At 45.1% G+C, this 70,897-nt stretch overlaps 3 protein-coding genes, 3 long non-coding RNA genes and 1 pseudogene across 24 annotated transcripts; 5 read left to right on the top strand and 2 right to left on the bottom strand.

Annotated features, from left to right (window-relative positions):
• The first annotated feature begins 3,225 nt into the window (after nucleotides 1-3,225).
• On the top strand, nucleotides 3,226-13,184 carry LOC127336598 (uncharacterized). Of its 6 annotated transcripts, XR_011752686.1 has the most exons (15): nucleotides 3,226-3,780; nucleotides 4,436-4,721; nucleotides 5,235-5,570; nucleotides 6,274-6,414; nucleotides 6,934-7,029; nucleotides 7,163-7,417; nucleotides 7,891-9,078; nucleotides 9,307-9,361; nucleotides 10,123-10,194; nucleotides 10,299-10,507; nucleotides 10,707-10,883; nucleotides 10,993-11,132; nucleotides 11,222-11,441; nucleotides 11,531-11,772; nucleotides 12,723-13,184. It is a non-coding gene; the product is annotated as an uncharacterized lncRNA (long non-coding RNA). The 6 variants fall into 6 exon arrangements; XR_011752681.1 differs by lacking the exon at nucleotides 10,123-10,194 and having other exon boundaries at nucleotides 3,227-3,780; nucleotides 10,195-10,507; XR_011752684.1 differs by lacking the exon at nucleotides 10,123-10,194 and having other exon boundaries at nucleotides 3,227-3,780; nucleotides 5,239-5,570; nucleotides 10,195-10,507.
• Nucleotides 13,185-18,165: 4,981 nt separating this feature from the next.
• On the top strand, nucleotides 18,166-18,879 carry LOC127323182 (subtilisin-like protease SBT1.4). Its single transcript, XM_071825695.1, has one exon. It carries the CDS (start codon nucleotides 18,250-18,252, stop codon nucleotides 18,877-18,879), a length of 630 nt encoding a protein of 209 aa, XP_071681796.1. The 5' UTR covers nucleotides 18,166-18,249.
• A 7,718-nt stretch (nucleotides 18,880-26,597) lies between these two features.
• Nucleotides 26,598-35,084, top strand: LOC127336601 (uncharacterized). Of its 14 annotated transcripts, none has more exons than XR_011752695.1 (15): nucleotides 26,598-27,100; nucleotides 27,757-28,042; nucleotides 28,556-28,891; nucleotides 29,597-29,738; nucleotides 30,259-30,354; nucleotides 30,488-30,742; nucleotides 31,216-31,531; nucleotides 32,282-32,404; nucleotides 32,633-32,687; nucleotides 33,448-33,519; nucleotides 33,624-33,832; nucleotides 34,032-34,208; nucleotides 34,318-34,457; nucleotides 34,547-34,766; nucleotides 34,856-35,084. It is a non-coding gene; the product is annotated as an uncharacterized lncRNA (long non-coding RNA). The 14 variants fall into 14 exon arrangements; XR_011752700.1 differs by lacking the exon at nucleotides 33,448-33,519 and having other exon boundaries at nucleotides 31,216-31,381; nucleotides 31,494-31,553; nucleotides 33,520-33,832; XR_011752698.1 differs by lacking the exon at nucleotides 33,448-33,519 and having other exon boundaries at nucleotides 31,216-31,381; nucleotides 31,494-31,531; nucleotides 33,520-33,832.
• A 7,622-nt stretch (nucleotides 35,085-42,706) lies between these two features.
• Nucleotides 42,707-46,047, bottom strand: LOC127336593 (uncharacterized). Its single transcript, XM_051363425.1, has 7 exons — nucleotides 45,501-46,047; nucleotides 45,147-45,221; nucleotides 44,510-45,065; nucleotides 43,853-44,238; nucleotides 43,359-43,561; nucleotides 43,103-43,256; nucleotides 42,707-43,003 (listed from the first exon to the last, which is right to left on the bottom strand). The coding sequence occupies exons 1-7, from the start codon at nucleotides 45,810-45,812 to the stop codon at nucleotides 42,872-42,874; spliced, it is 1,818 nt and encodes a 605-aa protein (XP_051219385.1). The 5' UTR covers nucleotides 45,813-46,047; the 3' UTR covers nucleotides 42,707-42,871.
• Nucleotides 46,048-49,605: 3,558 nt separating this feature from the next.
• LOC127336592 (subtilisin-like protease SBT1.4) lies at nucleotides 49,606-52,611 on the top strand. The gene has a single exon (XM_051363422.2). The coding sequence runs from the start codon at nucleotides 50,143-50,145 to the stop codon at nucleotides 52,492-52,494; it is 2,352 nt and encodes a 783-aa protein (XP_051219382.1). The 5' UTR covers nucleotides 49,606-50,142; the 3' UTR covers nucleotides 52,495-52,611.
• Nucleotides 52,612-58,123: 5,512 nt separating this feature from the next.
• On the bottom strand, nucleotides 58,124-61,542 carry LOC139830074 (uncharacterized; annotated as a pseudogene).
• A 5,677-nt stretch (nucleotides 61,543-67,219) lies between these two features.
• LOC127336602 (uncharacterized) lies at nucleotides 67,220-68,948 on the top strand. Its single transcript, XR_007873425.2, has 2 exons — nucleotides 67,220-67,800; nucleotides 68,454-68,948. It is a non-coding gene; the product is annotated as an uncharacterized lncRNA (long non-coding RNA).
• The last annotated feature ends 1,949 nt before the right edge of the window (nucleotides 68,949-70,897 follow it).

Raw genomic sequence — 70,897 nt, forward strand, 5'->3', positions numbered from 1 at the left:
ATTTCTGCTCCAACAATGACCAAGATCTTGGGTGTACAGCTAGATTGGCCTCAGTAGTAGGCAAAAAAAATCGACCTTTGGTGGCCGTGGTGGTCCTCGGGGATGAGCGCGGACGCGTCCACATGCCGCACGGCCATGGCCTAATTGCCGTCGGCGTCCCGGCTAGACGCCGGCGAACTGGCGCACGGCAAGGAGTCGGGCTCCAACGGCCATGCGCGCGACGCGGTCCGGCGAGCTAGACGGTGCCGCGCGCAACGACGCGCGCGCGCCGGCGAGCAAGCCAACAGCGCCGACATGGTTCCGGCCGACGAGTTGGAGCGCCGCCGCCTCTCTCTCGTCGCTGGAGGGGACAGAGCGGGAAGGGGAGCGGAGAGGAAAATGGTGGGTAGGCTTAGGGTTGGCCGAATAAATCAACTCCAGACGATGATCTTCCGAACGGTGCCGAGCGCGAAGGAAGCAGAACGGGCCTCCTTGCTCCAGGTTGGCCGAATTTGGCTTTGTACCCCGGCCCACATTTTCTCTATTTTCCATCTCCACTACACTATCTATTCTATTAGTATTGCGTTCGAGGTCGCCATTAGCTAGCTGATGCCTTAACAGCTTACATGCATGCATGTCAGCCGGTTTGATTAGTATGTAACTGCTTCTGATTATCTTTTTTTTTGTTGAGAAATTCTGGTTTTCTTTCTTTCTCTAGCTAGCAAGGCCACTCATGGATACTCACTCTTTGTTCATGACTAATCCTTGTGATCAAATGTACCAATGGGTACATATGCTCTAGCTTCTACTTTTTTTTTTCCTTTAGCAAATGCAATAACATCCACTAATAATATTTTTTTCCATTTTTCCACTTTCACAAACTAATACAATCGGTTTTATTTTTCAAACACATAATTATTATCTTTTGACATCTATAGACCTCTTCTTGACGAAATTAGCATCGATGGGCGGAATGACTATCGGGCGCACTGCCTCGGGGGTGAGGTAGCGGTCTCAAAGCCTAGCATGTCACGCTCAAAGGGGTTGTCTCGCGACATGCTTGCATGCACCGTCTAGGCTCTTAGTCGACCAGTCACGTGCATGTCCGGTCATGTGTACATGATGCACACAAACAGTGGACACCTAAGTATATACGCATGGTTGCGGCGCGATGGACGGGGCAGGGGTGGGAGTGGGAGGGAGCCAAACATGTGGGATTAAGTAGTGTGGGGAGCCGGGGAGGCGAGGAAGAGGATGTTGTGGTTTTTGTTGGTAGGTCATGTGGTAAAGTCGGCGGCCTGGCCCAATGGGCTACATAGCTGGTATGTGTCAGCGGCGTAGCTTAGTGGGCCACGCCGCCCTTTTTTTTGTTCGGGCCAGGTTGCGGGGGCCCACAAAAGTGACAGTGTGCCATGCCCTGGCTACACCGTTGATATGCCACTACTAGCGGTGTTTGAATATTGTGTACGCTGATGGTATTTTATCCAAATACCGACATCATGGAACTTTTATAGTGCGCTACTACTATTATTTTACGCCTATAAGCTAATTCCTACTAGTGATACAACTATGAACTGGCAAGTTCTCCGCAAGAAAAACTACTCACTAGGAAGATTGTGAACTTATAGTGCAAACTCCCACTCCCGAGGCCATCGACCCCACTCTTGTTTGAACATGGCCTATTTTTGGGATGATTGCGTTGCAACGACATATTCTAGAAGAAAGGAGGTTATGTCGCGTGAAATAACCACTTTCAGTGAAAAGGTAGGGGTGATATTGCTCACGAGTCAGGGCTTCTCATGAAAACGTGTGAGAAAGGGTTGAGAACTCTCCTACTCTTGCATGAGGTCCTTATATGGGTATATAGGGTGCTGTATAGTGAAAAAACTAGCGCTCAACTCTAAAGTGGCACTTGCTTCACGAACAAAATTATCATTTAAGAAGGTTCCATACTTATAATGTAGACTTTGAGGCCATCGACCTAACGCTTGTTTGGACGCGGCGTAACTTCTTTTTTGTGTTGGTCATGCCCTTATGACATATTCTAACATAAATAAGGAGTAATTAAGTCACATGAAATAAGCATTTTACATGAAAAAGCTAGGGGTACACATCAGAGAACCCACGAATTAGGGTTTCACATGAAATATATGCGAGCAAAGGTCGGGAACTCTCCTCCGCTTGCATGGACTATTTTTGAGTTGGTGTTGCTCCTATGTCATATGATATTATTACTATCAAAGAGAAAATTCACACAAAGTCACCGCTTGGAAGAAAACATAGAATATTTATGAGTCGTATATTAGGGGACACATGACATCACACCAAAAAACTCGTTAGAAACCCAAAATAGCCACTAGGTTGTGTTTATGGTGTTCCATGCAAAATTGCTTGGGCGTCTTGGGGTGGCGCCGACTTTCGACCATGGTGACAACACTTTGATGCCGCATGTTTGTGGTCGGGGGAATATGCATACACCGATTGCCGTCACATACTCTTATATATTGAATGCCTTTGGATCGCGCCATAGACACTCCAATGTGTTCTTGTACTTGGTGTAAGCATATCCCCCTTTGGTTCTTCATGTGGGATTAATTCTTGGCACCTTGGGTGTTGTCAGGTTCTCGACGAACCATGTAGAGTCTAGCGCTTCAGCTCAAGGTTTTCCAACGCGTCGTCTCGGTTTGTGTCCGACTACGCATCGCCTTTCGGCGGGCAACATGCTCATGCACGTGGCTCGGTCTCAGGGCTCCCTAGGTCATCCACCATCATCAGGTCACAACCCGCTTTTTCGAGATGAACCTTTTTACACTCACTGCCACAATGTAGTGTGTATAACATATTTCAAAAAGTCAAACGATGTAATGTTTCAATAAATTTATAGATAAAATTATTTTTTATCTACAAGACTTAATGTATACTGTATGAAAATATAAATGATGATGAATCTAATGGTATTTCATTAGGTATTCCAAATGCTGATATTTTATTCTACACATACTTGGTCAAACTTTACATTGATTTGTCTAAAAATTCATATGCACTAGTACATTTTAGTAAGGAGGGAGTTCGTAACACGTGTGGATGCACGCGTGGCCATATTGCAAACCCTTTAGCGAAGAAAAATCCAGCGCGGAACGAAAATGGAGTTGAGCACGCCGCTGAAATTTTGGAGATGCTGAAATTAGCGAAGAAAAATTAGCCTCTTGATCTAGAGCCAATGCGACAACAGAAAGCCAATCCTCAATTTCTGATCCAACGCCTCGAGCCTCCCGAAGACGCGACCCAACCTCGATACCCCCGCCATCCACCCACCGGCATTCACTCCGCCGCCACCCGCCGGCATTCACTCCGCCCGCAGCACACCATGGTCGAGGTCGCCGCCTCCTCCTCTCCCCAACGCATTCCCCTCCAATCTCCCCCCTCTCCCCCTCCCATCCTCTCTAGTCTAGTCCCACAGCGAGGAATAGCTAGTCGGTGGGGCGGCTCGCCGGCCACCTGCAGCAGACGTAGCCAGCCACCAGCCGCGGCCCTCGCGGATGCAGGCGTCCACGTTGTAGCGCCGGTCGCCCATCTTGGGCCCCGCATCACCGCCGGCGAGCGCGTCCGAGTGCCCCGGGTGTCTGCATCTCCCGCTGACCCTCCTCCTCCGCCCTTTTCTCCATCTCGGATGGATTGCAGCAGCTGCAGGGGCAGCCTCCTCCGATGGCAGAAGGGGATGAGGGGGGCGACCTGGACATCCTCGAGATCGCCCAGCCCCAACTAGACGGAGGCGCCCTCCATGACGCCGCCCCGCAAAAGGTCTTTTTTTTTCCTGCAAAATCGTTTGGATTTCACAGTCAAAGCTGTGTGTTGGTTCATCGATTCACCATGTTTTTAAATACTAGTACATCATCCACAAACATTGGTTCTCCGTCCTCTGTTTGGTTCATCAGATCATGATAGATTCTCTTTGCTGGTCTGTTCTTTTTCTAGGTCTGTTTCATTGCACGCTTGTTCTCTGTGTGATCTGCTAGCTATCTCTCATTTTTATTACAAGATGCAATCAAACATTCATGAATTTTGGTTGGTGAGATGCAATTTTCTTTTGGAAAGCACCTAATGTATTAAATATTGGTTTGGATTGTAGTTCATCATATAATGATCAAATATGGGTATCGATGTATTGATTCACCATTTTTATGTACTAGCGCTGGAGTCACTAAGATAGGAATTTGGACCTGATTTGCTATGTCCTGATTTTGGTACAGCGGCCATTAAGAATCTTGTTGTGCTTGATGTTAGTACGGTGTTACATTACATTACCTAGAGCATTTCACCGCTTCTGTTTTTTTTACTTGTAAATGAAAAACCTGTTCGTATATTGACCATTATCTGCGAAATGATTTTATTTCTCTATAATCTTATCAAATTTGGGAGTTAAACTCTTAGTCGTGCTTGTGGAAATAATTTGCAGATTGATCAGACATATTCTTGAGCACCTATGCGAGAGAGATTGAACAGGAGACGCTTTGCATCTTGCCGTGAAGTGGCGACCACAGTGGCGCTCTTGTTGGCGCTGAAGTCGGACAGTGACCAACGTCACCGCAACGCCATGTGCACTCCTTCTCGGTCCTCCCTGCCCTCGGACCAAGAGCTGAGAGGCATTTGGTGCGTCGCCGCCCTGATCTAGCTGATGAACCAAGGTTGCTAGCTGCTGCTACTACTGCATGTCTTCGTTTTGTTTGTTCTGTCATAGTGAGGTAGACCTCTCACTTATTTCTAGGTCTATTTCAAGTGTTTTTTTATGTCTGCGAATGATATGCTAGTTAGTTCTTTCTTCTCTTAGTTACATGATGCAATTCAAAACATCCACATATAGCTACTGTTGCTGAGATGTTTTGGAATCAGTCTCTGGTAGTACAAATTTTTCGGCGATTCATTTGATCAACAAAACCAAGCCGGATTTAGCTCTATATGTTGAACATTTAAGTGCATCTCCGTACATTTGTATGACCACGGCTGTGTCTCATGAAATAAAAAGCTATCTTCTCAAGCTAATAATAGAAGGTTTTTGTTTCTACTTACTAACATGGCATGGCAGGTTCTACTTATTATCTTTTCAAGTATCATTGTTTGCATTTCAATGTATTCACTTTGTTTATTTCTATCTCTATACATGCAATTCCTCATAATGGTTTCAACTTTCAAAAGTAAAACATATTTGCTCATGCTACTCGTTTTATACATGATTAACGGGTGGTTTGTTGTGGTAGACAGAGAGAGGAGATGCGCGCCTCACTGGAAGGTGACAACCATGTACAACACAACTCTTGCCAACGAACAGCGACACCTCCACGCTATGTTCCCTGTTGCCCTACTCGGCCCTCCCCGCCGCTTGGATAGAGAGGTTGATGGCCCGCACCTCCATCAGCAACTCCTATGTTTGTTCACTGTTCGTGCCACCTGGAGCAAGGAGTGGGCTGGAGTAGGGTATGGACGTGGATGATGATCCAGAAGGGGTGGAGGAGAATGAGCTAGACAATCTCGATGAGGAATTCATCCATCCCCATCTCGAGCTCGAGGGAGATGTTGATGATTGCATGCAAAAGGTCCATTTTTTACTGTTCTGCCTTGTCCTCTAGCCTACTTGCTTTGTGTCCTACTCCAGCCATCCTTTGGGTATCTAGGTGATTGCTTTGTACATACTTGGTAGTCCTGATTAATCATTGTTCTCGTATCATGATAATGGATTCAGCTTTTGTACTAAAAGAATAAATCTCTAGAAGGTTACCGGATTTTTGGTGATTCATTTGAGCAACAAAAAGTCAAGCTATGGCTGATTTAGCTCTATTTTTTGGAAGCTGTCTTCCTAACTTGTTAACTCAAGTTCTTGTTTCTTTTTGCTGACATGGCAGGTGCTACTTATTAACGTGTCAACCATTGGTTGCATTTCAATGTACTCAGCTCAATCATGGTTTACGCTAGAATTTCTTATTTTGCCCTTACATTTCCCATCTATATATATGTAATTCCTGATAATGGTTTTAGCTTGCAAAAGTACACTTATTTTGTCATGCTCTTTATTTACCTGATTAACAGTCGTATTGTCCTCCAGTAGTTAGCCCTCTTGATGGTTTGACTAGGAGTATTTTCCTTACTTGGTATAGGCTTAAGAGTAAAGTGATAACAGCTGACTATTCTTATTCTTATGCTGCGAGTAAAATGAAATCCCTTTTGCCAATATCTAAGTGTTTTTTAAAGTTTGGATGTTATGTACCTTTTTAGAAGTTGATATCCATGCTTTACTCACAGGATTTATCAAACGGGACATTCTATTGTGGAAGGGCCAGTATGAACACCGGTTGCTAGAATGCTGCCTCTACTACGAGCTACAAGGCCAGAGATAGTACCAGCGGGGCCTGCGACCTCCGGGAGCTTCTCTTCATGTTCTCCGTGAGTGCTATCTGTTGTTGTGATTAAGCTCTGAAGGCCCCAAGTTTGCGCTTGTCTGATGCGATGAAATCATGTGCGATATGCTCTCCTTGTATCTGAGATTCTCCTACTTTAATTTATCACGGCTGCTAGCTACTGATGCAAAGAGCAAAGCTTGATAATGTAGAGGTATAGTTTTGTAGTGACTCTTATCTATATTTCTACATTTCTTATGCTTGCTTTATCTATAAGGCACATAATATTTTCATTTTGTTCAATTAGCTGAACGGACCGTATCATTGTATCAAAACTGGTGATGTTTTTCTATTGGATTATGAAATTTGGTTCACCCATCTTAAGGTGGTAGTTAGTGCTATTTCTCTGTTACGATGTTGCATCCTCTTGGCTTGCGTCGCATCGAGAAACTAGCACTTGTTACAGACCAGGTTGGGGAAGGGTTGTGCCTTCCTTGAATTTTCTTATTTATGTTTGTTCCATCGAGCTATTGGTTTACATTTTCCCGTGTTGTGAATATTTCAGAGTTTTGCACCTACATGCTTGCTCCTGGCTGAACATCGATGCCCAGTCTTGTCATCGATTGGAGTAGCAGGGCTCGTTGGAGCTATGGGATTCAGAGTAAGATCAATCTGCCACTTCTTACTCTGAATGATGTGCGTGTGTTTCCTTCAGTACATTGCACTTCCATATGACTACTGAGTGGGTAGCCTGTGTGAATGATTATAGCATGAAATATTTCTCCGACTTGTAGAGGAATGCCATCTTGATCATCTTGTGGGAGAGATATTGAGCTGGAGACGAGCCCTGCAGCTTGCCAGCAGTGGCGACCGCATCGGTGCTCTTGCCTGGCATCGACGCCGAATGGCGACCAGCACCGCCACCCTCCTGCCTGAGCCTCCCTGTTGCCCAGACCAAGGGCTGAGAGGCGTGCGACGGACCCGACGCTGCTATTGTCTTCCTTCGTCGATAGTAACTGGCTTTGCATGCTCATCTATGTAGATAGTAGGTATGTTTCTAAGTTATTTTCTCTCTAATTTTCAGTCCAAGATGCATTCATTATCTGTACTTACGTTCATATCTTTTTGAAACTAGAAGTAAGATATCATATCGGTGACAATCTATTTCACAATCTATTTGAAGTTTGATTCACTAGTGTTTTCTTACATTCCCATTAGATATATGTGCTGGTAACCATCTTTGGTGGTTCTGAAATGATTATGACTGTCAAAGCTACATGTCAGATATCCAAGCTAGGTTTGAAGTTTTTTTGTATCCTTAATGGATATCTTTCCCTTTAGCAACTATTAATTTTTATTTCCTAGAGTGCATGGTAGTTAGAATAACAATGTTCTTTTTCTATGATGACACTAAAAAATAAAAGAAGCATTGTTGTCGCACTGTTTCGGGTCACCTGATAATACTTTCAGTTGTCATTTTTTAGCGACCCCCTCATTATCTTTGACATGTTGATTTCTTTAGGCGATAAGATCGGAGCTTGGGTACATGTGTTTGAGGCTCTTCCTCGGTAGTTCGACTTGGCCAACGCGACGGGGTCGACTAGGAAAGAGTTCCAGGGCGGCACCCCTCGTCTTGCCTTCCTCTTTGAGCTTCCCTCTGACTAGCAGGACCTCACTTTCTCCCAGTGGCAAGTAGAACTCGTGGCATGTCCGGTGCTGCCAGATAAACTTTCTTTTCTTGTGACTATTACTATTGATTGATGTGCTGTTTTTCGCTGTGAGCTCAAGAATTTATTCCAGGGGGGACTGATGAGGATGAGCCTGCTTAGCATACCGTGGTGAAGTTCATTCCTCGAAATTGTACTTGGATATTATACTAGTACTTGCAACTTCTGAGCTATTGCTCTCCTATATGAATCTGAATATTATGTCATATTTGAATTGAGCACTGAAAAAAGTTTCATATTTTGCTAGCTAAACCAAAGCTTTTCTCTACTTATCTACTTTAACACTTTGACTAGCTAGTGCCTTTTCATGGATACGTGAACCTAGATTGATGGTTTGTTTGTCTGGACATAGAAGAGATTGTTTGCGTTAGGAAACCCTCTTATTGATTACAGTAAGGGAAACATGATCTATTTAGTGTAGCGACTATAGGGAAAAAATTACCTGAACATGTCCATTCATTTTTAAGTTGCACAACATCAAATATAGCAATCTATTGAGTCTGAGATGGTCTGTTGTCCTTTGTTTGGAATCTCGGACCTTGTTGTATACCAGCCACTTCAGCATTTTTGCTCTCCTGGAAAAAAATCATCTCTTTGGATCTAGAAGAACTTAAGCAATTGTAGTTCAATCAGCATGATAGAGTGATACCACCTCTGTTCCAAAATATAAGGCTTATATTTCGGAATGGAGGTAATACTTGTTATTTCGGAAATGTACTGATTTTTAGCATTTAATTTATATTCTTGAAAATTCTGCATGCCAAGCATAGAGAATGTCATGCATGATTGTACTTTTCATGTACTGAACTGTAGCAATTAATTTTTATCGTGATGATTTGTACCTAATGTTTTTTTCTGCAGCGCACCTTGGTTGCTCTGTGGGACACATGTTTCTGCCCTTTCTGATGTCGGCGGAGAGGCCACTGCCAACATCTTGTTGCTCGGTTGTGGATGAGCTCGAGCGCAAATTAAATGGCATCAAAGTAATCTACTCTCTTAAGCCCTGGCGCTTTGTTATTGTTACTATAGATGTGCATTATCTTCTTGCCAAATGCAAATAAATAGGTTAGACAAGAATAAGAATTCAGCTGCCAGAATTTTTGTGTCTTTAAGCAAGTGTTGGTTCACTCAAACACAACGAAAATACACATTCTTGATTAATTATTCATTGGTTTGACTGAAACCATTTTTTGCTTATCATTTTCTTGTAGATTGGTGGAGTGAGTGAAGCAGCAGATAGCCAAAAGAAGATGAGGTGCAGTATAGGTAGTACAGGACCAAGTTTTATACTGAAATTCTATTGTTGGCAAAAAAGTTGATCTGATGGTATACTCGGTATTGTTGAATGCTTTAGTGCTGATATTTACTGGTTAGCGTGTGCATGGACTAAAGAAAGTGTCTTGCCATTCATTTGATTTGATTCAAACAACAATATGCATTCTCCCCAAGTTCCGTTGGAAGAACATGTTCGAGCCATCATCTGATGCCAGTAGTGTGTCCATGTTTTTCTTGAGGGACAAGTGAATGAGCTGTGTAAGCATGTGCATGTCTATGTACACAGAGTCAGCATGGAGATTAATTGTATTGACTGAAAGCGAAGCATGTGCTTGTGATTTATAATTGTTAAATCAAATTGTGAAATAGGTTCATCTTTATATTCCTGTTGATGCAAGAGTTTGTGCTTAATATGTTAGACTGATAGGATTTTTAGCATCGTCCATAAATAAATTTTGTTGGTCCAGCATGACTATATATGTCTAGTGAGATTTCTATTCAAGAATTATCAATGGTATGTCCGTCTGGGTGATGCTTCTCTGGTAAGTATATATATATATGCATATATTAGCGAAGCTTGTGCATGTTTCTTATTCATTTTACAATGGTGGTTTCAAATATCTGAATACATTCGTCTTTACATTCTTGTTGATGAAAGATGTACTAAGTCTGGTAGACTGATATGCCATTCATATGTGCAATTGTTGGCTTTTGAGGATTTTTCACATATGCTCATTAGTTTTCTTCTTCAGCCAGAGTGTTTTTCAAACTCGATACTCATGGAGGTGTAGCTTCTTACTGATTCACCAACTATGAAATGCAAGGTTCGGCCTTTGTTTAATTGAATAGTTTGGAGGTTGAATCTACAGTCGTGGAATGCAAGATTGAGCATCCGTTCTCGTGTTGATTGATCTCTTTCCGCCGTCAGCCTGATGGTGGTGGGCGCACAGCAACACAACCATGGTGGCGGTGGTGTTCTTCTGCTACAACCGAACAGTACATGCTCCTTCCATCTTGCAACCCCCTCCGTGGTGCTCTGAATCATGGCCCTCATGGCCTGGTGGTGTGTGTGAGTTCGTGTGCGTCTTGTGTTGATGTTGATGAGGACAACATGTTTGAATACCCCTTGAACATGAGGTTGTACTTGTATATATTCCTTTAAAATTGTAGTGTTTCTAGGTCTCCAAGAACATTGTTCTAGTCCAAAAATTCATGTCTTGTTTGTTTTTCAATAGCAGACCTTCGTGAAATACTTATATTCGTGTCTCCAAAAATTCAAATGTGTTACTCCATAACCGCAACCACCTTACTTGATGTAAGCATAACTGCGTTTCAGGTCTGGGTCTTGAGTTGGTCCGCAAAAGCACTCCATAGGCCATCATTATGTTCGTGTCGAGGAATATGTAGCAGTTTCCACTCAGAAGACTCCATGTGCACAACAAGATGCTTTACTTCTGCTAGGAACGCCAAGGGGAACAATGGTTCTAAACCTAGTACAAACACTACCGTGAAGGTGACTGGCTGTGTTCTTTGGCTCGAACTCTGTACATTTATTTAGGAGTTCAAATTATAATTCCATATACTAAACATTTGAGTCTGATCTTTCTATTTGTGATTTTCAGGTAAAGAAGAAAAGAGCTAAGACCTGAAGTAACTAGTTTGTTCTTGTGCTCGTCCTTGCTAGCTCACTACATCGACCAGGCCTGTTGCTGCTCTGACCTGTAGGAGAACTAATGCTCCAACTACGTCCCCGTGTCCAAAAGTAAGCACCTTTATTTCTATCTCCCTGCCCCTTGAATTGCTTGGCTCGGTTTTGCGTTTGAATTCATGCTTTGATTCCATTTTGCTCAGGTCACATTGTTGTTCCAGTGGTGGTGTGGTGGCGTTGGTGCCCTCCGATGGTGTTCTGGTGGTGGTGCCCTCTGTGTGTTCCGGTGGTGGTGCCCTATGGTGGTTGTCCACCAGAGCTGCTAGCGGCAACCACGTGAGCTCCTACTAGTGCTGCTGGCGTCCAGTACAACCTGCTGCCCTTGCCTTCTTCGACCTGGAGCTGACGTCCCCGTGCCCGAAAGTAAGCATTTTTCTTTCCATCTCCCTCCTCCTTGAACCGCTTGGCTCAGATCTGCGTTTGAATGCATGCTTCGATTCCATTTTTCTCAGGTCAAGTTGTTGTTTTGGTGGTGGTGTGGTGGCGCTGGCGCCCTCCGTTGGTGTTCTGGTGGCGGTGCCCTCCGTTGGTATTCTGGTGGTGGTGTCCTCTGGTGGTGTTGTTCACCGGAGCTGCTGCCGGCAACCACGGGAACTCCTGCTGCCGCTGGTGCTGCTGGCAGTCTAGTACGACCTGCTGCCCCTGCCTTCTTCGACCTGGACGTCTCCTACATCACAATGTCCCCCCTCTGAAGGTCTCCCTTTCTCTCTTGATAACTCCCTGTTTTCCCTGGACTGTGCTGTTTATGTTTGCTAGAGTGGGAAAATGTGATTCCTGCATGGAAAGATTAGATTTTTAGTTTCTCTAACTAATTTCCTTAATCAAAATTTGAGTATGGGCACTTCCGCTAATTTGAGGGCAAAACATTGTTCAAATGTCGAGGATATCTTGTGCTGCCCTTATTTAACTATGCTTTGGACTAGATCCAGCATGACTGCAGATTGCAATGGCAATGCCATGAGCAACACTTATCTATAACGACGTAAGAGTAGAATGCACATGTGTGTTTGAGTTGCTAGAATGTGCCCTTATTGATCTATGCTTTGGATTAGATCCAGCATGACTGCAGATTGCAATGCCATGAGAAGCACTTAATCTATAATGACGTAAGAGTAGAATGCACATGTGTGTTTGAGTTGCTTGAACATGCTCTAATAATTTGCTCATCTGCCTTTGCATTATTAAGGAAAGTTTGTGCTAGTGATAATATAAATCATTGCTTGGGATTTGAGTCTATGCTACTTATGCATAGCTGGTACTACTGTACCTTGTGTGGTCTTGCTCTATATGTTGGTTTCTTATTTAATAGGTGTTGACACTAGTTTCTTATATGATTTTATAATAAAACATATACTATGTTACAAGGCACATTTTGGTTGCTGGTACCTGAGCCTCTTGGTTTTCATCACCTGGGACAAATATTTTTAAGCAGGTGGTGGTGATACATTAAGCCAGTGCTTGATGTAAATAGGAGATAGTAGGTACTAGTCATTTTGAAGTTATTTATGATTAGAAATCCATCAAAATAAATTGTTTTATGCATGTTTGTGGCCACAAGCAGAAGAGATTTTAACATGTTGTTGGTTCTACTTTCTTTCCAGCCTTGCTATTTTGTCTTATAGCATTGTTTTGTATGGTGTGCAGCCCTAGTGGTGGAAGTTCATCCAGGCGGCAACATTTCATAAAGAAGGTTCTTGTAAAGAAGTATTCATTGGAGCACTACACGGCCCGTCCTCGTGTGGCTCCGCAGACATGGTCTATTGCCAACTGGCTCGGGCGGTGCGGCTTGCCTCCGGTCCGTTATGCCTTGACCCGGCGGCGTATGCAGTACTGTTCCATTTGTTGTAATACTAAGTAGTCGAATTGTGTCTTCCAAATCAGTAGGTGTAGTTCTTTACCTGTGTATTTCTTTATTCTCTACTTGCACTTGTCATCTTTACTACATTCATATACTCCATGTATCCTTAAATACCTATGCGTTATGCATAGTACTAGTAGTTCATTGTTTGCGAAGTGATGTGGATGTCCAAAATAGAGTTAAGGTCAATTTCCAACACTTCAGCCGTCGATTGAGCTCCTTCCATGAGTAATTACCAACGTGCTTCATCTTTTTTAATACCAGGAATATTTCAAGTCATATTGGTTTTACAAGCTAGCTAGACCTGATGTCTTGTTCCTCTTATCGTGGTCAACCCCACACACACCGTGGTCAATCCTGCAAGTCACCGTTACACAAGCCTGATGAGCTTGCTAGCTTGAGTTGACTATGCGTGGGGGCTAGCGGTTGCAAAAAAGTCCTTTCTACCAGGCTAAGTGGAAAACTATTGAAAGAGAATATTTTACATGCTGGATTCCTGTCTATTTATCTGGGATTTCAACCTCATAGATAGGGTGCTCTGATTTGGTAACCTCCATTGTGTGAATCATGGTTCCCAAATTCTCGACCTACTTAACTATAGTCCATATTTCACGAGGTCAATGCATCATCTAGAGAAGCTTGACCGATCGTACGACGTGCGGACGAATCCACCATGCCAACCATTGTGATTGATGAAATAGCTAGGCAACATAATGGAGAAAGTGAAGATTTGCAAATTAATCCATATGAAGGGTTTTGGAGTCTGCCCAAAACATATGTATACATGTATCATTTTTGGACGCACTAATTTCAGCCGAACTGAAAAATGGTAGATAAGGAAAAGACCTTGGGGACACAAAAACATGGATATGAATCCAGTCCGTGAATTAAGGAATTACTTAATTAATAGGACAGGAATCCAGCCCCGACCTCGCACCAGGAATTACTCCCATCGTATGCTCAAATTCTGCGCTCGCTCGCATAATTAAGGAAGGGTGCCTAATTTACAGGGCGTTTGTTTGTTTTCTCTAGGCAACTCACATAAGTAATCCATGAAACCAACCATCAAGCTACGAACCAAGAGCAGAGGAGAGAAAAGCCGAAAATTCTTTCCCGCTCAGCTTTTCCCTCGATGAAAATTCAAACCAGCCCCCCTCCTCTATAAATACAAGTCCATTATCATACACCGCGTGCGGGGATCGTGTGTGTGACTTGTGACTTTGGACGCACTAATTTCAGCTGACAAATGGTAAGATAATGAGAAGACCTTGGAGACACAAAAAAAACATGGATATGAATCTAGTCCGTGAATGAAGGAATTACTTGACAGGAATCCAACCCCTGACCTGCACCAGCAATTACTCCCATCGTATGCTCAAATTCTGTGCTCGCTCGCATATTTAAGGAAGGGTGCCTAATTTATGGGGCGTTTGTTTGTCTTCCCTAGGCAACTCACATCAGTAATCTATGAAACCGACCATCAAGCTACGAACCAAGAGGAGAGGAGAGAAGGACCGACACCTCATTCCCGCTCAGCATTTTCCCTTGATGAAAATTCAAACCAGCCTCCCTCTATAAATACAAGTCCATTGTCAAACACCGCGTGCGGGGATCGTGTGTGTGACTTGTGACTTTGGACTTTGGCGTCGGCGACGAGAAGAGATGAGATGGCCATGGCCGGCGAGAAGAAGCTCCTCTACACGTACATCCTCGTCGTCGACATGATCTCCTACCAAGAGACAGGGGGTGGCCGCAGGAGGCAATGGATCGCCGGCCGGCCGGCCCTAAAGAGGATTCGACCTTTCGTATGGTCACTCTTGCTCATCCTTCCTGTCTCTTCCGACCTGCAACTTATGTAGAATGTTTTGCCTGGGAAATGAAATACTAATAACTTTATCAGATGCATATTTATAATCTATCAGATGTGTTGTGTTATTTGCCTTCTTTTATCATATTCATTATTTCACTCCTGTTGACATGATGTATGGTTCAGTAGATTGATTAGTTTCATAGATTGTCAATCTATTAGCTTGGGCGCCGGCTACAAACCTTTTGATTGTCAATCTATTAGCTTGGGCGCCGGCTACAAACCTGCTTGACGTTTTGCTTCCCCTGCGAATTGGTTCGATTTTTCATTGGATTATGCCTGCTGCTCACTGAATTGGATTTTCTGTACTCATCGCTCAAGCAAGGAGGAACAACTTTAGCAGCCCATATTCACCAGCTTTAGCAAAGAAAGTAGACAAAGAGCATCCATAACTAAAATAAAAAAGCATTGGGATGAAGTGCCCCCTTGCCTTAAGCCACGGACATGCCAAATCATATGGCCGGGAATCCCATTGATGAGAATGTCAAATGCCGTGAATAAAAACATAGAGATCAAGCCCCTTCATTTATCCCGGAAACCCTTATTTTGAAGACCTTAAAGCAAAAATTGCGACTCGATCCACTACAACAAATCCGATATATCGTGACGAGCTAAATTCAAAACGTCATGCAATAGCAATATACGTCACGGAAGACCCCTCTGTGACGTAGTTTGAGGGTCACAAGCATCGTCACGGAATCTCCGTAGCGGGACTTTTGTTTCTTAGTTTTCTTTTCCTTTTTTTGGATGTGTGCATCCGTAGTGCCATTAGGGTGGTACGTTGTTGCAGAGGCTGGGTGTAATTGGTATCTCTTGATATTAATATATTCCCTTTATCGAAAAAAAATGAGTTAGAGCGAACCAGGGAGTCCAACCCTTTCAATAAAGCCATTGCTTCTCTAGTTGAAACACTGATGATGTGCTGGAGAGGGCACGCCATCCCTGCAATAGCTTCTACTTTGTGGTTTCGAATTACCAACCAGCTGCACCCGAACCATCAAAATGATAGCTAGGATGCAGCCCATCACCGGTTTAGACCATTCAATTCTTTATGAACTGCCTTCGCCTTAGATGCCTCCCTCCTTGTGTAAGCATGCACATAGGTACTCCAAGCAGCGAGCCAAATTTTGATTTCATCAATTGAAGCCTAAAAATCTTCCTTGCAAGCTTTCCTGAAGTGTAGACCAAAATAAATAATTGGGAGCTTAATGGTCTAGCATTCAAAATTCTACCAATTTACGTGAGAGCTCATAGCACCCCATATTCACCAGCTTTAGCAAAGAAAGTAGAATCAGCGGTAACAAAATGATGACTCTTCATAGCAGCAATATCAAGTTTCCTAGGGGCCAATGGCACATCATTAGGATCAAGAGGAAGCCTTAGATATGTTAAAACGCGCAGTGCAATAGTTCCTCCAAAAATAGGCCCCCTGTTAGTCAGGCGGCGAGCAATAAGAGAACCAAGATGATAAGATGTCTGACCAGTAAGTGCAATATTCAAGAAAGCAAGATGGTAACTAGAAATATTGCTAGTGTTCTCCCTACCAAGAATGCTAGTAGCAATATAATATGCAAAATACTTAATGGCGGGGAGTTGAATGTTTCTTATCTCGCCACGCTGAATGGTGCGACAATCATCATCGGTAATCCCTCGATAAAGCTCCAACAAGTCCCGGGGGTTGTCATCAATCCTACTTGCTGTACCTACAGGGGCAATATCCAATGCATGACAAAAATCTTCCAATCTCATAGTAACAGGATTACCATATATCTTGAATGCAACTGTCGGCTCATATTGCTTGTTGTGGAACTTGAAGCTCTCGACGAAGATTTTGGTGAGCATGTAGTATTGCTCCCTTTCATCTCCCACATAGGTGGCTAAGCCCGCCCTGTTGACAATGGTGAAGAAATCCTCCAATATCCCTGCATTCCTCAGAAAATCATAGCATGGAAAAGACGAAGCATTAGGAGCCCCATTGTCCTCTTCGGGCGCGAAGCTAGGCGCGATGATATCCTCATTGTACGATCGCCTAATCCGGGTGGCGGCCCTAGAAGGCCTCCCGGTGCTGGTTGTTCCTTTCTTGAACAACTCTCCAAAGTTGAACTTCTTCATCTCTTCTCTGAAATTTTCAACAAGTGATATAAAATTTGGTTTGGTGACATATAATTTGAGGGAAACTACCATAGGAACTTGCTAGAGTACTAATCATGCATCAAAACTAGTTTCTACCACTTAGAACAAGCATGCAAGCTCACTAAACATGTTACCTACAGCAGCAAAATATTCAAGATATACTCAACCAAACAAAATTCTACTTGGATGGGTGGAGGAGTCACATACCAAGGAGCAAATGTGCCAAATTTCAGCAAGAAATCTGGGCTGAGCAAAGAGATCGAAAAATCTGGAGCTCTTGAGCAAAACGCGAGTGAGAGGAACCTGGTACGAGTTTTTCGGGAGAGAGAAGGTGCTGGGAGAAAGAGATGGCAAAGTGGGGCAAGGAGGGGCCCACACCACAGGGTGGCGCGCCCCCTCCTTGGCCGCGCCGGCTCGTGGTGTGGCACCTCTCGGTGCCCCACAGGTCATCCTCTCGGTGCTCCCAGTGCCTCGTCGAAAAATAGGACCAACGGTATAATTTTTGTGAATTTTTGAAAACTTTGAAAAATGCACATTTCGGGTATTTAATTTATTATTACCGTCAGAAAAATTTTGAAATCTCCAAATAACTAAGGAACCTTGCAAATTAAAAATGCTACAGCAAGTAAGACAAGTGGGGTGAGAAAGAGATGTTGTTTACCGCCTCTATGCATATAAAAAGTATTTGTTAACAAGGTTGATCAAGTCTTGCCACCAAATAAATTTTTCATAGCATAAGAACAAATAAACCTCAAATCGATCATGTTACCTTGAATTGTATTGATATGGATCCAATCACGAGAGTTTGATATTCTTCTTTAGGCTCATATATAGGACAATCAATAGTTCCCACTTTGATAGTTCTCACATTAGAAATAGTATTAACTCCACACGCTTTCTCAATCCTCTTGGGAAAATAAACGGTATGCTCCCTATCATCAACATTGAAAGTAACCTTTCCTTTATTGCAATCAATAACACATGATTACTGCCGGTCCCTCGTATCGCAGTAGTCCAAAGACGATGCGGGGCTCAAGCTCATCTGCCTCTATTATTAATTCGCGCCTCCGATCACACCACCACCACCACAGCATCCTTCACTGATAGTTTGCGACGAACCGACCACGTTGCGGGGCTCTATGTATCCTGCTCGCCGTCGTTTTCGCTGCGGCAGCGGCGGAGGAAACAGAGAAGCAGTCCTCATACACTGTGCACGTCGCGCACAAGCACGCGCCGCTGCTGCCAGGCCGCGGCGGACTGCTAGCCACCGGAGCGTAAGGCTCGCGTTCCTGCGTGACCACATCCCCGTGCACATGTCCGTCCCGGCGCCGAGGGTGCTCTACTCCTACTCCCACGCGGCGACGGGCTTCGCAGCGCGCCTCACGGGACGCCAGGCCGCACACCTAGCGTCCCAGCGTTCCGTCCTCGCCGTCGTCCCCGACGCGACGCTTCAGCTCCACACCACGCTGACGCCGTCTTTCCTCGGCCTCTCCTCTTCGTCCGGCTTGCTCCCGGCGTCCAACGGCGCCACGGACGTCGTCATCGGCGTCATGGACACCGGCGTGTACCCCATCGACCGGGCCTCATTCGCGGCGGACCCATCGGTGCCGCCACTTCCGCCTGGCAAGTTCAGAGGGAGCTGCATCTCAGCTCCGTCGTTCAATGCCTCCGCGTACTGCAACGGCAAGCTCGTCGGCGCCAAGGCCTTCTACGAGGGGTACGAGCTAGAACTTGGGCGTTCAATGAACGAGATGGAGGAGTCGAGGTCGCCGCTCGACACCAACGGCCATGGCACGCACACCGCGTCCACAGCCGCCGGATCCGCTGTGGCGGACGCGGCCTTGTACGGCTATGCCAGAGGGAAAGCCGTCGGCATGGCCCCGGGCGCGCGCATCGCGTCCTACAAGGTGTGCTGGAAATACGGGTGCATGACCTCTACGTAGAAGAGCTAGCGCAGCGTGGAATAGATGCCATAGAACAAGTGGTATTCTTCCAAGGAAGACCCAATAAAAGAAAATAATAACTTTTTTAAACATAAGGCATTACGCCCAGCTTTAAATTAATAAAGCCACCAACGGCCAGAAAATAATAACTAGGCATGCTCATTATTTGGCACTACTGCAGAACAGAAAAGAAGTCAAAAAAGAAAAAAAAAAAAAAAAGCTTACCTTTGCTCTGGTTAAGGCAAATCATGCACATGTGGAGATCCTCAAGAAAAACTTGATGACACTTCCTACTATTGTAACTGAGCATCAAAGGGATCACAGACTCCAATGATAGACTTCTAGAGATTGCACGGCTATCTCCTTTGTGCTTAGGAATATCTGGACCTAATGTTATTTTGTTGTCGAACCCGAGGTGTGGCAAAGAAGAAGTGTGTATCCACTCAATCCATCGGTACACAACTTCTTCCCCCGGCAGGTCTGCCCAAACGGTGTCAAGCATCTCACAGAGCTGAGAAACACTAGGCCCGTCCATCCATTTAGCGGTGACCGTAAAATATGGGGGCTCTTTGCTTGGATAGGACTGCGGGAGCAAGCATGTCAATATTAGAGGGGGTAGGTGCTCAAAGCTGCAAGAATAGGAGAAGTCATCCCCTTTATCCTCCTCATGTTGTTCTAGACAATCATCAGGACATCCTCTGTCTTCTCCAATTCTATTGACTGGAGAAAACCTAGCGCACACTTCAGCGGCATTTTGCAATTCGTACCGTATGTAAATCTGGAATTAAAGAAATTTTTAAAAAAAATCATCAAAACAAAGTTTTTATCGCCCAAACAAAACACTGATGGACAGTATAAGTAACCTGAAAATGGCGGAGCGCTCCTTTGTTTTCTAGTACAGCGAGATCGTCCCCGTATATTGCCTCCAGTGCCATCATCTGTAGTGAAGATCAAATGAGGAAGCAAAAATTAGCCATGCTAGTATCGTGAAGTATCAAATTGTACAATGAAGCAACGCTGTTGGCAAACCCTGAAGCGACGCAGTTCGTAATTCCAAAAGCAACGCCATCACAACCTCAAAAAGTCATTTTTTTTCCTTTTTTTTACAGTATATGCGCAACTTATAAGGAAAATTAGCTAAACTTCGTTTCTTAGAAATTGAAATACGAGAATATCCCAGTTTTACAGTAAGTAATCTAATATCCACTCTATGCAGTTTTCAGCAGAACCTTCCAAAATAACAAATCAGACGCAGCGTCACGACCGTACGAATTGAGAAAATGCATTGCAACTTTTCGCTATAGCTCAGATCAAGATCATAGGTAAGATTAGTGATGAAAAATTCCAATTTTGATTTTGGTAGACCGACCTCGTCGTCCTGTCGCAGCAGGTTGTCCCGTATCTCATCTGCTTCTGCCTCGTTCTCGGCGCAAAGACGGAGTCCCGCGGCAGCCGCGGCCTCCTCCAGCCTCGAGTCCGCCTCAGCCGGCGCGACCCACGGGGAGTCGAGGTGGAGCTCGCCCTCCTCGGCGCCGCCATCAAAGGACACCGGTCCCGCCTCGCCTCTGCGGCGCGCGATGAGGACGAGGAGGGCGCCCGGGATGACGGTTCCGGGGAGGCGTTGCGGTGGGGTTCGACCGCTCGCGAGGTCGCGGCGGCGACGGAAGCTGCTGCCATGGCGGGAGCTCGGAGTTGCCGTTGAGTCGGGGTCAGTCCCTGATTCGGGGGAGCGGTGTCGATGCTGTTTCGGTTTTTTCGGCCGATCGTCCCCCGTTGCGTTTGTGTAGGTTTCCTGGGCCCTGTTTGGATGTATACGCAATTATACTTTTAGGTTTGTACCGAGTTGAAAACAAATTCAGTTTGAAAAACTTTATAAAAAAACTCGTGGTACGAGTTTCAACGGCAAGCTATGTACACGGGCGCCAAGGAGTTGGGTGAGCTGGCCCCAAATCTTACCCGCTACGCTACAGCTGTCACGTCCGCGATTGACTTGGTAATAATTGCGCGCGGGTTTCTTGACTTTCTTCCCACGTTTGTTCCGTTTCGGTGCAATCAAAAGAAAAGAAAAAGAGACTGCGTTACGAAAAAATAGAGAAAGATGGTTGGGTTCAGCCGGCTGGTTCCGCGCACGGCCGATCGATGCATGGAAGGCACTATTTGGATGCCGGCCTCCTTTTTCTTTTTCTTTGTTGAAGCGATACATTTTCGCGGAGTCCTACCACCCTCTCCTTTTTTTTTTCTTCTTCGCCCAAACAAATAAATAGCGCGTGCACTCAGAATCGGCAAACAGCGTGCGCGCTATTTAGCATCGCCCTGGTTCGGTCACTGTTTGCTATACTTCTTTTCTTTTCTTTTCTCCCGCAAATAATATCAAAGGAAAAAAAATAATAAGACGCGCTCTTTTGTTTCTTCGCTCGCTCCCTGCACGCTAAACCACAAAATCAAAGGAAAAAAATAACTACTTACTGTAAACACGGGCACGACGATACAGCGCACAGGTTCCCGTTTCCTTCCTTTTCATCCGTTTGCTTAATCCAATCAATTCATTATTATTATTATTCAATCAAGCTTGACGCTTTTCCCCGCGGGTTTGGTTTTTTACTCTGCGCCACCCAAACTTGCCTCTTTAACTGCGTCGATTGATTTTCAAACTCGCCCAAGTACGTGCACCCCAGCGGCAGCTACTACTCGACTCCATTTATGATGTTTCAATCATTTTCTTTCTTGATCCATCCATCGATTCCACCATCTGTACGCAACGAATTCCTGATTGAACCAAACCTATTTTTTCTCTTCCTCCATCCATTTGCAAACTTGCTTTGCTTCTTTCAATCGCACCACCCACTAGCCAAACCTGCTACAAAAACAAATCGTCCAAACATATACGTACTACTAAATAAGTGTTAATAAGAAACGCCCAGGAAATGGAGGATTTATTTTTTCAACCGAGTACTAATAAGGTTGCAAACCGAGTACATACTATCAATTACAATCTCTGAAATAAGACTCTACAGTACAAGACTTGAAGCACTAATCTTTCTACATAAACACGGCACCAACAGCATCATCTCCAAGAAGCAGCAGAGCCTCACTCTCACCCACGCCGTCTTGTACTTGAACACCATTAAACTTTCGCAAATCTGTACAGCTCTTCAAAACTACACTCTTCCGACAGATGGATACCATTAAAACAACAAAGGGCATGTTTCAACAAGCAAAGCTTCAGCAAAACATTATGCCAGCAACACTAAACATTTTGTATACATGCTGCTCACATGGTACGTGTATATGCATTCATTTTGCATTTAAAAAGCCGAAACACAACAGGAACAGATTTGCTACATAGTTGCATGATCACTACGACCAAATTCAACCAGATTCAGCCAAGGCGGGCATCCTAACATGACAGGCAAGGACAAACTGCCAACACATACAAGCTCTTCTTCACACGGACGGTCCATAAAAACACCAAAGGCCCATGTTGCAACTCCCAGCCAAATTGTGTACATTTCGATACGTGGTCAGATCAAAATCTTTCCATGCCATTAAATGGTTATACATCACTCTGATACAACAGCCTGACCTGATGCATGGCATGCCAATAAACACTTCAAATAATCATGTTCATGACATAGGCTCAATGGTAGGAACCAGTAACTTACCTAAACCCATGGGCATCGAAGAAGAACGCCTACGATGCCAGCGCAAGCCAGCAAGGGCGGAGGTGGACGTCGCTGATGACATTGAGCTTACCTCCCTTCTGCTCCCCTCCCCCTCCGATATGCTATGAACCTGAAAAATATGTAACCCATACATGCAGGCTTCCTCTGCTGCCTACAAATTCAGTTTATTCAACAGGAGAAAAGAAACAATTTTTTGGAAGCTAGAGATGTACATGAGACTCTAATCCAAGATGTCCACACAAGATTTGTCCAATCCACCTACTGCTCGAGCTGCTCAATAGCCGATTAGCATAAGTGAACTTCCTAACATAATAAAATTAACAAGCTACTAAATCGACCTCCTGGCACGCCAAAGCAATAACATAAACAGCTGATTGCACTACACTGTCCACTTCAATAAAAAACAAACTTTGATCTTTTTTTCACCAACCTAAAGTTTCAGCTAATTAATTAGAGCAATTGGTGAGGAAACTAGTATATTAAACAATTGAAATTAGTTGACTAAATAGCTGCAGATAAGGAACAGTTTGCTAACACACAAAAAATCCATGCTTAATTTACTAAACTGAAACAACTCAAATCTCCTTATAAATTGTTCAAAATGCATATTTCACAAATGTTAACATAGACCTGCTTTGCATCTATCTGCAACCCAAAACGTGGAAAGGAGCTCTATTTCTGCTCGAACAAAAATCAAGATCTTGGGTGTACAGCTAGATTGTTCTCAGTAGCAGGCAAAAAAAAATCGACCTTTGGTGGCCGTGGTGGTCCTCGGGGATGAGCGCGGACGCGTCCACATGCCGCACGGCCATGGCCTAATTGCCGTCGGCGTCCCGGCCAAACGCCGGCGAACTGGCGCACGGCAAGGAGTCGGGCTCCAACGGCCATGCGCGCGACGCGGTCCGGCGAGCAAGCCAACCGCGCCGACGAGTTGGGGCGCCGCCGCCTCTCTCGTCGCGGGAGGGGACAGAGCGGGAAGGGGAGCGGAGAGGAAAATGGTGGGTAGGCTTAGGGTTCGATTGAATTTTTTTCTGGTCTAATAAATCAACTCCAGCCGATGATCTTCCAATTTGCCATAGAAGGAAGCAGAACGGGCCTCCTTGCTGCAGGTTGGCCGAATTTGGCTATGTACCCCGGCCCACATTTTCTCTATTTTCGCCTAGCTGATGCCTTGACAGCTTACATGCATACATGTCAGCCGGTTTGGAGTATGTAACTGGTTCTGGTTATCTTTTATTTGTTGTTGAAAAATTCTGATTTTCTTTCTTTCTTTCTTTCTCTCTCTAGCTAGCAAGGCCACTCATGCATACTCACTCTTTGTTCATGGATAATCCTTGTGATCAAATGTAACAACGGGTACATATGCTCTAGCTTCTACTTTTTTTCCTTTAGCAAATGCAATAACATCCACTAATAATATTTCTTTCCATTTTTCCACTTTCACAAACGAATCAATCGTTTTTATTTTTCAAACACATAATTATTATCTTTTGACATCTATAGACCTCTTCTTGACGAAATTGGCATCGATGGGCGGAATGACTATCGGGCGCACTGCCTCGGGGGTGAGGTAGCGGTCTCAAAGCCTAGCATGTCACACTCAAAGGGGTTGTCTCACGACATGCTTGCATGCACTGTCTAGGCTCTTAGTCGGACCAGTCACGTGCATGTCCGGTCACGTGTACATGATGCACACAAACAAAGGACACCTAAGTATATACGCATGGCCAAATCTCCTGGTAGACCCCGCCGTTGAACCCACATTGTGATCATTTTAGTTTTGTTAATCTTGATCATCTAAATTTGATGATTGTCATGACCAGCAATGGAAAGTACTAGTATATATTTCATGGATCAGTACTAGTAAGTAGCAAGTGTCGTGCATGTGATTGATTCATTGGTTCTAGTACACTAGCTATCTTTTGGTGGCGGCGCGACGAATGGGTGGGGGTGGGAGTGGCAGGGAGCCAGACATGTGGGATTAAGTAGTGTGAGGAGCCGGGGAGGTGAGGAAGAGGATGTGGCGGCTTTTGTTGGTAGGTCATGTGGAAAAGTCGGCGTCCTGGCCCAATGGGCTACGTCGCTGGTATGGGTCAGCGGCGTCGCCTAGTGGGCCACGCCGCCCTTTTCTGTTCGGGCCAGGTTGCCGGGCCCCACAAAAGTGACAGTGTGCCATGCCCTGGCTACACCGTTGATATGCCACTACTAGCGGTGTTCGAACATTGTGTACGCCAATGGTATTTTGTCCAAATACCGACATCATGGAACTTTTATAGCGCGCCACTACTATTTTTATGCCTATAAGCTAATTCCTACTAGTGACACAACTACGAACTGACAACTTATTATCTGCAAGAAAAACTACCCGCTAGGAAGATTGTGAACTTATAGTGCAAACTCCCGCTCTGAAGCCATCGACCCCACTCTTGTTTGAACGTGGTCTCTTTTTGGGATGATTGCGTTGCAACGGCATATTCTAGAAGAAAGGAGGTTATGTCACATGAAATAACCACTTTCGATGAAAAGCTAGGGGTGATATTGCTCACGTGTCAGGGCTTCTCATGAAAATGTGTGAAAAAGGGTCGAAAACTCTCCTACTCTTGCATGAGGTCCTTATATGGGTATATAGGGTCCTATATAGAGAAAAATATAGCGCTCAACTTTGAAGTGACACTTTCTTCACGAACAAAATTATCATTTAAGAAGGTTCTACACTTATAATGCAAACTTTGAGGCCATCGACCTAACTCTTGTTTGGACGCGGGGTAAATTTTTTTTTGTGTTGGTCATGACCTTATGAAATATTCTAACATAAATAAGGAGTAATTAAGTCACATGAAATAAGCATTTTAGATGAAAAGCTAGGGGTACATGTCAGAGAACCCATGAATTAGGGTTTCACATGAAATATATGCGAGGAAAGGTCGAGAACTCTCCTCCGCTTGCATGGACTATTTTTGACTTGGTGTTGTTCCTATGTCATATGATATATTATTACTATCAAAGAGAAAAGTCACCGCTTGGAAGAAAACATAGCATATTTATGAGCCGTATATTAGGGGGACACATGACATCACACAAAAAGAAAACCGTTAGAAACCCAAAATAGCCACTAGGTTGTGTTTATGGTGTTCCATGCAAAATTGCTTGGGCGTCTTGGGGTGGCGCCGACTTTCGACCATGGTGGCAACACTTTGACATCACATGTTTGTGGTCGGGGGAATATGCATACACCGATTGCCGTCACATACTCTTATATATTGAATGCCTTTCGATCGCGCCATAGACACTCCAATGTGTTCTTGTACTTGGTGTATGCATATCCCCCTTTGGTTCTTCATTTGGGATTAATTCTTGGCACCTTGGGTGTTGTCAGGTTCTCGACGAACCATGTAGAGTCTAGCGCTTCAGCTCAAGGTTTTCCAACGCGTCGTCTCGGTTTGTGTCCGACTCCGCATCGCCTTTTGGCGGGCAACATGCTCATGCACGTGGCTCGGTCTTTGGGCTCCGTAGGTCATCCACCATCATCAGGCCACAAACCGCTTTTTCGAGATAAAACTTTTTACCCTCATTGCCACAGTGTAGTGTGTATAACATATTTCAAAAGTATTTATAGATAAAATTATTTTTATCTACAAGACTTAATGTATACTGTATGAAAATATAAATGATGATAAATCTAATGGTATTTCATTTGGTATTCCAAATGTTGATATTTAATTCTACACATACTTGGTCAAATTTTACATTGATTTGTCTAAAAATTTATATGCACTACATTTTACTAGTAAGGAGGGAGTTCGTAACAGGTGTGGATGCACGCGTGGCCATATTGCAAATCCTGTACTCCAGCACCTCCCATTTTAAAACAAAATCCAGCGCGAAACGAAAATGGAGTCGAGCACGCCGCTGAAATTTTGGAGATGCTGAAATTAGCGGAGAAAATTTAGCCTCTTGATCGTGCCAATGCGACAACAGAAATCCAACGCCTCGAGCCTCCCGAAGACGCGACCCAACCTCGTTCCCCTTAATTTGTCCTTTCGATACCCCCGCCATCCACCCGCCGGCATTCACTCCGCCGCCACCCGCCGGCATTCACTCCGCCCGCAGCACACCATGGTCGAGGTCGCCGCCTCCTCCTCTCCCCAACGCATTCCCATCCAATCTCCCCCTCTCCCCCTCCCATCCTCTCTAGTCCCACAGCGAGGAATAGCTAAGTCGGTGGGGCGGCTCGGCGGCCACCTGCAGCAGACGTAGCCAGCCACCAGCCGCGGCCCTCGCGGATGCAGGCGTCCACGTTGTAGCGCCGGTCGCCCATCTTGGGCCCCGCATCACCGCCGGCGAGCGCGTCCGAGTGCCCCGGGTGTCTGCATCTCCCGCTGACCCTCCTCCTCCGCCCTTTTCTCCATCTCGAATGGATTGCAGTAGCTGCAGGGACAGCCTCCTCCGATGGCAGAAGGGGATGAGGGGAGGACATCCTCGAGCTCGCCCAGCCCCAGCTCGACGGAGGCACCCTCCATGACGCCGCCCCGCAAAAGGTCATTTTTTTCCCCTGCAAAATCGTTTGGATTTCACAATCAAAGCTGTGTGTTGGTTCATCGATTCACCATGTTTTTAAATAATAGTACGTCATCCACAGACATTGGTTCTCCGTCCTCTGTTTGGTTCATCAGATCATAATAGAATCTCTTTATGGGTCTGTTCTTTTTCCAGGTCTGTTTAATTGCACGCTTGTTCTATGTGTGATCTGCTAGCTATCTCTCATTTTTATTACAAGATGCAATCAAACATTCATGAATTTTGGTTGGTGAGATGCAATTTTCTTTTGGAAAGCACCTAATGTATTAAATATTGGTTTGGATTGTAGTTCATCATATAATGATCAAATATGGGTATCGATGTATTGATTCACCATTTTTATGTACTAGCGCTGGAGTCACTAAGATAGGAATTTGAACCTGATTTGCTATGTCCTGATTTTGGTACAGCGGCCATTAAGAATCTTGTTGTGCTTGATGTTAGTACGGTGTTACATTACATTACCTAGAGCATTTCACCGCTTCTGTTTTTTTTACTTGTAAATGAAAAACCTGTTCGTATATTGACCATTATCTGCGAAATGATTTTATTTCTCTATAATCTTATCAAATTTGGGAGTTAAACTCTTAGTCGTGCTTGTGGAAATAATTTGCAGATTGATCAGACATATTCTTGAGCACCTATGCGAGAGAGATTGAACAGGAGACGCTTTGCATCTTGCCGTGAAGTGGCGACCACAGTGGCGCTCTTGTTGGCGCTGAAGTCGGACAGTGACCAACGTCACCGCAACGCCATGTGCACTCCTTCTCGGTCCTCCCTGCCCTCGGACCAAGAGCTGAGAGGCATTTGGTGCGTCGCCGCCCTGATCTAGCTGATGAACCAAGGTTGCTAGCTGCTGCTACTACTGCATGTCTTCGTTTTGTTTGTTCTGTCATAGTGAGGTAGACCTCTCACTTATTTCTAGGTCTATTTCAAGTGTTTTTTTATGTCTGCGAATGATATGCTAGTTAGTTCTTTCTTCTCTTAGTTACATGATGCAATTCAAAACATCCACATATAGCTACTGTTGCTGAGATGTTTTGGAATCAGTCTCTGGTAGTACAAATTTTTCGGCGATTCATTTGATCAACAAAACCAAGCCGGATTTAGCTCTATATGTTGAACATTTAAGTGCATCTCCGTACATTTGTATGACCACGGCTGTGTCTCATGAAATAAAAAGCTATCTTCTCAAGCTAATAATAGAAGGTTTTTGTTTCTACTTACTAACATGGCATGGCAGGTTCTACTTATTATCTTTTCAAGTATCATTGTTTGCATTTCAATGTATTCACTTTGTTTATTTCTATCTCTATACATGCAATTCCTCATAATGGTTTCAACTTTCAAAAGTAAAACATATTTGCTCATGCTACTCGTTTTATACATGATTAACGGGTGGTTTGTTGTGGTAGACAGAGAGAGGAGATGCGCGCCTCACTGGAAGGTGACAACCATGTACAACACAACTCTTGCCAACGAACAGCGACACCTCCACGCTATGTTCCCTGTTGCCCTACTCGGCCCTCCCCGCCGCTTGGATAGAGAGGTTGATGGCCCGCACCTCCATCAGCAACTCCTATGTTTGTTCACTGTTCGTGCCACCTGGAGCAAGGAGTGGGCTGGAGTAGGGTATGGACGTGGATGATGATCCAGAAGGGGTGGAGGAGAATGAGCTAGACAATCTCGATGAGGAATTCGTCCATCCCCATCTCGAGCTCGAGGGAGATGTTGATGATTGCATGCAAAAGGTCCATTTTTTACTGTTCTGCCTTGTCCTCTAGCCTACTTGCTTTGTGTCCTACTCCAGCCATCCTTTGGGTATCTAGGTGATTGCTTTGTACATACTTGGTAGTCCTGATTAATCATTGTTCTCGTATCATGATAATGGATTCAGCTTTTGTACTAAAAGAATAAATCTCTAGAAGGTTACCGGATTTTTGGTGATTCATTTGAGCAACAAAAAGTCAAGCTATGGCTGATTTAGCTCTATTTTTTGGAAGCTGTCTTCCTAACTTGTTAACTCAAGTTCTTGTTTCTTTTTGCTGACATGGCAGGTGCTACTTATTAACGTGTCAACCATTGGTTGCATTTCAATGTACTCAGCTCAATCATGGTTTACGCTAGAATTTCTTATTTTGCCCTTACATTTCCCATCTATATATATGTAATTCCTGATAATGGTTTTAGCTTGCAAAAGTACACTTATTTTGTCATGCTCTTTATTTACCTGATTAACAGTCGTATTGTCCTCCAGTAGTTAGCCCTCTTGATGGTTTGACTAGGAGTATTTTCCTTACTTGGTATAGGCTTAAGAGTAAAGTGATAACAGCTGACTATTCTTATTCTTATGCTGCGAGTAAAATGAAATCCCTTTTGCCAATATCTAAGTGTTTTTTTTAAAGTTTGGATGTTATGTACCTTTTTAGAAGTTGATATCCATGCTTTACTCACAGGATTTATCAAACGGGGACATTCTATTGTGGAAGGGCCAGTATGAACACCGGTTGCTAGAATGCTGCCTCTACTACGAGCTACAAGGCCAGAGATAGTACCAGCGGGGCCTGCGACCTCCGGGAGCTTCTCTTCATGTTCTCCGTGAGTGCTATCTGTTGTTGTGATTAAGCTCTGAAGGCCCCAAGTTTGCGCTTGTCTGATGCGATGAAATCATGTGCGATATGCTCTCCTTGTATCTGAGATTCTCCTACTTTAATTTATCACGGCTGCTAGCTACTGATGCAAAGAGCAAAGCTTGATAATGTAGAGGTATAGTTTTGTAGTGACTCTTATCTATATTTCTACATTTCTTATGCTTGCTTTATCTATAAGGCACATAATATTTTCATTTTGTTCAATTAGCTGAACGGACCGTATCATTGTATCAAAACTGGTGATGTTTTTCTATTGGATTATGAAATTTGGTTCACCCATCTTAAGGTGGTAGTTAGTGCTATTTCTCTGTTACGATGTTGCATCCTCTTGGCTTGCGTCGCATCGAGAAACTAGCACTTGTTACAGACCAGGTTGGGGAAGGGTTGTGCCTTCCTTGAATTTTCTTATTTATGTTTGTTCCATCGAGCTATTGGTTTACATTTTCCCCGTGTTGTGAATATTTCAGAGTTTTGCACCTACATGCTTGCTCCTGGCTGAACATCGATGCCCAGTCTTGTCATCGATTGGAGTAGCAGGGCTCGTTGGAGCTATGGGATTCAGAGTAAGATCAATCTGCCACTTCTTACTCTGAATGATGTGCGTGTGTTTCCTTCAGTACATTGCACTTCCATATGACTACTGAGTGGGTAGCCTGTGTGAATGATTATAGCATGAAATATTTCTCCGACTTGTAGAGGAATGCCATCTTGATCATCTTGTGGGAGAGATATTGAGCTGGAGACGAGCCCTGCAGCTTGCCAGCAGTGGCGACCGCATCGGTGCTCTTGCCTGGCATCGACGCCGAATGGCGACCAGCACCGCCACCCTCCTGCCTGAGCCTCCCTGTTGCCCAGACCAAGGGCTGAGAGGCGTGCGACGGACCCGACGCTGCTATTGTCTTCCTTCGTCGATAGTAACTGGCTCTGCATGCTCATCTATGTAGATAGTAGGTATGTTTCTAAGTTATTTTCTCTCTAATTTTCAGTCCAAGATGCATTCATTATCTGTACTTACGTTCATATCTTTTTGAAACTAGAAGTAAGATATCATATCGGTGACAATCTATTTCACAATCTATTTGAAGTTTGATTCACTAGTGTTTTCTTACATTCCCATTAGATATATGTGCTGGTAACCATCTTTGGTGGTTCTGAAATGATTATGACTGTCAAAGCTACATGTCAGATATCCAAGCTAGGTTTGAAGTTTTTTTGTATCCTTAATGGATATCTTTCCCTTTAGCAACTATTAATTTTTATTTCCTAGAGTGCATGGTAGTTAGAATAACAATGTTCTTTTTCTATGATGACACTAAAAAATAAAAGAAGCATTGTTGTCGCACTGTTTCGGGTCACCTGATAATACTTTCAGTTGTCATTTTTTAGCGACCCCCTCATTATCTTTGACATGTTGATTTCTTTAGGCGATAAGATCGGAGCTTGGGTACATGTGTTTGAGGCTCTTCCTCGGTAGTTCGACTTGGCCAACGCGACGGGGTCGACTAGGAAAGAGTTCCAGGGCGGCACCCCTCGTCTTGCCTTCCTCTTTGAGCTTCCCTCTGACTAGCAGGACCTCACTTTCTCCCAGTGGCAAGTAGAACTCGTGGCATGTCCGGTGCTGCCAGATAAACTTTCTTTTCTTGTGACTATTACTATTGATTGATGTGCTGTTTTTCGCTGTGAGCTCAAGAATTTATTCCAGGGGGGACTGATGAGGATGAGCCTGCTTAGCATACCGTGGTGAAGTTCATTCCTCGAAATTGTACTTGGATATTATACTAGTACTTGCAACTTCTGAGCTATTGCTCTCCTATATGAATCTGAATATTATGTCATATTTGAATTGAGCACTGAAAAAAGTTTCATATTTTGCTAGCTAAACCAAAGCTTTTCTCTACTTATCTACTTTAACACTTTGACTAGCTAGTGCCTTTTCATGGATACGTGAACCTAGATTGATGGTTTGTTTGTCTGGACATAGAAGAGATTGTTTGCGTTAGGAAACCCTCTTATTGATTACAGTAAGGGAAACATGATCTATTTAGTGTAGCGACTATAGGGAAAAAATTACCTGAACATGTCCATTCATTTTTAAGTTGCACAACATCAAATATAGCAATCTATTGAGTCTGAGATGGTCTGTTGTCCTTTGTTTGGAATCTCGGACCTTGTTGTATACCAGCCACTTCAGCATTTTTGCTCTCCTGGAAAAAAATCATCTCTTTGGATCTAGAAGAACTTAAGCAATTGTAGTTCAATCAGCATGATAGAGTGATACCACCTCTGTTCCAAAATATAAGGCTTATATTTCGGAATGGAGGTAATACTTGTTATTTCGGAAATGTACTGATTTTTAGCATTTAATTTATATTCTTGAAAATTCTGCATGCCAAGCATAGAGAATGTCATGCATGATTGTACTTTTCATGTACTGAACTGTAGCAATTAATTTTTATCGTGATGATTTGTACCTAATGTTTTTTTCTGCAGCGCACCCTTGGTTGCTCTGTGGGACACATGTTTCTGCCCTTTCTGATGTCGGCGGAGAGGCCACTGCCAACATCTTGTTGCTCGGTTGTGGATGAGCTCGAGCGCAAATTAAATGGCATCAAAGTAATCTACTCTCTTAAGCCCTGGCGCTTTGTTATTGTTACTATAGATGTGCATTATCTTCTTGCCAAATGCAAATAAATAGGTTAGACAAGAATAAGAATTCAGCTGCCAGAATTTTTGTGTCTTTAAGCAAGTGTTGGTTCACTCAAACACAACGAAAATACACATTCTTGATTAATTATTCATTGGTTTGACTGAAACCATTTTTTGCTTATCATTTTCTTGTAGATTGGTGGAGTGAGTGAAGCAGCAGATAGCCAAAAGAAGATGAGGTGCAGTATAGGTAGTACAGGACCAAGTTTTATACTGAAATTCTATTGTTGGCAAAAAGTTGATCTGATGGTATACTCGGTATTGTTGAATGCTTTAGTGCTGATATTTACTGGTTAGCGTGTGCATGGACTAAAGAAAGTGTCTTGCCATTCATTTGATTTGATTCAAACAACAATATGCATTCTCCCCAAGTTCCGTTGGAAGAACATGTTCGAGCCATCATCTGATGCCAGTAGTGTGTCCATGTTTTTCTTGAGGGACAAGTGAATGAGCTGTGTAAGCATGTGCATGTCTATGTACACAGAGTCAGCATGGAGATTAATTGTATTGACTGAAAGCGAAGCATGTGCTTGTGATTTATAATTGTTAAATCAAATTGTGAAATAGGTTCATCTTTATATTCCTGTTGATGCAAGAGTTTGTGCTTAATATGTTAGACTGATAGGATTTTTAGCATCGTCCATAAATAAATTTTGTTGGTCCAGCATGACTATATATGTCTAGTGAGATTTCTATTCAAGAATTATCAATGGTATGTCCGTCTGGGTGATGCTTCTCTGGTAAGTATATATATATATGCATATATTAGCGAAGCTTGTGCATGTTTCTTATTCATTTTACAATGGTGGTTTCAAATATCTGAATACATTCGTCTTTACATTCTTGTTGATGAAAGATGTACTAAGTCTGGTAGACTGATATGCCATTCATATGTGCAATTGTTGGCTTTTGAGGATTTTTCACATATGCTCATTAGTTTTCTTCTTCAGCCAGAGTGTTTTTCAAACTCGATACTCATGGAGGTGTAGCTTCTTACTGATTCACCAACTATGAAATGCAAGGTTCGGCCTTTGTTTAATTGAATAGTTTGGAGGTTGAATCTACAGTCGTGGAATGCAAGATTGAGCATCCGTTCTCGTGTTGATTGATCTCTTTCCGCCGTCAGCCTGATGGTGGTGGGCGCACAGCAACACAACCATGGTGGCGGTGGTGTTCTTCTGCTACAACCGAACAGTACATGCTCCTTCCATCTTGCAACCCCCTCCGTGGTGCTCTGAATCATGGCCCTCATGGCCTGGTGGTGTGTGTGAGTTCGTGTGCGTCTTGTGTTGATGTTGATGAGGACAACATGTTTGAATACCCCTTGAACATGAGGTTGTACTTGTATATATTCCTTTAAAATTGTAGTGTTTCTAGGTCTCCAAGAACATTGTTCTAGTCCAAAAATTCATGTCTTGTTTGTTTTTCAATAGCAGACCTTCGTGAAATACTTATATTCGTGTCTCCAAAAATTCAAATGTGTTACTCCATAACCGCAACCACCTTACTTGATGTAAGCATAACTGCGTTTCAGGTCTGGGTCTTGAGTTGGTCCGCAAAAGCACTCCATAGGCCATCATTATGTTCGTGTCGAGGAATATGTAGCAGTTTCCACTCAGAAGACTCCATGTGCACAACAAGATGCTTTACTTCTGCTAGGAACGCCAAGGGGAACAATGGTTCTAAACCTAGTACAAACACTACCGTGAAGGTGACTGGCTGTGTTCTTTGGCTCGAACTCTGTACATTTATTTAGGAGTTCAAATTATAATTCCATATACTAAACATTTGAGTCTGATCTTTCTATTTGTGATTTTCAGGTAAAGAAGAAAAGAGCTAAGACCTGAAGTAACTAGTTTGTTCTTGTGCTCGTCCTTGCTAGCTCACTACATCGACCAGGCCTGTTGCTGCTCTGACCTGTAGGAGAACTAATGCTCCAACTACGTCCCCGTGTCCAAAAGTAAGCACCTTTATTTCTATCTCCCTGCCCCTTGAATTGCTTGGCTCGGTTTTGCGTTTGAATTCATGCTTTGATTCCATTTTGCTCAGGTCACATTGTTGTTCCAGTGGTGGTGTGGTGGCGTTGGTGCCCTCCGATGGTGTTCTGGTGGTGGTGCCCTCTGTGTGTTCCGGTGGTGGTGCCCTATGGTGGTTGTCCACCAGAGCTGCTAGCGGCAACCACGTGAGCTCCTACTAGTGCTGCTGGCGTCCAGTACAACCTGCTGCCCTTGCCTTCTTCGACCTGGAGCTGACGTCCCCGTGCCCGAAAGTAAGCATTTTTCTTTCCATCTCCCTCCTCCTTGAACCGCTTGGCTCAGATCTGCGTTTGAATGCATGCTTCGATTCCATTTTTCTCAGGTCAAGTTGTTGTTTTGGTGGTGGTGTGGTGGCGCTGGCGCCCTCCGTTGGTGTTCTGGTGGCGGTGCCCTCCGTTGGTATTCTGGTGGTGGTGTCCTCTGGTGGTGTTGTTCACCGGAGCTGCTGCCGGCAACCACGGGAACTCCTGCTGCCGCTGGTGCTGCTGGCAGTCTAGTACGACCTGCTGCCCCTGCCTTCTTCGACCTGGACGTCTCCTACATCACAATGTCCCCCTCTGAAGGTCTCCCTTTCTCTCTTGATAACTCCCTGTTTTCCCTGGACTGTGCTGTTTATGTTTGCTAGAGTGGGAAAATGTGATTCCTGCATGGAAAGATTAGATTTTTAGTTTCTCTAACTAATTTCCTTAATCAAAATTTGAGTATGGGCACTTCCGCTAATTTGAGGGCAAAACATTGTTCAAATGTCGAGGATATCTTGTGCTGCCCTTATTTAACTATGCTTTGGACTAGATCCAGCATGACTGCAGATTGCAATGGCAATGCCATGAGCAACACTTATCTATAACGACGTAAGAGTAGAATGCACATGTGTGTTTGAGTTGCTAGAATGTGCCCTTATTGATCTATGCTTTGGATTAGATCCAGCATGACTGCAGATTGCAATGCCATGAGAAGCACTTAATCTATAATGACGTAAGAGTAGAATGCACATGTGTGTTTGAGTTGCTTGAACATGCTCTAATAATTTGCTCATCTGCCTTTGCATTATTAAGGAAAGTTTGTGCTAGTGATAATATAAATCATTGCTTGGGATTTGAGTCTATGCTACTTATGCATAGCTGGTACTACTGTACCTTGTGTGGTCTTGCTCTATATGTTGGTTTCTTATTTAATAGGTGTTGACACTAGTTTCTTATATGATTTTATAATAAAACATATACTATGTTACAAGGCACATTTTGGTTGCTGGTACCTGAGCCTCTTGGTTTTCATCACCTGGGACAAATATTTTTAAGCAGGTGGTGGTGATACATTAAGCCAGTGCTTGATGTAAATAGGAGATAGTAGGTACTAGTCATTTTGAAGTTATTTATGATTAGAAATCCATCAAAATAAATTGTTTTATGCATGTTTGTGGCCACAAGCAGAAGAGATTTTAACATGTTGTTGGTTCTACTTTCTTTCCAGCCTTGCTATTTTGTCTTATAGCATTGTTTTGTATGGTGTGCAGCCCTAGTGGTGGAAGTTCATCCAGGCGGCAACATTTCATAAAGAAGGTTCTTGTAAAGAAGTATTCATTGGAGCACTACACGGCCCGTCCTCGTGTGGCTCCGCAGACATGGTCTATTGCCAACTGGCTCGGGCGGTGCGGCTTGCCTCCGGTCCGTTATGCCTTGACCCGGCGGCGTATGCAGTACTGTTCCATTTGTTGTAATACTAAGTAGTCGAATTGTGTCTTCCAAATCAGTAGGTGTAGTTCTTTACCTGTGTATTTCTTTATTCTCTACTTGCACTTGTCATCTTTACTACATTCATATACTCCATGTATCCTTAAATACCTATGCGTTATGCATAGTACTAGTAGTTCATTGTTTGCGAAGTGATGTGGATGTCCAAAATAGAGTTAAGGTCAATTTCCAACACTTCAGCCGTCGATTGAGCTCCTTCCATGAGTAATTACCAACGTGCTTCATCTTTTTTAATACCAGGAATATTTCAAGTCATATTGGTTTTACAAGCTAGCTAGACCTGATGTCTTGTTCCTCTTATCGTGGTCAACCCCACACACACCGTGGTCAATCCTGCAAGTCACCGTTACACAAGCCTGATGAGCTTGCTAGCTTGAGTTGACTATGCGTGGGGGCTAGCGGTTGCAAAAAAGTCCTTTCTACCAGGCTAAGTGGAAAACTATTGAAAGAGAATATTTTACATGCTGGATTCCTGTCTATTTATCTGGGATTTCAACCTCATAGATAGGGTGCTCTGATTTGGTAACCTCCATTGTGTGAATCATGGTTCCCAAATTCTCGACCTACTTAACTATAGTCCATATTTCACGAGGTCAATGCATCATCTAGAGAAGCTTGACCGATCGTACGACGTGCGGACGAATCCACCATGCCAACCATTGTGATTGATGAAATAGCTAGGCAACATAATGGAGAAAGTGAAGATTTGCAAATTAATCCATATGAAGGGTTTTGGAGTCTGCCCAAAACATATGTATACATGTATCATTTTTGGACGCACTAATTTCAGCCGAACTGAAAAATGGTAGATAAGGAAAAGACCTTGGGGACACAAAAAAACATGGATATGAATCCAGTCCGTGAATTAAGGAATTACTTAATTAATAGGACAGGAATCCAGCCCCTGACCTGCACCAGGAATTACTCCCATCGTATGCTCAAATTCTGCGCTCGCTCGCATAATTAAGGAAGGGTGCCTAATTTACAGGGCGTTTGTTTGTTTTCTCTAGGCAACTCACATAAGTAATCCATGAAACCAACCATCAAGCTACGAACCAAGAGCAGAGGAGAGAAAAGCCGAAAATTCTTTCCCGCTCAGCTTTTCCCTCGATGAAAATTCAAACCAGCCCCCCTCCTCTATAAATACAAGTCCATTATCATACACCGCGTGCGGGGATCGTGTGTGTGACTTGTGACTTTGGACGCACTAATTTCAGCTGACAAATGGTAAGATAATGAGAAGACCTTGGAGACACAAAAAAAACATGGATATGAATCTAGTCCGTGAATGAAGGAATTACTTGACAGGAATCCAACCCCTGACCTGCACCAGCAATTACTCCCATCGTATGCTCAAATTCTGTGCTCGCTCGCATATTTAAGGAAGGGTGCCTAATTTATGGGGCGTTTGTTTGTCTTCCCTAGGCAACTCACATCAGTAATCTATGAAACCGACCATCAAGCTACGAACCAAGAGGAGAGGAGAGAAGGACCGACACCTCATTCCCGCTCAGCATTTTCCCTTGATGAAAATTCAAACCAGCCTCCCTCTATAAATACAAGTCCATTGTCAAACACCGCGTGCGGGGATCGTGTGTGTGACTTGTGACTTTGGACTTTGGCGTCGGCGACGAGAAGAGATGAGATGGCCATGGCCGGCGAGAAGAAGCTCCTCTACACGTACATCCTCGTCGTCGACATGATCTCCTACCAAGAGACAGGGGGTGGCCGCAGGAGGCAATGGATCGCCGGCCGGCCGGCCCTAAAGAGGATTCGACCTTTCGTATGGTCACTCTTGCTCATCCTTCCTGTCTCTTCCGACCTGCAACTTATGTAGAATGTTTTGCCTGGGAAATGAAATACTAATAACTTTATCAGATGCATATTTATAATCTATCAGATGTGTTGTGTTATTTGCCTTCTTTTATCATATTCATTATTTCACTCCTGTTGACATGATGTATGGTTCAGTAGATTGATTAGTTTCATAGATTGTCAATCTATTAGCTTGGGCGCCGGCTACAAACCTTTTGATTGTCAATCTATTAGCTTGGGCGCCGGCTACAAACCTGCTTGACGTTTTGCTTCCCCTGCGAATTGGTTCGATTTTTCATTGGATTATGCCTGCTGCTCACTGAATTGGATTTTCTGTACTCATCGCTCAAGCAAGGAGGAACAACTTTAGCAGCCCATATTCACCAGCTTTAGCAAAGAAAGTAGACAAAGAGCATCCATAACTAAAATAAAAAAGCATTGGGATGAAGTGCCCCCTTGCCTTAAGCCACGGACATGCCAAATCATATGGCCGGGAATCCCATTGATGAGAATGTCAAATGCCGTGAATAAAAACATAGAGATCAAGCCCCTTCATTTATCCCGGAAACCCTTATTTTGAAGACCTTAAAGCAAAAATTGCGACTCGATCCACTACAACAAATCCGATATATCGTGACGAGCTAAATTCAAAACGTCATGCAATAGCAATATACGTCACGGAAGACCCCTCTGTGACGTAGTTTGAGGGTCACAAGCATCGTCACGGAATCTCCGTAGCGGGACTTTTGTTTCTTAGTTTTCTTTTCCTTTTTTTGGATGTGTGCATCCGTAGTGCCATTAGGGTGGTACGTTGTTGCAGAGGCTGGGTGTAATTGGTATCTCTTGATATTAATATATTCCCTTTATCGAAAAAAAAATGAGTTAGAGCGAACCAGGGAGTCCAACCCTTTCAATAAAGCCATTGCTTCTCTAGTTGAAACACTGATGATGTGCTGGAGAGGGCACGCCATCCCTGCAATAGCTTCTACTTTGTGGTTTCGAATTACCAACCAGCTGCACCCGAACCATCAAAATGATAGCTAGGATGCAGCCCATCACCGGTTTAGACCATTCAATTCTTTATGAACTGCCTTCGCCTTAGATGCCTCCCTCCTTGTGTAAGCATGCACATAGGTACTCCAAGCAGCGAGCCAAATTTTGATTTCATCAATTGAAGCCTAAAAATCTTCCTTGCAAGCTTTCCTGAAGTGTAGACCAAAATAAATAATTGGGAGCTTAATGGTCTAGCATTCAAAATTCTACCAATTTATGTGAGAGCTCATAGCACCCCATATTCACCAGCTTTAGCAAAGAAAGTAGACAAAGAGCATCCATAACTAAAATAAAAAAGCATGGGGATGAAGTGCCCCCTTGCCTTAAGCCACGGACATGCCAATCATATGGCCGGGAATCCCATTGACGAGAATGTCGAATGCCGTGAATAAGTACTATTACAAACCTAATAGTCATCGGCAGAACAAGAAAATACACACTCGACAACAAAAGAAAATACACATGGCAGCATCCTGCCCACGACGCACACCAGTTGCTGTCCCCATCCCCAAGTCTCCACCATGCTCTGTGTCGAGGTCTTCATCGTCGCGTTCCTCGGCACTGCGCACTTCAATAACCCCAATTCCTGGCACATCTGGTGTCGCCTTCCGAATGCCGCTAGTCGCCCCAAAGTAGGAGAAGGTTCCCCTCCTCGTCCCCAAGAAGGAGGAGGCAACGCCTGCCATTGCCGCTGAAGAAGGTGAAGTCGTAGCCGGAGGATAAGTGGATAAAGGATCTCCGGCTGAAGGCAACACTACACGATCTAGACAATCCAGCCGACTAGTCAGTGCTTAACCATGCTCTCACTAAGTCGGTGGATGTTGTTCTGTTGGCGACTAAAGAGTTCAACAAATGGTGGTTGACGTTAGCGGCACGATCATCGACCTAGCCAACAACGACGATGGTAGCAGCGACAATAGTGGCCCGAATAGCCCTAGCAGCCTCTCGTCGTCCTTTTGGGACATCAATGAGAACGATGGAAACGGTGACAATGCGGACAATAACAGCCTAGACCGGAGCGTGTCCGCAAGCAGCTCTAGGTTTTATGCTAGTTTCAAAATTTCCGTTAAAATTTGTACAAATTCATAACTATTTGATATTTTTTGATGGTTTGTTTGAATTTTCTTTTAATTTTTTTGGGGTAGACTGTATTGGGGGCGCCGCTTTGGATATATGTCTACAATAGAGCGAGAGTGTGTCCTTCAATGCCCACCAAATGATCCAACATATAAGCACGAAGTGCACAAATACAACTTATAATAGAACTCGCAAAATATATGAACATCTAAGATTTTTTTATGCCAACTACATCAACTTTCTATACCACAAATGAGCATAATGTGCTCAAGAATCATGCGAACGAGGTCGAAGACAACATCCTTAACGTGGCATGATAATACCTTAAGCATGCCAAAAAGTATATCTTAGCTAATAAGCATTAATAATTAGTTATGTTCTTGCTTTCTAAGCATATGATATGAAATCACCCTACGGTGGAAATTTTCATGATTTTAAAATACTATATGGCTATCTTTTCTATATCAGAAATGTGTGCATGCATTTTATGTTTCCATGGGTGACACGTGGATCATAAAAAAATTAAGAGATCGTGGCAATGCACGAGCATTCAGGTGTTGCAATCGCATGCATCTCCGTTCTAGCAATAAAGGTAACATACCATGCATGAGCAATACTCTCTCCCATCCGCCGGGTATAGTAGTATTCCTATAAATTATCAATTTTACCGATATATTACGAAAAATCTCTTTGCCTCCTGAGCACTAGTGAGCCCGTTGTTATAAAAAAAAAAAATTAAATTTACAAGTTTTAAAAAATTGAAAAGAAACCTACCATAGCCAATGAAGTGAACTACAAGTATGCAAAATCACAACGCGGAATTGTTTGTATAGTGGGCTACACAAAAAGAAAATTTCTGATAAAATTTAAATATTTTGAAATATGCATACTCAAATCCATACGTTTGTCATTGTTTTGTAGCTCTGATTACAAAGTATTTAAAATTAATATTTTGCACGTTTGTGGATACATGATTGGGTACATCCAGAATTTTTTCAAATTTTTTTGAAATTTGTAAATATAATTTCTTAATTTCTTAAAATAATAAATCCTAGTGCCCTGGAGCCAAAAATTTCCACTCATATATATTACAAAAAAAATATAACTATAAACTTGAGATGTAATCTATAATATCTATAAAGTTGATCCCACTATCTTCATTTAATGTTTGCAAGCTGCTCATGCAAGGCATCCACGTCACCTGACTATCCTTGGCCCTCAGATTGAGTTTCCAATCAATTCTGTCCATTGATGTGTTCCGTTGTGTTATGTTCAGCTTGAAATAAAGTGATATCCGTTTTATCTGGTGCATGTACTATTTAATCCCTAACTCCACGGCTCCACCACCAATCCCTCTATTCGCATCGGCCGGCTGAGCTTGTCTGATTGCCTTCCTGAATTTAATGTTGTGATTGACATGTTTTTGTCTAACGGAATGCATCGTAGGTGGGTATATATATGTTGTGATTCCATGCAAATAAAATTAGGAGTTCTGATTACTGATTTTCTTATGTGGTGGTAATCTCTGGTCATATAGGTGCATTCTCACCCTTAATATGGTGACTTGGTTTATTATGCAACAAGCGATTCACCAATAATAAACCAAGTCACCATATGCCTCAAAATAACAGTTTGTGCATAACTTAACGTACCTTCTCGGTTTCAAATTTCCCTTCTTAGTGTGTTAGTGCAAGTGTTAATTTTCTATATATCATGTCATATTACATACTATTATCGCTATATTAAGCAAAAAAAACTTAACCACAAAATTCACACTCCGAAACATATTTGTTTTAGGGAGCATTCAGGCTCTCCTATCAATCTTTTTAGGAAACCATTCACGCTTAGCTATTACATGTACTAAGTGTATTGCTATTTTCTTATTTTAGGGTCGTACCTACAATTCGAATAAATACTATAATAATAAATATTTATGTAACATCATGTCACAAAGAATTTCCGCAACAACGCGCGGGGCACTTTCTCAAGTACAGAGTACTAAATTAGATAGTAACACATATCAGCACATTTCATATACATACATACACAAATGGCTTATTGCTTGGTCAAAAAAATTATCTTTTACTATTTAATTGTTTACCAATATTGGTCTGATTGGAAAGGCAAGTCACTTTCAATATTGGTCAAAACTTTATCTATGAAGGACTCTTAATTTTCCGCCGCAACGCGCGGGAAATTCACTAGTTTATATTATATAGGTGAAGTTGATGTTGATAATGCTGAACTAGTAAACCCGACGGAGGGAGTAAGTAATTACCCTTTGTTGTAATACACGCATGTCATGTTTAATTGATTGCACGTAGCTAGTACTTGCTCGACCTAGAACTAGATAAATTCTATGACATCACTAAGTTTTATGTGCAATTCATATGCAACTGAGAAAAATATGTGTAATTGCACACATATGTACTCATGTGCATGAATCGCGATACAAATTTAACTGTACTAGAGTCGACTTAGAACTAACTTAATTGTGATCGACTAGAACTAGCAAAAGGGATATGATTAGTCAGAATAGAAGAAAAGTGTCCCAATAAAACATACATCAAATGTGAAAGCCCTAACCTGCAATACTGCAACCTAATCTGAAAGAATGTAACAGTGGGAGCAGGGATATGACACTAGAACTTTATCTTCACACAATCTTGTGAGCCCCAGTGCTCGCTTTGTTCCCCGGCAAACTGGACCTGCTTCTTGCAAAGTGTGCAATAGCTGGCTTGGCACGACCAGCAGAAAATATATTTATCATCATCCTGAATGCATATGGCCACTGGTTAGATTCAATAGAGGCAAACTACTGATCTGTAATGTGGAACAGAATGTTCCAGTCTGAAAATGATGTGGTTCATTACCTTATAAATTTTTTGACGGCATTTTGGACATTTTATGGTACTGCCTACAGGTTGTTTTTCAGTACGTACGCGGTTTCTTGTTTCTAACTGTTCCAGCAGCTTGCCCCAGTCTGTTGTGTCTTTTTCTTTATGATGAAAGAGGTCACATCTCCCGCTGCAGTTTGTTAAAACATGCATGCATAAAGATAAGTAAGGCTAGATTATGAGCCTTTGTCTTTATTTATATAAAAGACCCTGCATAGTTCAGACTGCCAACCTGAAATGGGCATAGCCAGCGATGATAGCCTTGCCACAGCGGAAGCAGAATGCCTGACCACAGCTGCTACACACAACTTTGTTGCATCCGTCAGTTTTGCTGATGGTCATTTGACATTTCGGACATGATCTAGCATTGCTGTAAAGCAATTTTACACTAATCATGTCCTCCACCATCCCCCGTGTGGCCATCTTGCCTGATGCCTGCAAAGATAAAATTGAAGACGACAGATGTTCAGTAACCTGAAGTTATATTTGACAGATGACATGTAATGCCCCTAAGGAGGTGCCAAAAGCGTATGACACTCTACGAAGATCTATGAGAGATTTGCATATCAAATGCATATTGGATATTTGAAGGATTTGGAAAGAAAACAATAGATATTTTATGGAGGTACGCCGGCCCCGAGTACGAAAGTGAGTACCAATTGCGCAGTATAACAACAGATGCAAGTTTCAAACATACAACATTAAAGATTTTAGATGTATTTCTACCTGCTGCCGCTGGAGCTTTTCTTCCAGAGTTAGACACAACTTTCCTGGATGGCGCGGGTCCTTGCACACCGAACAGAAAACAAAACAACATTTTGGGCATTGCGCGTTGCTATCCTCATCTTCCAAGCAACTGATTGCACACCTTGGACACTGGACCACGTCTGACATCGAGTCCAATGCTTTCTCCAGAGTAAGCTTATCCCAACGCTCAAATTCTTCTTCGCCCAGAAGCCTCTTTAGCAAATACGGTGGAATAGAAACATTGCACTTAGTGTCAGGGCATACCAACTGAAAGAAAGTACCATCCTTCACATGCATCCTGCATAAGGTCTCCATGCACTTGACACAGAACAAGTGCTGGCACGGAAGCTTGATGAAGTTTGAACCTGATTTTTCAAAATTAAAGTTAGTCTACAAGGAGGATAAAATGCCCTGAGCCCAATTGAATTTCCTAATACGCTTAATTAGAAGCCAGTCGGTCCTTATACTATCTACTGTGAGCTATGAAAATTTCAACCGCAGATTGGTACCACCGTGGGACAGTTCAAGAAGAGCTCTCCCAAGGAAGACCCAAGAAAAGAAAATAGTAACTAGGCATGCTCATTATTTGGCACTACTGCAGAACAGAAAAGAAGTCAAAAAAGAAAAAAAGCTTACCTTTGCTTTGGTTAAGGCAAATCATGCACATGTGGAGATCCTCAAGAAAAACTTGATAACACTTTTTACTACTGTAACTGAGCATCGAAGGGACCACGGACTCCAATGAGAGACTTCTAGAGATTGCACGGTTATCTCCTTTGTGAGTAGGAATATCTGGACCTAATGTTATTTTGTTATCGAACCCGAGGTGTGGCAAAGAAGAAGTGTGTATCCATTCAACCCATCGGTACACAACTTCTTCCCCCGGCAGCTCTGCCCAAATGGTGTCAAGCATCTCACAGAGCTGAGAAACATTAGGCCCATCCATCCATTTAGAGGTGATTGCAAAATATGGAGGCTCTTTGCTAGGATAGGACCGCGGAAGCAAGCATGTCAATATTAGAGGGGGTAGGTGCTCAAAGTTGCAAGAATAGGAGAAGTCATTTGGTTCAGCCTCCTCATGTTGTTCTATACAATCATCATCAGGACATCCTCTGTCTTCTCCAATTCTATTGACAGGAGAAAACCTGGCGCACACTTCAGCGCCATTTTGCAATTCGTAGCGTATGTAAATCTGGAATTAAAGAAATTTAAAAAAATCATCAAAACAAAGCTTTTACACCCAAACAAAACACTGATGGACAGTATAAGTAACCTGAAAATGGCGGAGCCCTCCTTTGTTTTCTAGTACAGCAAGATCGTCCCCGTATATTGCTTCCAGTGCCATCAGCTGTAGTGAAGATCAAAAGAGGAAGCAAATTAGCCATAGTAGTATCGTAAAGCATCAATGGTACAACGAAGCGACGCAGTTCGCAAACCCTGAAGCAACGTAGTTCGCAATTCCAAAAGCAACGCGATCACAACCTCACAAAGTCAAATTTTCCTCTTTTTTTTTCTGCAGTACGCAGCGGCACGACCGTACGAATTGATGCATTGCAACTTTTCGCCATAGCTCAGATCAAGATCATAGAATAATGCAAAATTTCAATTTGATTTTCAGCAGACCGACCTCGTCGTCCTGTCGCTGCAGGTTGTCCCGTATCTCATCCGCCTCGTTCTCGGCGCAAAGACGGAGTCCCGCGGCAGCCGCGGCCATGGCGGCCTCCTCCAGCCTCGAGTCCGCCTCAGCCGCCGCGACCCACGGGGAGTCCAGGTGGAGCACGTCCTCCTCGGCGCCGCCATCATGCGACACCGGTCGCGCCTCTGCCTCTGCGGCGCGCGATGAGGACGAGGAGGGCGCCTGGGATGACGGTTCTGGGGAGGGGTTGCGGTGGGGTTCGACCGCTCGCGAGGTCGTGGCGGCGACGGAAGCTGCTGCCATGGCGGGAGCTCGGAGTTATCGTTGAGTCGGGATCAGTCCCTGTTTCGGCGGAGTGGTGTCGATTCTGCTCGTCCCCGGTTGCGTTTGTGTAGATGGTTTCCTAGGAGAGGACTTAGGATTTATGATATCCCTCTCCGACACGGGGGGGCCATACTGCAATCTCCATCAACGGGGAAGTGGGCCCCTCCTTTCGCAACAAGAGCGGTTTACGACAAGGAGACCCTCTCTCCTCGCTACTCTTCAATTTCATAGCAGAAGCTATCTCGGTGATGCTAACCAAGGCGTGTGTAGCCGGACACATTGCGGGTGTGGTCCCCCACTTGATCCCAGAGGGGATTTCACATTTACAGTATGCTGACGACACCCTAATTTTAGTCCAATACAACGAGCAACAGCAACTTGAAATTTCTGCTGATGTGCTTTGAGGAGATGCTAGCCTTAAGATTAACTATCATAAAAGCGAGGTGATGGTCATGGGACAAACCCCGGAAATCATGCAAAGGGTTGCTGATATGCTGAACTGCAAATTGGGTGAGTTCCCTTTCGTCTACCTCGGCTTGCCTATTGCCGACCGAAAGCTCACCATGGATCAATGGATGTTCCTTGTGCAGAAGCTGGGTATCAGAATTGAATCTTGGTTAAGAAGGTTTTTGTCCTCAGGGGGAGGCTGATCCTCTTTAACTGTTGCTTAGCCAGCCAGCCAATGTTTGCAATGGGGCTGTTCCTTCTCCAGGATGGGGTGCACGCGAAATTTGACTCCCACCGTGCCCGGTTCTTTTGGGAAGGAGCCGGGACGAAACACAAGTATCACTTGGTCAACTGGTCGGATGTGTGTAGACCAAAGGATTGTGGAGGCCTAGGCATTATTAACTCCAAGAAGATGAACACTGCCCTCATGCTGAAGTGGATCTGGAAGCTGTTCCAAGGAGACAACTCGATCTGGGCCCAAGTTATCTCCGCTAAATATGCCGAAGCAAGAGACATTTTTTCAGGCATGAGCCACGGGGCTGCGCCGTTCTGGAAATCCTTGCACAAAATCAAGCATTATTTTAAGTTAGGGGCCAGACACCAGATTGGCGACGGGGCGCGTACACAATTCTGGTTTGACGTTTGGGTTGGCCCTAGACCCCTCAGAGATTGCTTCCCGAACCTGTTTAGTATCTGTGACAACCCCATCATTTCGGTGCCGTCGGCTTGCAACGCGGAGTTGGGTATCCGTTTCCGCAGAACTTTTAACCAGCCTGCCTCGGAAGAATGGAGACTGCTGCAAACAATTATTGATAACACTAACCTTGGTCAGGGGCAGGATATAATTGTCTGGGGCCTTGACCCATCTGGAGAGTTCACGGTGAACTCCATGTACAACAAACTTTCTCAAGGTGCCTCGATTTCCCACTTCAAGGACCTTTGGGCCGCCAGATTGCCCCTCAAAATCAAGATCTTCTCTTGGCAACTTGCCCTTGGCAGGCTCCCGTCGAGCGAGCTCATCGCCTCGCGCCATGGTCCGGCCTCTGGGCGTTGTGCCTTGTGTAACCGGCCAGAAAACGTCAACCACATCTTCTTTGCCTGCTCCCCGGCGCGCTTTATGTGGAGTGTTCTTAGACAGCTGCTAGGGTGTAGCTGGTCTCCAACCTCCTTTGCTCACTTTTTCTCGATCCTTTCGAGTTTTGCTGGAAGACCCCGATGCTTACTTTGGATGTTGTTTATGGCTCAAAGCTGGGCGCTTTGGCATAATCTCAATAAACATACCATTGAGTCTAAGTTAATCCACCAACCAGCTGACATTATTTTCAAAACTATCATCTTCTTGTAGCTGTGGTCTCCATCGGGAAAACCCCAAGACAAGGCAAGCATCCTGGAGCTGATAAGTCGGCTAAGACGTACTCACACGGAGGTGGTGGCAAGTGATGGCTAGGCGCTTCTGGGCGGGCAGGCGAGGGCGTCCAGGCCACCCATGGGATCCCCAGTCATACCATCTTTGTCTCGCTTCTTTTATGTTTGGTTCTTCGGCTAAGCTGTATGCCGCAGCATGTAATAACTATATTTGTGTTTCGAACCTGAGAGCTTTATTAATTTAAAGTCGGGCAGATCGATGCCTTTTATCTAAAAAAAAATATCCCTCTCCGACTGAGTTAAATTTTAGGTTTTGTACTGAGTTAAATTTAAAAAAAACGACCATTTTTTATAAAAGATTGTAGAAATATTTGTGATATAAAATTAATATCACTATAGGCATCTTAGGATTTAGTTTATATACTAGTTTGTTTTATGTTATATATAGCTTCAATGCTTTGGGTGAGAGAGAGAGATGAAAAGATTTAGTAATATCATCTAGTAATATCATCTATTTGTTTTGCTTAACATCACCTTTAAAGTATTCACGAAAGGGGGGACAAACAGAGTCACTCTGATTGCCGAAATTATTATTCAACCAACTCAAACTGCCATCATGGTGTACACACATTTTAGAGGGAGTGGTTATCCTTCGCGTGACCATCCACAAACTTCATAGGAAGAAAATGAATGGTTTTATGTTTAAGATAGATTTCGAGAAAACTTATGATAAACTAAATTGGTCCTTCTTGCAGCAAGCGTTGCCTACGAATAGATTTGACCCAAAGTGGTGCGAGTGGATCCAACAATATATTAAGAAAGGGAGTTAATAAAGACAAAGGTCGTTATTTTCAATCAAAGAAAGGTCTTAGACGGGGTGATCATCTATCACCTATACTTTTTAACATAGTCGCGGATATGCTAGCAATTTTAATTTAGAGGGTGACCCAGGACAGTCATGTAGGGGGGCTTATTCCACATCTAGTTGATGGCGGGGTGTCTATCCTACAATATGTCTGAAGATAGCCCAACGAGCTTGGAGGATGCCAAACGCACACTCGACATCTTTTCGGGTTGCCTCCTGCTCTTTGGCAAACCTTGCCTCCTGCTCTGAGTTGGGTTTTCGAATTGTCTTCACGAGTGTAGCCCAAGGTGGATAGATACCATCAGCAAGGTAGTACCCCTTGGTGTAGTGGTGGCCATTGATCTCAAAATCCACATCAGGGGACTGACCGTACGCTAGCCTATCAAACACCGGAGGGCATTATTTGGAGGATTGGGGATGGTACCAAGATACACATATGGGATGATCCGTGGCTTCCGAGCGGTGTGACACGCAGGACATCCACACATAAGGGCGACTGTACTTTGGAATTTGTGTATGAGTTGATAGATGCAAATGCATTTGAGTGGAGAACAAATCTCATTAACTTATACTTCAAACCATAGGATGTTCCGATTATCTTGAGCATTCCAATTCGGGAACATACAGAAGATTTTCTAGCCTGGCATTTTGACACACGGGGCATTTTTTCAGTCAAATCAGCTTACAAGATCCATGTGGAGATGGAGGCTTTGGTGAAGCAAACATGAGAAGGTTCGGAGTCTACCCCACTAAATCAAGAGATTTTAAAGCAAATTTGGAAAGTACAATGCCCTCCCAAGGTCCATCATTTTCTCTGGAGACTAGCTCACAACAAGTCAATCCGTTTCTCTGTGGAAGCCATTTACAAATTTAATATTGAATTCTGTTGTCATTTGTAATTCCTGTGGCAACCAAACAAGTGTCCATTTCTGGAATTACAATGTAAATGTATTCATTTCAAAATGCTATAAATGAAAGGTTATAAAGACCACATTAGAGTTGATGCGTGCGCTTTACTTTGGACTATATGGAAAAGGCGAACTTTATCTTTAACAAAAAAAAAATCCTATCATTTTTGCAGGTTATTTTTTGGCTACGCATTGGATCCATATGTGATCCTATCTCAGCCGGTGGAGGGTCTTCAGGCCATTGAGTTTAGGTGTAACCATTTGGTAATGGTGGCATGAAATTTCTACAGCCGATGCGGTTGACCTGCTAATCGAAGATTGAAATGATAGTGCCAAGTACTTTTTAGATGGTTGGTTCCTGTGGAGACTTTACGTGATCCGTGACATCAATTGATGCATGTGCTGAATTTGTTTCCGGTGCGAGTGAGCAATCCAAATGTGCTGTTAGCTAGTGCGTCACACATTGGACGCTTCAACCAATTTGATTTGGACTAGACCTACATAACGGGATTGCTGGCTCGAGATAAACCTCTCAATATTTAAGCCATTTCGCTTGATTTGGTTCCTGTGTGTATCACACATGATTGCTGCCGGTCCCTAGACTGTAGTAGTCCAGGGAGGTCCAGCACGATGCGGGGCTCAAGCTCAACTGCATCTATTATTAATTCGCGCCTCTGATCACACCACCACCACAGCATTCTTCACTGATAGTGTGCGACGAACGATGGCCCGACCACGATGCGGGGCTGTATGCATCCTGCTCGCCGTCGTTTTCGCAGCGGCAGCGGCAGCGGCGGAGGAAACAGAGAGGCAGTCCTCATACATTGTGCACGTCGCGCACAAGCACGCGCCGCTGCTGCCAGGCCGCGGCGGACTGGTAGCCACCGGAGCGTACGGCTCGTTCCTGCGTGACCACATCCCCGTGCACATGTCCGTCCCGGCGCCGAGGGTGCTCTACTCCTACTCCCACGCGGCGACGGGCTTCGCGGCGCGCCTCACGGGACGCCAGGCCGCGCGCCTAGCGTCCCAGCGTTCCGTCCTCGCCGTCGTTCCCGACGCGACGCTTCAGCTGCACACCACGCTGACGCCGTCCTTCCTCGGCCTCTCGGCTTCGTCCGGCTTGCTCCCGGCGTCCAACGGCGCCACGGACGTCGTCATTGGCGTCATGGACTCCGGCGTGTACCCCATCGACCGCGACTCGTTCGCGGCGGACCCGTCCCTGCCGCCGCTGCCGCACGGAAAGTTCCGAGGGAGCTGCGTCTCGGCTCCATCGTTCAATGCCTCCGCGTACTGCAACGGCAAGCTCGTCGGCGCCAAGGCTTTCTACGAGGGTTACGAGCTTCAACTTGGTCGCCTGATCAACGAGACGGAGGAGTCGAGGTCACCGCTGGACACCAACGGCCATGGCACGCACACCGCCTCCACGGCCGCCGGATCCGCCGTCGCGGACGCGGCCTTGTACGGCTACGCCAAAGGGAAAGCCGTGGGCATGGCCCCGGGCTCGCGCATCGCGTCCTACAAGGTGTGCTGGAAATACGGGTGCATGACCTCTGACGTCCTTGCCGCGTTTGACGAGGCCATCGCCGACGGGGTGGACGTCATCTCCATTTCGCTCGGCTCCACAGGCTCGGCAGAGTCGTTTGATATGGATAGCATCGCCGTTGGCGCCTTCAGCGCCGTCCGCAAGGGCATCCTAGTCTCGGCCTCCGCGGGAAACTCCGGTCCCGGCGAGTCTACTGCCCGCAATGTGGCGCCGTGGTTGCTCACAGTCGGCGCGTCAACCGTCAACCGCCGGTTCGCAGCGGACGTGGTTCTCGGCAACGGCGATACATTTCCAGGCTCTTCCTTGTACGCCGGCCCCCCGCTTGGCGCAACCAAGGTACCGCTGATATACGGCCGGACCGTCGGCTCAAAGACCTGTGAAGCCGGGAAGCTGAACGCCAGCCTGGTCGCCGGGAAGATCGTTCTATGCGACCCCGGCGTGAATTTCAAGCAAGGGGACGCTGTGAAACTCGCTGGCGGCGTGGGAGCCATCTTCACGAGCGCGAAAGAGATGGGCGAGCAGGCGTTCGGCAGCCCCCAAATCCTCCCCGCTACAGCCGTCACCTTCGCCGCCGCTAAGAAGATTCAGAAATACATAAGCAAGAATACATCCCCCATGGCGACGATCGTGTTCCAGGGCACCGTCATCGGTGGCCCGACACCTCCTTCCCCTAGAATGGCGTCCTTCTCGAGCCGCGGGCCAAACGTCCTCGCGCCGGAGATCCTCAAGCCGGACATCACCGCCCCCGGCGTGGAAATCCTCGCTGCTTGGACCGGCGCCAGCTCGCCTTCGGGCCTCGAGTGGGACACGAGGCGAGTGCAATACAACATCGTGTCAGGGACGTCCATGTCATGCCCGCACGTGAGCGGCATCGCGGCGTTGCTCCGGCAGGCCAGGCCGGAGTGGAGCCCCGCCGCCATTAAGTCTGCGCTGATGACCACCGCGTACAACTTAGACAGCACCGGCGGTCTCATCGGCGACACGTCCACCGGCAAGGCGTCCACGCCGTTCGGGCGCGGGGCGGGACACGTGGACCCCAACCGCGCCGTCGACCCAGGCCTGGTGTACGACGCCGGCGCTGAGGACTACATCACCTTCTTGTGTGCGCTCGGCTACACCGATGATCAGGTAGCCATCTTCACGAGGGATGGACCGGCGACCAACTGCTCCGCACACGCGGGCTCCTCCGTCGGCGACCACAACTACCCGGCCTTCGCGGCGGTGTTCGGCTCGATAAAACACAAGGTCATCACACAGCGCCGTGTGGTGCGCAATGTCGGCGGAAACACCAAGGCCACCTATAATGCCATGGTCACCAGCCCCGCCGGCGTGCGCGTCACGCTGAATCCGCGAAAGCTACGGTTCAGCGTGACCAAAGAGACGCAGGAGTACGAAATCACCTTCACGCGAGCTGCCGGGAGCATCAAGGAGGCCTACACTTTCGGGTCGATCGTGTGGAGCGACGGCGAGCACACGGTGACGAGCCCCATCACCATAACTTGGCCGTCGACGAGCAAAATAGCGGAGATATGATGTGGGTTGGTTTTGCAGTTGCTTGCTGGGTGTGTCCCCTGACTGCCCTAAAGTTGCAGAGATATGATGTACCAGACATGAGAATTACTAGATATGTGAGATTTCAGAATTCACACCCTAGGAGAACCAAGCACTGACTTAACGGCCTGAGCTCACCACTGTGAGCTCGCCCCACCCATGGTTCGAGCTGCAGGTGCGATATTCGGCCCAAGCTTCGCCACTGCCGCTTTGGTGAAACGTTTCAGAATTCACACCAGGGAAACAAAGGAGATGAATGAACTTGTAGTGGTGAACATCATGATGGTGGCGAAGTCAAGATCCAAGGTGATCAAAATGACGATAGACTCGATGGTGTATATAGTCTAGTCACTAACCGACTCATAAGCATAATGATGATAACTTAAAAGTCATAAGCTGCAAATAAATTGTACCAGACATGAGTCCAGGGAGCCTCCTCCTTGACCGATCTATGAAATAAGGCCTTCGTCATCTCCCTCGAGCTTCTCTTGGCGCCTCTTCTTTCGCTCCTGGCCGGCCTTGGTGGTGAGGGGGATTGGACGAAGTCGTCGTCAAGGGCTTGATCTGGAGGTGAAAGGGGCTGAGTGCCTCTCTGGTGCTCTGGCGCGGCACCAGGCGGCCCTTCACTGGCGGCCTCCCTCCAAATCCATGGGGGATTTTGGACTGGAGCTCGTCGATGGCTACGCCCTTCGATAAGGTGCCTAGGAGTCATCAGCTGTCGAGAAGGTTGCCTCCTTGCCTCCATGGTGGCGGGGGAGGTGGGTGCGGAGGCGAACTGCTTGGTTTCTTCAGGCCTGACCGGCCGTGGAGGCGAGGGGGCGGGAGGTGCCATGTAGTCCTGCTTCTTCTTCTACCTGATGACGTAGTACTCGTCACGGCCGACTCTCTCTCTCTCTCTCTCGCTTGCTTAAGCCCCATGGTGGTGGCTTGGTTGCGGGAGTTGATCGATGGCGGTGACGGCTTTGATGAGGAGCTCCTCTCCGATGCTTTTTGGCGTCGGACTGAATGACAGTAGGGATGTCGCTCTGCTGCTCTACTCCGGCCAACGGTGTCTCATGTGCTTCATCTCCAAGTGGTTTGTCCCCGGAGATGGTGGCGCAGTCCGTTGTCCGAGCTCGATCTGGAGGAGGAAGATGGAGGACTTGATCGTGTTTTTCTTTTTCTTTTGGGGTCCTTTCTGCTTAATTCCTAGACCCTTTTGTAATTCTGTATATCTTAGGGTCATCTTGTACTCCAGTTATTAATAGCAGCTTTGTTGGGTTTCCACCTGAAAGAATTTTTAAAAAAACCGGCCATGGGACGCCGGCATGCGCGGCCACATTGGATTGGTCTCAGGGGCCCACCTAGGCAGTGACCGAAAGCACACGCGTCCACGCCAATCAACTTACCTAATTGCACGACACCGACTTTGCCGAGAACTGACACTTTCCCACACGTCGACGATGGCTCTCCACACATGTGACGGCTCTCCTCCCCACGCTAGTGTAAATGATGCCATCGGTCTGTTCACCAACATCGCGTTCGCCCAGTCACCACACCATCGTCCTTGCATCGTCTCCCCTCCCCATTCCCAATTCCCAGCACCCACCGCGTAGGTTTTCGTGGCGTGCAACGATGGGAAGGCCGGGTGTAGCGGCAACCCCATAAATGTTTTTTTTTTTGAAACGGAGGCAAAACCTTTGCCTCATCCATTAATTAAGAAGAAAATGCCCAATATTTAGGAGAAAATTGGGCGAAAACCAACAACACACACTGGACACCATGGCCAGCCTGGCTACCCACACGGAGCACACACGCCATCGAGAAGAAAAGCCATCGATGAGGATGTCATCGAGCGTCATCGTCGTCACTCCTCCACGAGCCAGCGATTCCGACTTCACCTTAGACGACCGCCACCGAGACCCTCGCCACGAACGACACTGGAGCCAATGTGAGCCTATGCCAAACAGTCGACCCCCAAGCACGTCGAGGAGGAGGCAACTCCGACTTCAACCGTGACCTTCATAGGAGAAAGTTGCACTCCTTGCATCGACGCAAGCACCAATCAAGTGGCATCGTTGCCACAAGTCGCCTCGCAGCTTCGACTTCACCATCACGGCAGGGGTGACGAAGGACATGCCGCAACTCCCATCCGCTCACCATTGTCATCGTTGCCACACAGCCCAAGACGCCAACACCAACCATCTTCCACGGGTCCCTCCGACCAAAGCAGCTCCAAATTGATGCCCTCAAGAGGGGAGACGACACAAGAGCGCCGCCATCGACCGATCACGGCGGATCTAGGGATTACCCCGGAGCTTTTCCAGACAGGATGACACAACATCACCTCGGCGATGCCTTCAAGAAGGAAGCGACGCCCGAAGCCGTCGCCATCGCCGGCCTCGGCCAGCTGCAGCCGGCCAGCCACCGAGGACAAGGCATTAGCCCGGAGCTTATCACGCCATCCTGCTTCATGCTTCTGGCCAGAACACCTCCCTTCCCTCAACCACCATCACCATCACGGCCGCCACACCCGCCGCAGCCCTGGACTGCACCGCCGGCCGACCTCCGGGCGCCGGCAGAAGCACCACCGTGCGCCTCACGGCATGCCACTCTTTTAGGTGGAGAGGGTATCCAAGCTCACGACGCTCTATAGCGGGCCGTTGGACCAACACAACGACCCTAATGGTGTGACGTTGGGATATGGACATCATCCTCGCCCGCTACGGCTACGTGTCAGCATGTCCTGCCCAACGATGCACACTGGTTGATATCCCCATCCCCAAGCCTCCGCACTCTGTGTCGAGGTCTTCATCGTCGTGTTCCTCCGCATCGCGCACTTCATCCACCCCAATGCCTAGCACATCTGGTGTCACCTTTCTGAATGATGCTAGTCGCCCCGAAGTAGGAGAACGTTCCCCTCCTCGTCCCCAAGAAGGAGAAGGAGGCAACTCCTGCCATTGCCGCCAAAGAAGGTGAAGTCGTAGCTAGAGGATAAGTGGCTAAAGGATCTCCGACTGCAGGCAACACTACACGATCTAGACAATCCGACCAACTAGTCGGTGGTTAAGCATGCTCTTAGTGAATTGGTGGATGTTGTTCTGCTGGCGACTAAAGAGTTCAACAAATGGTGGTTGACGCGAGGTCATCGACCTAGCCGACAACGACGATGGTAGGAGCGAAAATAGTGGCCCGAATAGCCCAAGCAACCTCTCGTCGTCCTTTTGGGATGGCAATGACAACGACGACAATGGCGACAATGCAGACAATAGCGTCCTAGACCGGAGTGTGTCCGCAAGCAGCTCTAGGTTTTAGGCTGTTTCAAATTTTCCGTCCAGATTTTTATAAATTTCTAACTATTTGATTTTTTTTGTTGGTATGTTTGAATTTTGCTTTTAACTTTTTTTTTTGGGTAGACTGTATTGGAGGGGCCGCTTTGGATATATGTCAACAATAGAGTGACATTGTGTTGGTGCCCCCAAAACGGCTTGTCAAATGCTGTTTTGGGCTTCTATTTGGGGTTGTCGGTGGAGATGATGTAACCTTGCACTTCGTGTTATTGTTGCTTGTAGTTTTGTGATGGAAAACGCTTTCGATCCGGCGACCGATCGCTTGCCAGCGATCGGTCGTCGTCTCTCGCTCCCGCGCGGACCTATATGGGCCTGGTTTTTCAGTCCAAACTGAAGTGTTGCTTTTTTTTAAGAAATGTACAGTGTTGTTTCCAGATTTGTAACAATTAGATAAAAAAAATTGTTGTAAACTCACACGACATAATTTGTCAGATTTTTCTAAGTGACATGTTACGAAAATGTGTGTTTCTTGATACGTCTTGTAAACGGATGACTTTTTTGTTGTAATTATTTGTGATTTTTGGTGTAATTGTTTTAGTCATGGACACTTTTTTTCGTAGAGATGTTGTATATGTTCGTTAGTTTTGTAATAAATGCGTATAAAAGTTATAGAGAAAGCATGTCAGAGATGTTGTAATATTTACCTGGACGTTTGCTATAAATTATTTTGTTGTAATCGCTAATAATTTTTGGTAAAAATAGCTGGTGATTTTTGTTGTAATTTGATATTTATAAAATGTGTTATTTTCAATCAAATTTTCACAGCCACGAACACATGTTTTTTGTTGTTATAGCTTTTGATTTTTTATTGTAATTGTTGTCAATTTTTGTTGTAAACCAACCTATAGCAAAACAATTGTTGTTTAACCATTTTTTTTATAATACTATTTTGTTTATTTTTTGTAATTTTTTTGTTGTAATAGTACATATTTTTTGTAAGCGAAGTGAGAGATTTTGTTGTAATACTTAGTATAACTTGTATCTGTCCTCGGGTGGCATTTGTGTTGTAAATATAGTGAAGGTCGGGTCCAAAGGGATATACCTTTCGCTTTAACCGGGAGAAGAATAGGACCGCAGGTTAAGTTTCAGAAAAACAGGGGGCAAAATGCAAATGTCGTACCGCGGTAGATTTCGGACGTCGGATCATGATCGTACCCGTAGCGTCCGCCTTTTGTGATGGGTACTTAGGGAGAAGAATAGGACCCCAGGTTAAGTTTCAGAACAACCGATTTTTGCCCTTCCCATCCGCCGACCGACCCGTAGCGTCCGCCTTTTGTGATGGGTACTTAGGGCTTCTCTGGTTGAGGGCATGCTTGGTTTGCAGAATTCTACAAACATAATAAATAAATAAAACACAAGAATATGATAGAAATGCGCTTCAAAATATAGGATTGACATACACACACGAATTCAAAATATAGCATCCAGGTGTTGCACTCGCATGCATCTCCGTTCCAGCAAATAAAGGTAACATACCAAGCATGACCATACTCCCGTCGGTCGGGTATATTAGTATTCCTATAAATTATTAATTTACTTATTACGAAAAGTCTCTTTGCCTTCTGAGCACTAGTGAGCCCGTTGTTATAAAGAGTATAAAAAAATATATATTTACAAGTTTAATTTTTGTTTGAAAAGAAATCCTACCATAGCCAATGAAGTGAACTACAAGCATGCAAAATCGCAACGCGAAATTGTTTGTATTGCGGGCTACACAAAAATGAAAATTTCTGATAAAATTTAAATATTTTTAAATATGCATACTCAAATCCACATGTTTGTCATTGTTGTGTAGCTTTGAATACAAAGTATTTAAAATTAATGTTTTGCACGTTTGTGGATACATGATTGGGTACATCCATATTTTTTTCAAATTATTTTGAAATTTGTAAATATGATTTCCGGATTTATTAAAATAATAGGATCTTGGTGCCCTGGAGCCAAAAAAAATTCCACTCATATATATTGAAAAAAATATATCACTATAAACTTGAGATGTGATTTATATTATATAGGTGAAGTTGATTCTTAGGGATAATGCAAAACTAATAAACCCAACCGAGGGAGTAAGTAATCACCCTTTGTTGTTATACACGCATGTCATGTTTAATTGATTGCATGCGGCTAGTACTTTGCTCGACCTAGAACTAGATAAATTCTATGACATCACTAAGTTTTATGTGCAATTCATGTGCACTGAGAAAAATATGTGTAATTGCACACATATGTGCAATTCTCATGTGCATGAATCACGATACAAATTTAACGGTACTAGAGTCGACTTAGAACTAACTTAATTGTGATCGACTAGAACTAGCAAAAGGGATATGATTAGTCAGAATAGAAGAAAAGTGTCCCAATAAAACATACATCAAATGTGAAAGCCCTAACCTGCAATACTGCAACCTAATCTGAAAGAATGTAACAGTGGGAGTAGGGATATGACACTAGAACTTTATCTTCACACAATCTTGTGAGCCCCAGTGCTCGCTTTGTTCCCCGGCAAACTGGACCTGCTTCTTGCACAGTGTGCAATAGCTGGCTTGGCACGACCAGCAGAAAATATATTTATCATCATCCTGAATGCATATGGCCACTGGTTAGATGCAATAGAGGCAAACTGGTGATCTGTAATGTGGAACAGAATGTTCCAGTCTGAAAAATGATGTGGTTCATTACCTTATAAATTTTTTGACGGCATTTTGGACATTTTATGGTACTGCCTACAGGTTGTTTTCCAGTACGTACGCGATTTCTTGTTTCTAACTGTTCCAGCAGCTTGCCCCAGTCTGTTGTGTCTTTTTCTTTATGATGAAAGAGGTCACATCTCCCGCTGCAGTTTGTTAAAACATGCATGCATAAAGATAAGTAAGCCTAGATTATGAACCTTTGTCTTTATTTATATAAAAGACCCTGCATAGTTCAGACTGCCAACCTGAAATGGGCATAGCTAGCGATGATAGCCTTGCCACAGCGGAAGCAGAATGTCTGACCACAGCTGCTACACACAACTTTGTTGCATCCGTCAGTTTTGCTGATGGTCATTTGACATTTTGGACATGATCTAGCATTGCTGTAAAGCAGTTTTACACTAATCATGTCCTCCACCATCCCCCGTGTGGCCATCTTGCCTGATGCCTGCAAAGATAAAATTGAAGACGACAGATGTTCAGTAACCTGAAGTTATATTTCAGCAGTCAATATGACATGTAATGCCCCCAAGGAGGTGCCAAAAGCGTATGACACTCTACGAAGATCTATGAGAGATTTGCAGATCAAATGCATATTGGATATTTGAAAGATTTGGAAAGAAAACACCAGATATTTTATGAAGGTACACCGACCCCGACTACGAAAGTGAGGACCAATTGTGCGGTATAGCAACAGATGCAAGTTTCAAACATACAACATTAAAGATTTTAGATGTATTTCTACCTGCTGCCGCTGGAGCTTTTCTTCCAGAGTTAGACACAACTTTCCTGGATGGCGCGGGTCCTTGCACACCGAACAGAAAACAAAACAACATTTTGGGCATTGCGCATTGCTATCCTCGTCCTCCAAGCAACTGATTGCACACCTTGGACACTGGACCACGTCTGACATTGAGTCCAATGCCTTCTCAAGAGTAAGCTTATCCCAACGCTCAAATTCTTCCTTGCCCAGAAGCCTCTTTAGCAAATACGGCGGAATAGAAACATTGCACTTAGTATCAGGGCATACCAACTGAAAGAAAGTACCATCCTTCACATGCATCCTGCATAAGGTCTCCATGCACTTGACACAGAACAAGTGCTCGCACGGAAGCTTGATGAAGTTTGAACCTGATTTTTCCAAATGAAAGTTAGTCTACAAGGAGGATAAAATTCCATGGGCCCAATTGAATTTCCTAATATGCTTAATTAGAAGCCAGACGGTTCTTATACTATCTACTGTGAGCTATGAAAATTTTAACCGCAGATTGGTACCACCGTGGGACAGTTCAAGAAGAGCTAGCACAGCGTGGAATAGATGCCATAGAACAAGTGGTATTCTTCCAAGGAAGACCCAATAAAAGAAAATAATAACTTTTTTAAACATAAGGCATTACGCCCAGCTTTAAATTAATAAAGCCACCAACGGACAGAAAATAATAACTAGGCATGCTTATTTGGCACTACTGCAGAACAGAAAAGAAGTCAAAAAAAGAAAAAACTTACCTTTGCTCTGGTTAAGGCAAATCATGCACATGTGGAGATCCTCAAGAAAAACTTGATGACACTTACTACTATTGTAACTGAGCATCAAAGGGATCACAGACTCCAATGATAGACTTCTAGAGATTTGCACGGCTATCTCCTTTGTGCTTAGGAATATCTGGACCTAATGTTATTTTGTGATCGAACCCGAGGTGTGGCAAAGAAGAGGTGTTTATCCACTCAACCCATCGGTATACAACTTCTTCCCCCGGCAGCTCTGCCCAAATGGTGTCAAGCATCTCACAGAGCTGAGAAACACTAGGCCCGTCCATCCATTTAGCGGTGACTGTAAAATATGGGGGCTCTTTGCTTGGATAGGACTGTGGGAGCAAGCATGTCAATATTAGAGGGGGTAGGTGCTCAAAGCTGCAAGAATAGGAGAAGTCATCCCCTTTATCCTCCTCGTGTTGTTCTATACAATCATCAGGAAATCCTCTGTCTTCTCCAACTCTATTGACTGGAGAAAACCTAGCGCACACTTCAGCGGCATTTTGCAATTCGTACCGTATGTAAATCTGGAATTAAAGAAATTTAAAAAAAAATCATCAAAACAAAGTTTTTATCACCCAAACAAAACACTGATGGACAGTATAAGTAACCTGAAAATGGCGGAGCGCTCCTTTGTTTTCTAGTACAGCGAGATCGTCCCCGTATATTGCCTCCAGTGCCATCATCTGTAGTGAAGATCAAATGAGGAAGCAAAAATTAGCCATGCTAGTATCGTGAAGTATCAAATTGTACAATGAAGCAACGCTGTTGGCAAACCCTGAAGCGACGCAGTTCGTAATTCCAAAAGCAACGCCATCACAACCTCAAAAAGTCATTTTTTTTCCTTTTTTTTACAGTATATGCGCAACTTATAAGGAAAATTAGCTAAACTTCGTTTCTTAGAAATTGAAATACGAGAATATCCCAGTTTTACAGTAAGTAATCTAATATCCACTCTATGCAGTTTTCAGCAGAACCTTCCAAAATCACACGCAGCGTCACGACCGTACGAATTGAGAAAATGCTTTGCAACTTTTCGCTATAGCTCAGATCAAAATCATAGGTAAGATTAGTGATGAAAATTTCCGATTTGATTTTCAGCAGACCGACCTCGTCGTCCTGTCGCTGCAGGTTGTCCATTATCTCATCTGCTTCTGCCTCGTTCTCGGCGCAAAGACGGAGTCCCGCGGCAGCCGCGGCCTCCTCCAGCCTCGAGTCCGCCTCAGCCGCCGCGACCCACGGGGAGTCCAGGTGGAGCACGTCCTCCTCGGCGCAGCCATCATGCGACACCGGTCCCGCCTCTGCCTCTGCGGCGCGCGATGAGGACGAGGATGGCGCCTGGGATGACGGTTCCGCGGAGGCGTTGCGGTGGGGTTCGACCGCTCGCGAGGTCGCGGCGGCGACGGAAGCTGCTGCCATGGCGGGAGCTTGGAGCTGTCGTTGAGTCGGGGTACGTCAGTCCCTGATTCGGGGGAGCGGTGTCGATGCTGTTCGGTTTCGTCCCCCGTTGCGTTTGTGTAGGTTTTTCCTAGGGCCCTGTTTGGATATACAGTATCAATATAGTATACTTTAGGTTTGTACCGAGTTGAAAACAAATTCAGTTTGAAAAACTTTATAAAAAAACTCGTCGGAGCCAAGGCCTTGTACGAGGGGTACGAGTTTCAACGGCAAGCTATCTTCACTCGCGCCAAGGAGTTGGGCGAGCTGGCCCTCGAGCTATGTACGTTCGCCGCCGCCAAGAAGATTCAGAACGCACCGCGCGCGCGTTCGTTGCTTCTCCTCTCACGCCCGCGCGCCCGCGATTGACTCGGTCGGTCCTTTTGTTTCTCTGTCCATCTCAAGTCCGCGTCCTTTTTTCTCACCACGGGCGCGCGCGCCTGCTGCTGGGCCCGGGCTGGCTTGACGGAGTTCGCAGTTTCGCACGCACTGCTAAGCTCGGTTAATTGATTAGTACTGTACTATTATTCAATCAAGCTTGACGCTTTTCCCCGCGGGTTGGTTTTTTTACTCTGCGCCACGCAAACTGCGTCGATTGATTTTCAAACTCGCCCAAGTGCACGCCAGCAGCAGCTACTACTCCACGCCATTTATGATGTTTCCTACTAATAAAACAATCATTTTCTTTCTTCATCCATCCATCTGTACGCGCCGAATTCCCGATTGAACCAAACCTATTCTTTCTCCTCTTCCTCCATCCATTTGCAAACTTGCTTTGCTTCTTTGTTCTTTCAACCTCAACCGCACCACCCACTACCCAAACCTACCTACCTTGCTACAGAAACTAATCGTCCAAACATACTACTCAATCAAGTGTTAATAAGAAACGCCCAGGAAATGGAGGATTTTTTTCTTCAATACAACAAAAAATACCTACTACATTTCTCCCGTAATTCTTGTCCCAAATTTACATGTTTCTACACATATCTTGTAAATAGATAGATACACAGTGTATAATTCATCCAGACCAGATACATTCGGATCTAGAAATAATTCCAACACTTCCCAGATAATTCTCAAGCACGCAGTCTAAACCGACTACTACTAAGGTTGCAAACCAACCTACTACTTAGATACTATCAATTATTACAATCTCTCAAATAAGACTCTACAGTACAAGACTTGAAACACTAATCTTTTTTACATAAACACGGCACCAACAGCATCATCTCTAATTAAGAAGCAGCAGAGCCTCACTCTCACCCACGCCGTCTTGTACTTGGAACACCATTAAACTTTCGCAAATCTCTACAGCTCTTCAAAAATACACTCTTCCGACAGATGGATACAATTAAAACAACAAAGGCCATGTTTCAACAAGCAAAGCTTCAGCAAAACATTATGCCAGCAACACTAAACATTTTGTATACATGCTGCTCACATGGTACGTGTATATGCATTCATTTTGCATTTAAAAAGCCGAAACACAACAGGAACAGATTTGCTACATAGTTGCATGATCACTACGACCAAATTCAACCAGATTCAGCCAAGGCGGGCATCCTAACATGACAGGCAAGGACAAACTGCCAACACATACAAGCTCTTCTTCACACGGACGGTCCATAAAAACACCAAAGGCCCATGTTGCAACTCCCAGCCAAATTGTGTACATTTCGATACGTGGTCAGATCAAAATCTTTCCATGCCATTAAATGGTTATACATCACTCTGATACAACAGCCTGACCTGATGCATGGCATGCCAATAAACACTTCAAATAATCATGTTCATGACATAGGCTCAATGGTAGGAACCAGTAACTTACCTAAACCCATGGGCATCGAAGAAGAACGCCTACGATGCCAGCGCAAGCCAGCAAGGGCGGAGGTGGACGTCGCTGATGACATTGAGCTTACCTCCCTTCTGCTCCCCTCCCCCTCCGATATGCTATGAACCTGAAAAATATGTAACCCATACATGCAGGCTTCCTCTGCTGCCTACAAATTCAGTTTATTCAACAGGAGAAAAGAAACAATTTTTTGGAAGCTAGAGATGTACATGAGACTCTAATCCAAGATGTCCACACAAGATTTGTCCAATCCACCTACTGCTCGAGCTGCTCAATAGCCGATTAGCATAAGTGAACTTCCTAACATAATAAAATTAACAAGCTACTAAATCGACCTCCTAGCATGCCAAAGCAATAACATAAACAGCTGATAGCACTACCCTGTCCACTTCAATAAAAAACAAACTTTGATCTTATTTTCACCAACCTAAAGTTTCAGCTAACTAATTAGAGCAATTGGTGAGGAAACTAGTATTAAACAATAGAAATTAGTTGACTAAATAGCTGCAGATAAGGGACAGTTTGCTAACACACGAAAAATCCATGCTTAATTTACTAAACTGAAACAACTCAAATCTCCTTATAAATTGTTCAAATTGCATATTTCCCAAATGTTCACATAGACCTGGTTTGCATCTATCTGCAACCCAAAACGTGGAAAGGAGCTCTATTTCTGCTCCAACAATGACCAAGATCTTGGGTGTACAGCTAGATTGGCCTCAGTAGTAGGCAAAAAAAATCGACCTTTGGTGGCCGTGGTGGTCCTCGGGGATGAGCGCGGACGCGTCCACATGCCGCACGGCCATGGCCTAATTGCCGTCGGCGTCCCGGCTAGACGCCGGCGAACTGGCGCACGGCAAGGAGTCGGGCTCCAACGGCCATGCGCGCGACGCGGTCCGGCGAGCTAGACGGTGCCGCGCGCAACGACGCGCGCGCGCGCCGGCGAGCAAGCCAACAGCGCCGACATGGTTCCGGCCGACGAGTTGGAGCGCCGCCGCCTCTCTCTCGTCGCTGGAGGGGACAGAGCGGGAAGGGGAGCGGAGAGGAAAATGGTGGGTAGGCTTAGGGTTGGCCGAATAAATCAACTCCAGACGATGATCTTCCGAACGGTGCCGAGCGCGAAGGAAGCAGAACGGGCCTCCTTGCTCCAGGTTGGCCGAATTTGGCTTTGTACCCCGGCCCACATTTTCTCTATTTTCCATCTCCACTACACTATCTATTCTATTAGTATTGCGTTCGAGGTCGCCATTAGCTAGCTGATGCCTTAACAGCTTACATGCATGCATGTCAGCCGGTTTGATTAGTATGTAACTGCTTCTGATTATCTTTTTTTTTGTTGAGAAATTCTGGTTTTCTTTCTTTCTCTAGCTAGCAAGGCCACTCATGGATACTCACTCTTTGTTCATGACTAATCCTTGTGATCAAATGTACCAATGGGTACATATGCTCTAGCTTCTACTTTTTTTTTCCTTTAGCAAATGCAATAACATCCACTAATAATATTTTTTTCCATTTTTCCACTTTCACAAACTAATACAATCGGTTTTATTTTTCAAACACATAATTATTATCTTTTGACATCTATAGACCTCTTCTTGACGAAATTAGCATCGATGGGCGGAATGACTATCGGGCGCACTGCCTCGGGGGTGAGGTAGCGGTCTCAAAGCCTAGCATGTCACGCTCAAAGGGGTTGTCTCGCGACATGCTTGCATGCACTGTCTAGGCTCTTAGTCAGACCAGTCACGTGCATGTCCGGTCATGTGTACATGATGCACACAAACAGTGGACACCTAAGTATATACGCATGGTTGCGGCGCGATGGACGGGGCAGGGGTGGGAGTGGGAGGGAGCCAAACATGTGGGATTAAGTAGTGTGGGGAGCCGGGGAGGCGAGGAAGAGGATGTTGTGGTTTTTGTTGGTAGGTCATGTGGTAAAGTCGGCGGCCTGGCCCAATGGGCTACATAGCTGGTATGTGTCAGCGGCGTAGCTTAGTGGGCCACGCCGCCCTTTTTTTTGTTCGGGCCAGGTTGCTGGGGCCCACAAAAGTGACAGTGTGCCATGCCCTGGCTACACCGTTGATATGCCACTACTAGCGGTGTTTGAATATTGTGTACGCTGATGGTATTTTATCCAAATACCGACATCATGGAACTTTTATAGTGCGCTACTACTATTATTTTACGCCTATAAGCTAATTCCTACTAGTGATACAACTATGAACTGGCAAGTTCTCCGCAAGAAAAACTACTCACTAGGAAGATTGTGAACTTATAGTGCAAACTCCCACTCCGAGGCCATCGACCCCACTCTTGTTTGAACATGGCCTATTTTTGGGATGATTGCGTTGCAACGACATATTCTAGAAGAAAGGAGGTTATGTCGCGTGAAATAACCACTTTCAGTGAAAAGGTAGGGGTGATATTGCTCACGAGTCAGGGCTTCTCATGAAAACGTGTGAGAAAGGGTTGAGAACTCTCCTACTCTTGCATGAGGTCCTTATATGGGTATATAGGGTGCTGTATAGTGAAAAAACTAGCGCTCAACTCTAAAGTGGCACTTGCTTCACGAACAAAATTATCATTTAAGAAGGTTCCATACTTATAATGTAGACTTTGAGGCCATCGACCTAACGCTTGTTTGGACGCGGCGTAACTTCTTTTTTGTGTTGGTCATGCCCTTATGACATATTCTAACATAAATAAGGAGTAATTAAGTCACATGAAATAAGCATTTTACATGAAAAAGCTAGGGGTACACATCAGAGAACCCACGAATTAGGGTTTCACATGAAATATATGCGAGCAAAGGTCGGGAACTCTCCTCCGCTTGCATGGACTATTTTTGAGTTGGTGTTGCTCCTATGTCATATGATATTATTACTATCAAAGAGAAAATTCACACAAAGTCACCGCTTGGAAGAAAACATAGAATATTTATGAGTCGTATATTAGGGGACACATGACATCACACCAAAAAACTCGTTAGAAACCCAAAATAGCCACTAGGTTGTGTTTATGGTGTTCCATGCAAAATTGCTTGGGCGTCTTGGGGTGGCGCCGACTTTCGACCATGGTGACAACACTTTGATGCCGCATGTTTGTGGTCGGGGGAATATGCATACACCGATTGCCGTCACATACTCTTATATATTGAATGCCTTTGGATCGCGCCATAGACACTCCAATGTGTTCTTGTACTTGGTGTAAGCATATCCCCCTTTGGTTCTTCATGTGGGATTAATTCTTGGCACCTTGGGTGTTGTCAGGTTCTCGACGAACCATGTAGAGTCTAGCGCTTCAGCTCAAGGTTTTCCAACGCGTCGTCTCGGTTTGTGTCCGACTCTGCATCGCCTTTCGGCGGGCAACATGCTCATGCACGTGGCTCGGTCTGGGCTCCCTAGGTCATCCACCATCATCAGGTCACAACCCGCTTTTTCGAGATGAACCTTTTTACACTCACTGCCACAATGTAGTGTGTATAACATATTTCAAAAGTCAAACGATGTAATGTTTCAATAAATTTATAGATAAAATTATTTTTTATCTACAAGACTTAATGTATACTGTATGAAAATATAAATGATGATGAATCTAATGGTATTTCATTAGGTATTCCAAATGCTGATATTTTATTCTACACATACTTGGTCAAACTTTACATTGATTTGTCTAAAAATTCATATGCACTAGTACATTTTAGTAAGGAGGGAGTTCGTAACACGTGTGGATGCACGCGTGGCCATATTGCAAACCCTTTAGCGAAGAAAAATCCAGCGCGGAACGAAAATGGAGTTGAGCACGCCGCTGAAATTTTGGAGATGCTGAAATTAGCGAAGAAAAATTAGCCTCTTGATCTAGAGCCAATGCGACAACAGAAAGCCAATCCTCAATTTCTGATCCAACGCCTCGAGCCTCCCGAAGACGCGACCCAACCTCGATACCCCCGCCATCCACCCACCGGCATTCACTCCGCCGCCACCCGCCGGCATTCACTCCGCCCGCAGCACACCATGGTCGAGGTCGCCGCCTCCTCCTCTCCCCAACGCATTCCCCTCCAATCTCCCCCCTCTCCCCCTCCCATCCTCTCTAGTCTAGTCCCACAGCGAGGAATAGCTAGTCGGTGGGGCGGCTCGCCGGCCACCTGCAGCAGACGTAGCCAGCCACCAGCCGCGGCCCTCGCGGATGCAGGCGTCCACGTTGTAGCGCCGGTCGCCCATCTTGGGCCCCGCATCACCGCCGGCGAGCGCGTCCGAGTGCCCCGGGTGTCTGCATCTCCCGCTGACCCTCCTCCTCCGCCCTTTTCTCCATCTCGGATGGATTGCAGCAGCTGCAGGGGCAGCCTCCTCCGATGGCAGAAGGGGATGAGGGGGGCGACCTGGACATCCTCGAGATCGCCCAGCCCCAACTAGACGGAGGCGCCCTCCATGACGCCGCCCCGCAAAAGGTCTTTTTTTTTCCTGCAAAATCGTTTGGATTTCACAGTCAAAGCTGTGTGTTGGTTCATCGATTCACCATGTTTTTAAATACTAGTACATCATCCACAAACATTGGTTCTCCGTCCTCTGTTTGGTTCATCAGATCATGATAGATTCTCTTTGCTGGTCTGTTCTTTTTCTAGGTCTGTTTCATTGCACGCTTGTTCTCTGTGTGATCTGCTAGCTATCTCTCATTTTATTACAAGATGCAATCAAACATTCATGAATTTTGGTTGGTGAGATGCAATTTTCTTTTGGAAAGCACCTAATGTATTAAATATTGGTTTGGACTGTAGTTCATCATATAATGATCAAATCTGGGTATCGATTTATTGATTCACCTTTTTTATGTACTAGCGCCGGAGTCACTAAGATAGGAATTCGAACCTGATTTGGTATGTCCTGATTTTGGTACAGCGGCCATTAAGAATCTTGTTGTGCTTGATGTTAGTACGGTGTTACATTACATTACCTAGAGCATTTCACCGCTTCTGTCTTTTTTACTTGTAAATAAAAAACCTATTCGTATTTTGACATTATCTGCGAAATGATTTTATTTCTCTATAATCTTGTCAAATTTGGGAGTTAAACTCTTAGTCGTGCTTGTGGAAATAATTTGCAGATTGATCAGACATATTCTTGAGCACCTATGTGAGAGAGATTGAACAGGAGACGCTGTGCATCTTGCCGTGAAGTGGCGACCACAGTGGCACTCTAGTTGGCGCCGAAGTCGGACAGTGACCAACGTCACCGCAACGCCATGTGCACTCCTTCTCGGTCCTCCCTGCCCTCGGACCAAGAGCTGAGAGGCATTTGGAGCGTTGCTGCCCTGACCTAGCTGACGAACCAAGGCTGCTAGCTGCTGCTACTACTGCATGTCTTCGTTTAGTTTGTTCTGCCATAGTGAGGTAGACCTCTCACTTATTTTTAGGTCTATTTCATGTGTTTTTCTGTCCGTGAATGATATGCTAGTTAGTTCTTTCTTCTCCTAGTTATAGGATGCAATTCAAAACATCCACATATAGCTACTGTTGCTGAGGTGTTTTGGAATCAATCTCTGGTAGTACATACTTTTCGGCGATTCATTTGATTAACAAAATCAAGCCGGATTTAGCTATATTTCTTGAACATTTAAGTTCATCTCCGTTTTGGTCAAGTTGTTTTTCTGGTGGTGGTGTGGTGGCGCTGGCACCCTCCGTTGGTGTTCTGGTGGCGGTGCACTCTGTTGGTGTTCTGGTGGTGTTATTCATTGGAGCTGCTGCCGGCAACCACGGGAGCTCCTGCTGCCGCTGGTGCTGCTGGTAGTCTAGTACGACCTGCTGCCCATGCCTTCTTTGACCTGGACGTCTCCTACATCACAACGTCTCCCTCGGGAGGTCTCCCTTTCTCTCTCGATGCCTCCCTGTTTTCCCTGGACCGTGTTGTTTATGTTTGCTAGAGTGGGAAAATGTGATTCCTGCATGGAAAGATTAGATTTTTAGTTTCTCTAACTAATTTCCTTAATCCAAATTAGAGCATGGGCACTTTCGCTAATTTGAGGGCAAAATATTGTTCAAATGTTGAGGATATATTGTGCTGCCCTTATTTGTCATGACTATGGTCAAGACGTAGACACACGAGGCGCCTCCAGGTTGTACACTTGACCTGTATAGGCGCCAGCTACAGGTTGGGTGTGTGGGGCCTGCGTGCCAGAGAGCTGTGTGCGTGTGTGCGTCGCGTGAGTATAATTATGGGTGGCAAGTGCTGTAACAAACCAAGTCTGAAGAATAGAAACTGGAAACGGAATCTCTCTCTCTCTCTCTCGTTTCGTTCTGTTCTTCTTTCTTCTCTCGCAAGACAACAGCGAGATCGATTGAATCCTCACGCTGGCCATCACACTAGCAACGGGGCACTACACTTGGTATCAGATTTGGGGACGTTTCCTGAGCGGATCTTGCTGGGATCAGGTGATTCGCGCGCTCGATCTTGAGTTGTAATTCCGGAGTCGGGTCTGTGTTTGGGGGAAATTGATTTCGATCGATTCTTCTCCGAGCGCTGTAAATCCTCGCGTCGGTCGCTCGATCTAGCTGCTGCACACCACGGCGCCCGCTAAACCGTCGTTGCAGACCCAGTACGTGCTCGACGCCATGGGGGATTCAGCGGCACAGACGGCCGAGTCGATTGACAAACTCCAGAAGAGTCTAGATCTGCTTCATGGGGTGGTGGCGGGCGTGGACACGGCGCAACAGCAGATGCGAGCCCAGCTCGACCACCAAGCAGAGGCGATCGCGGCGAGCACCACCAAGCACGACGACACCGCACGGATCCTGCAGGCGCTGCTCGCCAAACTAAACATCGGTGACAGCGGCGCCTCGGCACAAGAAAGACCAAGACGCTAAAGGCGAGCTCGACCCCACCGTCCTTATCAGCGGCGCGGCAGGGACATCGTCGGGCGGCGCGAACAAGGACAAGGGTGTGTCCATTGAGCTCGACATCGATCCAGGCGGCGCGGGATTTGTTGGCGGCGGTGGAACTGGAGGTGTCAGCGGCGGTGGTCTAGGAGGCGCCGGTGGCGGTGGGTCTGGCGGAGTTGGGGGCGGGGGCTTTGGAGGCGTTGGCGGCGGTAGAAATCACCAATTCCAGCCGGAGCACGGCGGTCGTCCTCAAATGCCCAAGATGCCGTTCCCTCGCTTCGAAGGTGAGCACCCAAGAATTTGGCGCGACAAGTGCTACGACTACTTCCGCGTATTCAACATCAGTCCGGCATTGTGGCTGACCACAGCGACCTTACATCTGGAGGGCAACGCGGCGGTCTGGCTGCAAGCCTACAAGCAACGACACTCATTGAATACATGGCCTCAGTTCATAGTGGCTGTCGAGGCGGAGTTTGGCAGTGATGATCAACGTCGGAGTATGAAAACTTTTCTGGCACTCAAGCAAATGGGCACCGTCGAGGAGTATCAAAAGGAATTCCAATCTCTGGTGTATCAGGTATCCATGTATAACCCACACTATGATGAGCAATTTTTCATTGCGCAGTTCATTCGCGGTTTGAAACCTGAGTTACGAGGCCAAGTGGAATCGCAA

This window comes from Lolium perenne, chromosome 2, assembly GCF_019359855.2.
Source record: "Lolium perenne isolate Kyuss_39 chromosome 2, Kyuss_2.0, whole genome shotgun sequence".
Lineage (NCBI taxonomy): Eukaryota > Viridiplantae > Streptophyta > Magnoliopsida > Poales > Poaceae > Lolium > Lolium perenne.

Bases quoted from the DNA above. Each gene is read 5' to 3' on its own strand.
- LOC127336593 (XM_051363425.1), bottom strand. From the start codon at position 45,812: ATGGCAGCAGCTTCCGTCGCCGCCACGACCTCGCGAGCGGTCGAACCC. The intron at 45,222-45,500 runs GTCGGTCTGCTG...TCTTCACTACAG, and splicing joins TGCAGCGACAGGACGACGAG to CTGATGGCACTGGAAGCAAT. The intron at 43,004-43,102 runs GTAATGAACCAC...ATATGCATTCAG, and splicing joins GCCGTCAAAAAATTTATAAG to GATGATGATAAATATATTTT.
- LOC127336592 (XM_051363422.2), top strand. From the start codon at position 50,143: ATGGCCCGACCACGATGCGGGGCTGTATGCATCCTGCTCGCCGTCGTT.
- LOC127323182 (XM_071825695.1), top strand. From the start codon at position 18,250: ATGTCCGTCCCGGCGCCGAGGGTGCTCTACTCCTACTCCCACGCGGCG.